General features: G+C 44.5%; 1 protein-coding gene across 3 annotated transcripts; it reads right to left on the bottom strand.

Annotated features, from left to right (window-relative positions):
• Nucleotides 1–20,036: 20,036 nt before the first annotated feature.
• Nucleotides 20,037–59,879, bottom strand: ip6k2b (inositol hexakisphosphate kinase 2b). Of its 3 annotated transcripts, XM_086002065.1 has the most exons (7): nucleotides 59,771–59,853; nucleotides 58,586–58,719; nucleotides 29,616–29,921; nucleotides 27,084–27,306; nucleotides 23,308–23,468; nucleotides 22,106–22,281; nucleotides 20,037–20,810 (listed from the first exon to the last, which is right to left on the bottom strand). In XM_086002065.1, exons 3-7 carry the CDS (start codon nucleotides 29,815–29,817, stop codon nucleotides 20,319–20,321), a joined length of 1,254 nt encoding a protein of 417 aa, XP_085858191.1. In that variant the 5' UTR covers nucleotides 29,818–29,921; nucleotides 58,586–58,719; nucleotides 59,771–59,853; the 3' UTR covers nucleotides 20,037–20,318. The 3 variants fall into 3 exon arrangements, with proteins under 3 accessions (XP_085858191.1, XP_085858189.1, XP_085858190.1); XM_086002063.1 differs by lacking the exon at nucleotides 58,586–58,719 and having other exon boundaries at nucleotides 59,771–59,879; XM_086002064.1 differs by lacking the exons at nucleotides 58,586–58,719; nucleotides 59,771–59,853 and having other exon boundaries at nucleotides 29,616–30,089.
• Between the last annotated feature and the right edge of the window lie 12,210 nt (nucleotides 59,880–72,089).

Genomic DNA, 72,089 nt, shown 5'->3' with positions numbered 1-72,089 from the left:
TTGAATCTGCTTCCACCGCCCTCTCAGGCAGCGCGTTCCAGATCACAACAACTCGCTGCGTAATTTTTTCCTCTCATGTTGCCTCTGGTTCTTGTGCCAATTATTTTAACTCTGTGCCCCCTGGTTACTGCCACTTCTGCCACTGGAAACAGTTACTCCGAATTTACTCTTATCAAAACCCTTCATAATTTTGAACACCTCTATTAATCTCCCCTTAACCTCCTCCGCTCTAAGGAGAACAACCCCAGCTTCTCCAGTCTCTCCATGTAACTGAAGTCCCTCATCCCCTGGTACCATTCTAGTAAATCTCCTCCGCACCCTCTCCAAGGCCTTGACATCCTTCCTAAAGTGTGGTGCCCAGAATTGGACACAATGCTCCAGCTGGGGCCTAACCAGTGTTTTATTACGGTTTAGCATAACTTCCTTGTCTTTGCACGCTAGGCCTGTATTTATAAAGCCAGGAATCCCCTATGAATCATTGGCTAGTGATCAAGAGCTGGAACCCTGGCTGTTTCTTGTCCCCTCCCTAGCCCATGGGGGCCGTGGTGCTCTGATTTCTGCAATCAACGAATCTCAGCAGAAATTGGAATTAAACCCGAGACCTTCTACTCTACTATGGATCAGTATTATACCTACCGAGCTTTCAGGGGAGCCACCCTGACTGTTATTAATTCGAAATACTTACTGCACGGGTCATATATCGTTGACTTTATTCCAATTCGCAACAAACCTTGGATATGCACTTAAAGTGCCGTAACCTGCAGGGCTCTGGACCAAGAGCTGGAAAGTGGGATTAGGCTGGATAGTTCTTCTCCAGCCGACGCAGACACGATGGGCCGAATGGCCTCCTTCTGTGCCATAAATTTCTATGATTCTAACCAAATGAAATTATTCGGAGATCGGTGGCAAATTTTCCTAGTCCCAGAGACTGGACAGGCTGGGTTTTTTTTCCTTATAGCAGAGAAGGCTGAGGGGGGACCTGATTGAGGTGTACAAAATTATGAGGGGCATAGATAGGGTAGATAGAAATGAACTTTTCCCCTTAGTAGAGGAGTCAATAACCAGGGGGCATGGTTTCAAGGTAAGGGGCAGGAGGTTTAGAGGGGATTTGAGGAAAAACTTTTTCACCCAGAGGGTGGTTGGAATCTGGAACTCACTGCCTGAAAGGGTGGTAGAGGCAGGAACCCTCACAGCATTCAAGAAGCATTTAGATGAGCACTTGAAACGCCATAGCCTACAAGGCTACGGACCAAGTGCTGGAAAATGGGATTAGAATAGACAGGGTTTGATGGCCGGCGCGGACACGATGGGCCGAAGGGCCTCTTTCTGTGCTCTATAACTCTATGACTCTATGACTCTATATCCATTTGAGAGGATCTTGGTTTCAGCCTGGTGTGGACTGGGAAAAGGAACATAGGAACAGGAGGAGGCCATTCAGCCCCCGCGAGCCTGTTTTGCCATTCAGTGAGATCATGGCTGATCGGTATCCTAACTCCTTCCTCCCGCCTTGGTTCCGTATCGCTTTATGCTCTTGGTTAGCAGAATGAAATATTCCCAGTTGTAAAGATTTTCATGCGATTACTGGGATGATAAAAAGGGAAAAGGGGTGACCCTGTTAATTAAGGAGAAGGTTACAACCATAGAAAGGGAGGTTTTCATTGATGACGTTGCTCTGGGAATTAAGCTGTTACCATATTGGGGGTGCATTACAGACCTCAAAATAGTGGGATCGAAATCAAGACTGAGTTTGGTAGGCAATTTGGAAAGGTTTACAGTACTGAGGAAGGATGCTCTTGCCATGGAGAGAGTGCAGCGAAGATTCACCAGACTGATACCTGGGATGGCAGGAATGACGTATGAGGAGAGATTGGGTCGATTAGGCTTGTACTCGCTGGAGTTTAGAAGAATGAGAGGGGATCTCATTGAAACTTATAAAATTCTAACAGGACTAGACAGACTAGATGCAGGAAGGATGTTCCCGATGGTCGGGGAGTCCAGAACCAGGGTCACAGTCTAAGGATAAGGGGTAAGCCATTTAGGACAGAGATGAGGAGGAATTTCTTCACCCAGAGAGTGGTGAACCTGTGGAATTCTCTACCACAGAAGGCAGTTGCGGCCAATTCATTAAATATATTCAAGAAGGAGTTGGATATATTTCTTGAGGCTAAAGGGATCAAGGGGTATGGGGAGAAAGCAGGGACAGGGTACTGAATTTGGATGATCAGCCATGATCTCATTGAATGGCGGAAGAGGCTCGAGGGGCCGAATGGCCTACTCCTGCTCCTATCTTCTATGTTTCTCTGTAACTTCAACTGTACGTGGGAATGTAACTGTTCCTGAGGTAGCCTGGGATCAGATAAAGATCATGGTCAAAATGGGAAGGGTTTCTTAGGGAAACATCCAGGATTGGATGTTTCCTTACTCAATAGCAAAATTCTCTGCTCCACTCCCACTCTGATCTCTCCGTCCTCGGCCTCTGACACTGTTCCAATGAAGCTCAACGTAAGCTGGAGGAACAGCACCTCATCTTTCGATTAGGCACTTTACAGCCTTCTGGACTCAACATCGAGTTCAACAATTTCAGACCATAACCTCAGCCCCCATTTTTTCAGCGGCAGCTTTTGATGATTCCTCCATCCCCATTAGCAACATATAACCTCTCCTGCTTTCCACCCTATCACAGACCGTCCCTTTTGTTCTTTCCTCCCCTCCCCCCTTTCCCAGCCTCTACACTTGCTTAAAACCTGTTACATCTCTAACTTTTTCCAGTTCTGACGAAGTGTCACCGACCTGAAACGTTAACTCTGTTTCTCTCTCCGCGGATGCTGCCTGACCCGCTGAGCGTTTCCAGCATTGTCTGTTGTTATTTTTGGATGTTCCCTTATTCAGTTAACTGCATGTCCAACAAGGAAAGATTCAGTGCTAGATCTGATTCTGGGTAATGAAGCAGGATAAGTGAGTGGCCGGAGAACACATGGGAAATAGTGATCTAATTAAGTTTGTATTGAAAATAGATAAAAATGTTGGACTGGGAATTAGTTAATTTCACTTCCGACAGCACGGCACACCCTCAGTACGAACACTGACGTGTCAGCCTAGATTTTTGTGTTCAGGTCTCTGGAGTGGGACATGAACCCACAACCTTCTGACTCAGGGGCGCGAGTGCTACCCACTGAACCACGGCTTGACACCGTTCTTCCTTTCCAGGGTGGGGACCACTTCCTCTAAGGATCTTGGTCGCAAAGTGATATACCTATCAATTCGTCCAATGAAAAGCGACGAGTTAGGAAAGTAACTATAGGTTTTTATTGACTAAATAACAGAGCCCACCCTCATGGGTGATCGGATCCAACAAGGAGGAATACCAGCCAGTCGACTACCTTTATACCTGGGCAGGTAGGTGGAGCCATGGGCGGAGTCAGTGATGGTCAGCCCAGGTATAACAGCGTGACAAGAGGCGACCTCGTATAGTGATACAACAGTGAGAACAGTGATAACAATATAACAGTGATAACTATAGTGTAACGATAGTGAACGATAAAAGTGGTTTACCACATTCACCCCTTCTTTAGATTTGAGTCCGGCGGGGTGAAGTGTACTACCAGTTCTGGTATGTCAGTCTGTCCGGAGGCCTCGTAAGCCTCTCCGATCGTCGCAGCGGCAGTGTTGCATTATCCGGTGTTAATGCTGGTGTCTGCGTGGTCGGCGAAGGCTTGTGGGGTTCCGGCGAAGGCTCGTGGGGTTCCGGCATGCCGTCTACCTGGGCTGGGATTGGGGGGGTGGTGGGGGGGGGTAAAGGTGGTGTCTCCGGAGTGCCCGAGGGTGCGAGGTCTCGTAAGCAGACAGTATCCTCCCGCCCGTCTGGGTAGGCCACGTAGGCATACTGGGGGTTGGCGTGCAGGAGGTTCACCCTCTCTACCAGGGGGTCCGTTTTATGGGCCCTCACGTGCTTTCGCAGCAAGACGGGCCCCGGAGAGGTCAGCCAGGTTGGTAGAGTGGTTCCCATAGTCGACTTCCTGGGGAAAACAAACATTCGTTCATGGGGGGGTGGCGTTAACGGCAGTGCAAAGTAGTGACCGGATGGAATGCAGCGCTGTCGGGAGGACTTCCTGCCAGCGGGAGGTTGGGAGGCCCTTAGACTTTAGGGCTAAGAGGACGGCCTTCCATACCGTCGCGTTCTCTCTTTCCACCTGGCCGTTCCCTCGGGGGTTGTAGCTGGTGGTCCTGCTTGCAGCAATACCTCTCGCTAGCAGGAACTGATGGAGTTCCTCGCTCATGAAGGAGGAGCCCCGGTCACTATGTATATAGTTTGGGAACCCAAACAAGGCGAAGAGGTCGTTCAGGCATTTGATGACCGTGGTACTGGTCATGTCTGGGCAGGGGAAGGCAAAGGGGAAACGGGTGTACTCATCAACGATGTTGAGGAAGTACACATTACGGTCAGAGGACGGGAGGGGCCCCTTAAAGTCGATGCTCAGGCGCTCGAAGGGGTGGGTGGCCTTGATCAGGCTTGCTCTGTCTGGCCTAAAGAAGTGCGGTTTGCACTCGGCACAGGTCTGGCAGTTCCTGGTCATGGTCCTGACCTCCTCGATGGAGTATGGCAGGTTGCGGGCCTTAATGAAGTGGTAAAGTCTGGTGACCCCGGTGTGGCAGAGGTCGTTGTGGAGGGTCTGAAGTCTATCACTTTGCGCGCTGGCGCATGTAATTCGTGACAGAGCATCAGGGGGATCGTTCAGCTTACCTGGTACAAGATATCATAATCATAGGTGGATAGTTCGATTCTCCACCTCAATATCTTGTCATTCTTGATTTTGCCCCTCAGCTTGTTATTAAACATAAAAGCGACCGAACGCTGGTCGGTGAGGAGGGTAAATCGTTTGCCTGCCAGGTAATGCCTCCAGCATCGTACTGCCTCCACAATTGCTTGGGCCTCCTTCTCGACCGACGAGTGTCGGATCTCAGGGCCCTGTAGGGTCCTTGAGAAGAAGGCCACTGGTCTCCCCTCCTGGTTAAGGGTAGCGGCTAGGGCGAAGTCGGATGCATCGCTCTCCACTTGGAAGGGGATGGACTCGTCCACTGCGTGCATTGTGGCCTTGGCGATGTCTCCCTTAATGAGGGAGAAGGCTGCGCACGCTTCCTCCGTAAGGGGGAAGGATGTGGACTTCATGAGGGGTCTGGCTTTGTCTGCATAATTGGGCACCCATTGGGCATAGTAGGCGAAGAGCCCCAGGGTTCTCTTCAGAGCCTTTGGACAGTGGGGGAGGGGTAGCTCCATGAGGGGACGCATTCTTTCGGGGTCGGGGACGATGACTCCGTTCTCTACTACACAGCTGAGGATGGCAAGGCGCGAGGTGTTAAACACACATTTCTCCTTATTGTAGGTGAGGTTCAGCCGTTGGGCCGTACGGAGGAATCTCTCCAGATTAACGTCATGGTCCTGCCGGTCGCGGCCGCAGATGGTGACGTTATCTAGGTAGGGGAACGTGGCATGCAGCCCGTTCTGGTCAACCATCCGGTCCATCTCCCTTTGGAAGACCGAAACCCCGTTGGTGACGCCGAAGGGAACCCTAAGGAAGTGGTAGAGGCGGCCGTTCGCCTCGAAGGCTGTATACTGGCGGTCCTCAGGGCGGATAGGGAGTTGGTGGTAGGCCGACTTAAGGTCGATGGTCGAGAATACTCGGTATTGTGCAATCTGATTGACCATGTCAGATATGCGGGGAAGGGGGTATGCGTCCAGCTGGGTGTACCTGTTTATGGTCTGGCTGTAGTCGATGACCAGGCGATTTTTATCGCCAGTCTTAACGACCACGACCTGGGCACGCCAGGGGCTGCTGCTCCCCTCGATAATGCCCTCTTTCAGGAGGCGCCGCACCTCATAGCTAATGAAGGCTCTGTCCCCGGCGCTGTACCGCCTGCTCTTGGTAGCGACGGGTTTGCAGTCGGGGGTTAGGTTAGCGAACAGGGAAGGTGGCGGGACCTTGAGGGTGGATAGGCTGCAGGTGTTACATGGTGGGCGGTTTAACATCCGCTGGTTGTCGACTGTGAGTGGGGGGAGGGGTCCACCGTATGCTAGGGTGACACTTTGGAGGTGGGATTGGAAGTCCAGCCCTAGTAGGACGGCAGCGCAGAGCTGGGGGAGGACGAGGAGTTTAAAGTTTTTATACTCCGTACCCTTAACCGACAGGGTCACAGCACAGTAGCCGCTGATGTCCGTGGCGTGGGACCTCGATGCCATCGAGATTCGGTTGCGCGTTGGCAGGACAGGGAGGGAGTAGTGGCTCACCGTGTCTGGGTGGGTGAAGCTCTCCGTGCTTCCGCTGTCGAACAGGCAGGTCGTGGCGTGGCCGTTTACTTTGATGTCCATCATCGACTTGGACAGGTGATGTGGGCGGGCTTGATCCAGAGTGACGGAGGCTAGTGTGTAGTTGAGCGAGTCGTTGTCGTCTGCGGGTGAGGCGATCGTCGGGTCCGGAGGCACGGTGGCAGTCGAGCGTGGTGGGTAAAATGGCGTCTCCCATGAGGTTGGACAAAATGGCTGCCCCCATAACTCACATGAGGCACTATTGGTGTCGGTTGCCTTGATCAAAGATGGCCGCCCCCATGACTCACGTGTGGGGATGCTGGCCTCTGTTGCCTTGAAGGAAGATGGCCGCCCCCACAGTTCGCATGAGGCACTGCTGGCCTCTGAAGATCCACTCCTGCAGGCCTTAGCAAAATGGCCTTTCTTCCTGCAGGTTGAGCAGGTGGAGTTCCTAGCTGGGCAGCGCGGCCTCGGGTGTTTCTCCTGGCCGCAGAAAAAGCAGCCGCGGGGGTCCGATGTCGGAGCCGGTACCGGGGGTGGCGGTCCCGATCGGGTCCGGGACGCCGACACTGAGGTAGGTCCCGGGGGTGGCGCGGTGAAGGGTATTGTGGTAGGGGTCGGGCCCGAGTCCCAGGGTCGCGAACAGTACCTGGAAAACGCCTCCTGGTCCCGATGGGCCACCTCCAGGGAGAGAGCGAGGGCTGCAGCTTTGTCCAGGTCGAGGTCCCTTGCTTCCAGTAATCGCTGCCGTGAGTAGTCGGACCGTAGGCCTTTCACGAAGGCATCGCGGACGTTGTCTTCCGTATTTTCTGCCGCCGTTACTGCTTTAAAGTTACAGTCTCTGCCGAGTGCTTGTAGCACCCATAAAAATTCCTCCACCGGCTCCCCTGGCAGTTGCGGGCGGGACCTTAGGAGGTGCCTGGTATACATGGGGTTTACCGGGGTTTGGTACTGTCTTTTCAGCCGGTTGATGGCGTCCTCGTATGTTTTAAGGTCCCGGATGAGCGCGAATACTTTAGGGCTCAGTTGGGCGTTCAGGACTCTTAGCTTGGATCTCTGAGGCACACTGGACTCTTCCAGGTAGGCTTCAAAGCAGCCCAGCCAGTGATCGAAGTCGAGGGCTGAGTTCGCTGCCCGTGGATTTAGATCCAGGTACGGTGGTCTGAGGGCTCGCAGCCAAGCCGGCTGCTGTGACTGTTGTGGCTCGGCGTCGGAAGGCTGCTGTGGCTGTTGTGGCTGGGCGTCTGGCTGGTCAAACATCTTAAAATTTAGTCAATAAAATTGATATACCTATCAATTCGTCCAATGAAAAGCGACAAGTTAGGAAAGTAACTATAGGTTTTTATTGACTAAATAACAGAGCCCACCCTCATGGGTGATCGGATCCAACAAGGAGGAATACCAGCCAGTCGACCACCTTTATACCTGGGCAGGTAGGTGGAGCCATGGGCAGAGTCAGTGATGGTCAGCCCAGGTATAACAGCGTGACAAGAGGCGACCTCGTATAGTGATACAACAGTGAGAACAGTGATAACAATATAACAGTGATAACTATAGTGTAACGATAGTGAACGATAAAAGTGGTTTACCACACAAAGAATATGGATTTCATCACATGCTAATTTGCTACTCCCTGGACGAGGGGTTGGGTAGACTTTGTTGCACCACTCAAGACTGCAAAGCTGTGCCCCTCAATTGCACTCTTCTCCTGAGAGAGTATGGGCTAGATTTTCCTGGAGCCGTCAGGCGAGGTTTCAGGCATGTTGCGGGGGGGGAAATCACAAATTTGAGGGTCCCGACACCATCCCGCCCAAAACCCCGCCCCACGCAACTTTCAGGGGCGGCGGGTACCCGCCCCGCACTGGGACCCGCCGAAACCAGGCGGGAAGGGATTAGTGCCAATTAACTGCCTGTTAACCGGTAGTTAACGGGCAGTTTTTAGCCTAATCCCTATTTTGAGGGGTGTCGTGTGGGATTCCCGACGGCTCCAAACCACGCCAGGTTAGAGCAGGCGGGCCGTCGGGTTGAAGGAGTTGGAGGGGTCGCAATGTCGGCGCTCAGGTGAGTGATGGGTGCATGAGTGCAAAGATAAGTGTGTTTGGTGTGTCTAAAGTGTGTAAAGAACTTTTACTTACCTGTACTTACCTTCACAGCCTTTCTTCCTGTAGCCATCGGGAGCCCATCACTCAGCCGGCACTTAAAGCTGAACGGCTGCGATCTGTGAAAAGTGACAGCCTTCAGCTTTGAGTGCTGCTGAGAGTTCTAACTGAGTCTGTGGAGAATGACTCAGGTTAGAAGTCAGACTGTCAGTGTTTGACAGCTTCAAACAGCTGTGAAACGCTGATATTTCATCTGTCAAGAACTCTTGACAGATGAAATTTCAGTCTGTGACGTCACCTGTTGCCGGGTGGCCCTTAATTGGCCTGCTGAGCCCGCTGGGTGGGCTCAACAAGGTCAATCAAGGGGAAATCGCGCGGATTGGCCGGACGTCGAAGTAGGCGGGTCTAAAACCCGAAAGTTGTAGTCCCGCCTTCTTCCCGACAGGTTCGGGAAAATCTACCCCTATGTTTCTATATCCAACATCTCGCTCCTAATTTTAAGAATTGTACAGTTTCATTCAATGGATACGTTTAATTTTTAACAACTTCAGATTGGCCAAAACAAGGTTGGTTCTCAGACCCATCAGAATTACATCAAACAGTTGCTACCACTTTCTCACAGGCTTAATCTACTATTTGAGAGTCAGATATTCCTCTCACAGCCCTCCACTAAATATTAGGGTCTCAAGATTGGTAAAGAGAGGGGCCTTTAAACTCAGTAAAGAATATTCTTGACATCAAGAAAATCTTTCAGTCAAGGTATTTCCACGCAAAATCGTTAGAATGGGAATGTCAAAATAGCCACTTCACACTTCTAGAACTGCGATATCCCAGCAATCCTGTTTCATCTACAATCTTTAACTAGGGGTCAGCCATTTAAGACTGAGATGAGGAGGAATTTATTCACTCAGAGGGTTGTGACTCTTTGGAATTCTCTGCCCCAGAGGGCTGTGGATGCTGAATCATTGAGTATATTCAAAGCTGAGATAGATAGATTTTTGGACCCATGGGGAATCAAGGGATATGGAGATCGGGTGGGAAAGTGGAGTTGAGATCGAAGATCAGCCATGATCTTATTGAATGGCGGAGCAGGCTCGAGGGGCCGTATGGCCTACTCCTGCTCCTGATTCTTATCTTATGTTTACTCAAACTGAAACCCAACAGAGAACACATTCACCTTCCTAATGCAAATGATAAATACAGATGAGTAACACTGCCCAGCACTGCTGAACTCAAGACCAGCTTACTGCTCACTATTTAAGAGTCAGTAATAAAGAAATTTAGACATGTTAAACCAGGACTCAATCTATTACAAGAATGCACTTGCGCATTACCCATGCCAAATTTTGTAACTTAATAATAAAGTTGAGTGAGATGGATGTGCTATCAGATTTCCGAAGCTCGGGATTAGGGATGGGTTGAGGGAAGGAAAAAAAAGAGGAACAGAAATAGAAAAAATAGTTTAAGTCAAACTATTTTCCCCAATTGATGGTAGTCAGAGCATTTAAAGTGATAAGGATTCCATACACATTTTTTCAACTCGTTTCAATATTTCTGCAGTTTGTGTTCCGCGACCCAGCCAGTCTCACATTTAGAGATGCACTTATTGCAGAGGGAGGCATTTCAATATACATTATTTCTTTACAACACTCGCCAACAGTATGAGTCACATGGTGGATAAGTATCACCGTGTGACAGTTCCTGAAATAAAAACAGAAAATGCTGGAAACACTCAGCAGGTCAGGCAGCACCTGTGGGGAGAGAGAAACAGAGTTAACGTTTCAGGTCGATGGCCTTTCGTCAGAACTGGAAAAAGTTAGAGATGTGACAGGTTTTTAGGCAAGTGCAGAGGCAGGGAAAGGGGGGAGGGGAGGAAAGAACAAAAGGGAATGTCTGTGATCGGGTGGAAGGCGGGAGAGATTAAATGACAAAAAGGATGATGGTGCAAGCCAAAAGGGGGTGGTAATGGGACAAGTAAAGAAACAAAAGATGGGTCTAGAGGAGGTGTAAATGGCAACAGCAGAATCATCAGCCACAGCTGCCGTCCAAATAATTTCCTGACTGCAGTAAAACATGTTCCCTGGACTTTGCATTTAATTCAAAGAAGTATGATTTGGATGGAACACATAAAGGCGTCAGTTTCCTGGCAGTGCCGCATCTCAGGGTTCTAATACTAAGGCTGAATGAGTTGCTGGTGGGGAGACCTTGGCTGCCAAGCCTGCAGATTGGGAAATTGCAGGCGGTGTGCCCACGATTTCTCCACATACTGAGTTGGCTAATGAGGCTCCTCTCTGGCAATGCATACTCAGATAATAGGTTCTATTTTCCCTCTTGCAGTTTATAAAACAAAAGAAAGACTTGCATTTATGAAGCGCCAAAGCGATATACAGCCAATGACATACTTTTAACGTGCAGTTACTGTTGGCTCCCTGGATGATGAAAGAGATAGAGAATATGATGAAGCAGAAAAAGAGTGCGTATGACCGATGTCAGGTTGCAAATACATCTAAGAATCAGGCTATATGTAGAAAGGTCAGAGGAGAAGTGAAAAAGAAAATAAGAGGGGCAAAGAGGTTTTGAGAATAGAATGGCAGCCAACATAAAAGGTAATCCAAAAGTCTTCTATAGGCATATAAATAGTAAAAGGGTAGTAAGAGGAGGGGTGGGGCCGATTAGGGACCAACAAGGAGACCTACGCATGGAGGCAGAGGGTATGGCTGAGGTACTAAATGAGTACTTTGCATCTGTCTTCACCAAGGAAGAGGATGCTGCCATTGACATAGTAAAGGAGGAGGTAGTGGAGAATAAAAATTGATAAAGAGGAGTTATTAGAAAGGCTGGCTGTACTTAAAGTAGATAAATCACCAGGAGCGGATGGGATGCATCCTAGGATGCTGAGGGAATTGAGGGAGGAAATCGCGGAGGTACTGGCCATAACATTCCAATCCTCCATAGATACGGGGATGGTGCCAGAGGACTGGAGAATTGCAAATGTTACACCATTGTTCAAAAAAGGGTGTAAAGATAAACCCAGCAACTACAGGCCAGTCAGTTTGACCTTGGTAGTGGGGAAGTTTTTAGAAACAGTAATCAGGGACAAAATTAACAGTCACTTGGAGAAGTGTGGATTAATTAAGGAAAGCCAGCACGGATTTGTTAAAGGCAAATAGTGTTTAACCAATTTGTTCGAGTTTTTTGATGAGGTAGCAGAGAGGGTTGATGAGGGCAATGCGGTTGATGTGGTGTACATGGATTTCCAAAAGGCGTTAAACAAAGTGCCACATAATAGGCCTGCCAGCAAAGTTGAAGCCCATGGAATGAAAGGGACAGTGGCAGCGTGGATACAAAATTGGCTAAGTGACAGGAAACAGAGAGTAATGGTGAACGGTTGTTTTTCGGACTGGAGGAAGGTATACAGTGGTGTTCCCCAGGGGTCGGTATCAGGACCACTGCTTTTCTTGATATATATTAATGACTTGGACGTGGATGTACAGGGCACAATTTCAAAATTTGCAGATGACACAAAACTTGGAAGTATAGTGAACAGTGAGGAGGAGAGTGATAGACTTCAGGAAGACATAAGACAGGCTGGTGAAATGGGCGGACACGTGGCAGATGAAATTTAATGCAGAAAAGTGCGAATTGATACATTTTGGTAGAAAGAATGAGGCAAGGCAATATAAACTAAATGGTACAATCCTAAAGGGGGTACACGAACAGAGAGACCTGGGGGTATATGTGCACAAATCGTTGAAGGTGGCAGGGCAGGTTGAGAAAGCAGTTAAAAAAGCTTATGGGATCCTGGGAATAGAGGTATAGAGTACAAAAGTGTGGAAATTATGATGAACCTGCATAAAACACTGGTCTGGCCCCAACTGGAGTATTGTGTCCAATTCTGGGCACCACACTTTAGGAAGGATGTGAAGGCCTTAGAGAGGGTGCAGAAAAGATTTACAAGAATGGTTCCAGAGTTGAGGGACTTCAGTTACGTGGATAGACTGGAGAGGCTGGGGTTGTTCTCCTTAGAGCAGAGAAGGTTGAGAGGAGATTTGGTAGAGGTGTTCAAAATCATGAGGGGTCTAGACAGAGTAGAGAGAGAGAAACTGTTCAAATTGGCAGAAGGGTCGAGAACCAGAGGACACAGATTTAAGGTGATTGGCAAAAGAACCAAAGGCAATGAAAGAAAAAACTTTTTAATGCAGCGAGTGGTTAAGATCTGGAATGCACTGCCTGAAAGGGTGTAGGAGGCAGACTCAATCACGGCTTTCAAAAGGGAGTTGGATAAGTATCTGAAGGAAAGAAATTTGCAGTGCTACGGGGAACGGGACTAGCTGAAGTGCTCTTGCAGAGAGCCGGCACGGGCTCGACGGGCCGAATGGCCTTCTTCCATGCTATAACCATTCTATGACGCTATGAATAGAAAGAATGAATTTACATTGATATAGCGTCTTTCACGATCTCAGGACATCCCAAAGCATTTCTACAGCCAATGAAGTACTTTTGAAGCATAGTCACTGGTGTAATGTAGGAAACACAGCAGCCAATTTGTGCACAGCAAGCTCCCATAAACTGCAATGAGGTAACGGCCAGACAATCTGGTTCAGTGATGTTGGTTGAGGGATAAATGTTGGCCAGGAGACCAGGGATAACTCCACCTGGAACTATTTCAAAGAGTAGCAGGGGAGAGTTCTCCAGTGCTACGGGATCTTTTACATCCACCTGAGAAGGTGGATAGGGCCTCGGTTTAACGTCTCATCCGAAAGACGGCAGTGCAGCGCTCCCTCAGCACTGCACTGACATGTCAGCCTAGATTATGTGCTCAGGTCTGTGATGTGGGACCTGAACCCATGACTTTCTGACTCAGAGGTGAGAGTGCTGCAAGCTGAACCATGTCTGAGTTACTTTTCAAGCACCATCACTTATACAGGCAACCGTGATGCAAGGTCACACAAAGAGCAAATGAGATTAATTAATTTTTCATTGGATGAGAGAAGAATTATGGCCAGGATACCAGGAGAACTCCCTGCTTCTCTTCAAATATCGCTATGCTATTCTCTTATGTCCACCTGAATGGGCAGATGGGACCTCGGCTTCATCCGAAAGACGGCACCTCCGACAGTGCAGCACTCCCTCAAAACTGCGTTGAAGTGTCAGCCTAGAATTTGTGCTCAAGCCCCGGAAGAGCAGCTTTCGATTCGGAGACGAGTGTGTTACGAAACTGACACTAGGAAAAGTTCATGCAGAATATGATGCAACTTTTACAGGCTCTTGGGAGTACAGGGGGAAACAACTGAAATGAAATTTTCTGATGAGTTGCAGTCAGGCTTCGATAGAGCCAGTTTGTGTACCAGCACTGCCAAATTGAGAAACAAACTGAGGCTCTCTTTGCATGGATCAGATTTACACACACTTTCCCAGCAATGTGTTTTTTTTAATTTATGGGATGTGGGCGTCGCTGGCAAGGCCAGCATTTATTGCCCATCCCCAATTGCCCTTGAGGTGGTGGTGTTGAGCCGCCTTCTTGAACCGCTGCAGTCCGTGTGGTGAAGGTGCTCCCACAGTGCTGTTAGGGAGGGAGTTCCAGGATTTTGACCCAGCGACGATGAAGAATCGGCCGATATACTTCTAAGTCAGGATGGTGTGTGACTTGGAGGGGAACTTGGAGGTGGTGGTGTTCCCATGCGCCTGCTGCCCTTGTCCTTCTAGGTGGTAGAGGTCACGGGTTTGGGAGGTGCTGCCGAAGAAGCCTTGGCGAGTTGCTGCAGTGCATCTTGTAGATGGTACACACTGCAGCCACGGTGCGCCGGTGGTGGAGGGAGTGAATGTTTAAGGTGGTGGATGGGGTGCCAATCAAGCGGGCTGCTTTGTCCTGGCTGGTGTCGAACTTCTTGAGTGTTGTTGGAGCTGCACTCATCCAGGCCAGTGGAGAGTTTTCCATCACACCCCTTACTTGTGCCTTGTAGATGGTGGAAAGGCTTTGGGGAGTCAGGAGGTGAGACACTCACTGCAGAATACCTAGCCTCTGACCTGCTCTTGTTGCCATAGTATTTATGTCCAATTAAAAGTTCTGGTCAATGGTGACCCCCAGGATGTTGATGGTGGGGTATTTGGCGATGGTGATGCCGTTGAATGTCATGGGGAGGTGGTTAGACTCGCGCTTGTTGGAGATAGTCATTGCCTGGCACTTCTGTGGCACAAATGTTACCTACCACTTATCAGCCCAAGCTTGAACGTCGTTCAGGTCTTGTTGCATGCGGGCATGGACTGCTTCATTAGCTGAGGAGTTGCGAATGGCACTGAACACTGTGCAGTCATCAGCGAACATCCCCATTTCTGACCTTGTGTTGGAGGGAAGGTCATTGATGAAGCAGCTGAAGATGGCTGTGCCTAGGACACTGCCCTGAGGAACTCCTGCCGCGATGTCCTGGGGCTGTGATGATTGAAAGTGGCATATGCAATTACAACACAAGGCTCATTCATCAAGTGCATTCAACTCAAAATCAAGCTTGCTCTTCATTGAACAGAGTACTTTGTGAGGAAAAAATGATAGCTCACTCGTGGACTAATTGAAATGAAATTCCATTTTCAATACAGCACGCACTGATACTGTCGCAGATATTACAACCAAGTGCATGTTTGTTATCTGTAACCTTTGGACTAAGCTTTGCCGTTATCGTCCCACAACTATTGTCACAAGTGTATGCAAATACACTGCATTGTTGAAATGTCCGTCTGAAAGTACAGGTTAGCACAGCCTGTGACGTAGGTTCCAATCTAGCCCAGATTGCTGAGCTGAACTTGGGCAGTTGGAACTCATTTCCAATAGTCCCCAATCGACAAAAAAAACTATCAAGAATTTAGCTCTCTAAGCTGGCTGGTACAAGTAGAGCAGGAGGGGTCCAAGGCTTGTGCTTTATCTTTATGAGCCACGTATTAGCGACAGCCTTAGCTCAGTGGTAGCACTCTCACCTTGGATTCAAAAGGTTATGGATTCAAGTCCCACTCCAGAGACACGAGTGCAAAATCTAGGTTGACACCGCAAGTGCAGTCACACAGAATCACAGAAATCCCACAGTGCAGATAGAGGCCATTTCGGCCCATCGGGCCTGCATCGACACATATCCCACCCGATCCCCACGTATTTAATCCCCCTAACACTAAGGGTCAATTTATCATAGCCAATCAACCTAACCCGCACATCTTTGGACTGTGGGAGGAAACCGGAGCACCCGGAGGAAACCCACGCAAACACGGGGAGAATGTGCAAACTCCACACAGACAGTTGCCCGAGGCCGGATTCGAACCCGGGTCCCTGGCGCTGAGGCAACAGTGCTAACCACTATGCCACTGCACTGTCGGAGATGCCGCCTGTTGGATGAGATGTTAAACAAATGCCCTGCCTGCCCTCTCAGGTGGATGTAATAGATCCCGTGGCACTATTTTAAAGAAGAGCAGGGGAGTGTGTCCTGGCCAATATTTACCACCCCTTCAACCAACATCACTAAAACAGATCATCTGGTCATTAGCTCACTGCTGTTGATGGGATCTTGCAGTGCACAAATTGGCAGCCATATTTCTCTGCATTACTACAAAGGGCAGGGGAGTGGGACTAGCTCTTTCAGAGAGCTGGCACGGGCTCGACGGGCCAAATGGCCTCCTTCTGAGCTGTAACCATTCTATAATTCTATGATTACAACAGTGAATACACTTCAAAAGTACTTCAGTGGAATGGGAGTGCTTTGGAAGGTCCTGATGTTGTAAAAGGTGCTATATAAATGCAAGTCCTTTCCTTTTCCACTAGAGCACAGAAGCATAAATCCCCACCCATAATGTTTAAATCCATGCACCCATTAATTTGGAGATATCCTTTCAGAGAAAACTGCTAAATTAGAGCTGCTCAGGTGTGTCCTGGGTTTCATGCCACAAATCACTTGCCCTAGTTAAGATGCACCAGTGGGACTAGGTAGAGGAAGCTTGATTGGATATCTGGCTCACAATACATTACATCCCTGAATCTAAAGCAGAAACTATCCATTCCCTATTCAAAGTTTTCAACTTTTAAACCTTGATCTCCCAAAATCTCAGGTAAATGCACCTCATTTTGGTTTTGCTTCTTACAACCCAGAAACCTTAAGGGTTCAATCCATCTTAGTCAACCTCAACCCAGGCAGCAGTGAATTACTACAATTTGCTTGTGCCCCCAGCAGGGAGTGGGTAGAGGAGAGAAAATATTTTTAAAAGTCTGCTGGATTTCCACCTGGAATCACTATCTGTCCACCTCGATTTGGTTGAGGATGGTTGCTTGGGCCAGCTGCAGTTATACCCAAACATGAATCACTGGTTAGAGGGTACGGTAGCACAGTGGTAATGTTACTGGACTAGTCATCTATGAAGCCTGGACTAATGTTCAGATCCCACCACGGCAGCTGGGGGAATTTAAATTCAGTTAATTAAATAAAATCTGGAATAAAAAGTCAGTATCAGTAATGGTGACCATGAAACTACTGGATTATTGTGAAAACCCAACTGGTTCACTAATGTCCTTCAGGGAAGGAAACCAGCCATTCTTACCTGGTCTGGCCTATATGTGACTCCAAACCCACAGCAATGTGGTTGACTCTTAACTGCCCTCTGAAATGGCCCAGCGAGCCCCTCAGTTGTATAAGGCGGCTCACCACCACCTGCTCGAGGGCAATTCGGGATAGGCAATAAATGCTGGCCTTGCCAGCGATGGACGCCCACATCTCATGAATGAATAAATCACTGGTTACAAAAGGGAACAAATTTGAGAAATATACACAAGTGAAAATGCAGACAATACTGTGCTCATACTCTTTGAACCAGTTCAGTTAACACACATGCAGATAGAAAAGTTAAGGCACTGTGTATTGATGCATAGCAATTCATGCAGTTTCAGGACAGCAGTCTCTCTCTCCCTGCTGCTTTTATTCAGCCTGAGGAACCTGTGTCCTCAACCTGTATTACTATAATTATTTCTCTTATTCCAACAGAATTGTAGATTAGATGGGGTTAATTTTATTTGGGGGTTGGGGGTGGGGAGGCTGACTGAGAAAGTTCTGTTGCAACCAGAATCAGCAATTTGTCCATTTCCCTTGCAGTTACAGCTAAATAAAATCTATCCATTCAGTATCAAATTCAATAGGCAACAGGTGACGGGGAAGAGGGAAATGGAGAGATATTAAAACTACCTACAACTTGCATTTATATAGCACCTTTAATGTAGTAAAGCATCCCAAGGCGCTTCACAGGAGCGCACAGACAAAAATTGACACCAAGCCAAAGGAGACATTAGGACAGGTGACCAAAAGCTTGGTCGAAGAGGTGGGTTTCAAGCAGCCTCTTAAAAAAGGTGAGAGGTAGAGAAGGGGAATGTCTAAAAGCTTAGGGCCTAGATAGCTGAAGGTACAATCACCAAGGAAGTGGGGGGGGGAGATGCACAACAGGCCCAAGTTGGAGGAACGCAGAGTTCTCAAGGGCTGGGGGAGGTTTTGGAGAGAGAGGGGGGGGCGAGGCTATGGAGGGATTTGAACACGAGGTTAGCGGATGGGGAGCCAGCATAGGTCAGTGAGCATAATGGGCGAATGGGACTTGGTGCGAGTCAGGACATAAAAACGAGCAATGCTGTTTAGACGTTATTGTGGAATTAAATCTCAAACCACTGGTAAACATCTCAGGAGCCAATGGGGGAAAAAAAAAGGGGATTTTGATTTATTTTTTAAACTATCAGATGATAAATGAAAGCAAAGTACTGCAGATGCTGGAAATCCAAAATAAACAGAAAATGCTGGAAATACTCAGGTCAGGCAGCATCTGTGGAGAGAGAAACAGAGAGAATGTCTCAGGTCAATGACTGGAAAAAGTTAAGAGATGTAACGGGCTCGAAGCAAGTGCCGAGGCAGGGAAAGCAGGGAGGGGTGGGAAAGAACAAAAGGGAAGGTCTGTGATAGGGTGGAAGGCAGGAGAGAGTAAATGACAGAAGGTAGGATTGTACAAAGCAAAAGGAGATGGTAATGGGACAAGAAACAAGAGATGGGACTAGAAGAGGTGTAAATGGAAATACAGGAAACTCTTTGGTATCCGGCACAGACGTGTTGCCGGTTGATTAAAAATTCCGGATGACGGAGAGGGTTATCTACCGAGGCTATTTTTAACAAACAAGGAGTCAGACTCCTGTTATTGAGGTATTTGGACTTCCGACAGCACCAAGAAGCCGAGTAGTGGCAGTTTGGAGAACTACCCCCACTGTGGCATAGTGGTTAGCACTGTTGCCTCACAGCGCCAGGGACCCGGGTTCAAATCTGGCCTCGGGCGACTGTGCAAACTCCACACAGACATTCTCCCTGTGTCTGCGTGGGTTTCCTCCGGGTGCTCCGGTTTCCTCCCACAGTCCAAAGATGTGCAGGTTAGGTTGATTTGGCTATGATAAATTGACCCTTAGTGTTAGGGGATTAAATACGTGGGGTTACGGGGATCGGGTGGGATATGTGTCGGTGCAGGCTCGATGGGCTGAAATGGCCTCTACCTGCACTGTAGATTCTGTGATTCTGTGACTAACTCGGCCACCGCGGGAGACTCTGCAACATTTCCGGTTATTGAGGTGTTGTTTTCGGAGTGAGAATTTTGCCGGTTAATAGAGAATTCCGGATATTTAGGTGCCGTTTAAACGAGAGTTTCCTGTAGCAGAATCAACAACAGCTGCCATATGAAAAAATGGGGGCAGAGGTTATGGTCTGAAATTGTTGAACTCGATGTCGAGTCCGGAAGGCTGTAAAGTGCCCGATTGAAAGACGAGGTGCTGTTCCTCGAGCTTACGTTGAGCTTCGTTGGAACAGTGCAAGACGGCCGATAGTTTAAAGCTGCTTTTATATTGGGTTGAGTAGGGTGCTGGACCTTTGACTCCCCATCTCCTGTTGCAGCAACATCACCACCCGCTCCACCCAAAGCAAATATAACTAAAAAAAAAAAACCGGGTCTTCCTGACATCGTGTCTTGGCAAACCAGTCAACATTATTTTGGGGTTGCCACTGGCTGCAGGAGAGCCCGTCAGGATCCAAATTTTAAAAGAAACAGTAAAAGCAGCTGGCATCGCCACAAAAAAAACCCTCAGCTCAAATAACCATACCAGCACCAGTGTAAATACTCGGGTGACAAGAGACTGGTATCAGCACCCCCCCCCAGCAGCTGCGATGCTGGCCTGGTAATGGAGGAACGGCCTACGACTAATGTTCCCTGTGAGCTGCGCTTTGTTCTGCGCGGCCTGTTTCTTTTAATGCGTGGTCCCGTTAAATTTCTGGGCATGCGCGGGATTTACAATGTAAAAGGCGGCGAGCAGCCTGCCCGGGACCTTGCAGATTACTGTGCGGCCCCGCGCGCGCACACATCGCCTACAACTTATTTTTCCTCAGATAAAGTAATGGGTGAGCAGCCTCCTTCTCGTCGTTCAGTCAGTAAATGGGGCTGTTTTCATCCCACTGAATGGGAGATCCCAGCTATATCTATATATATCTAAATATCATAGATAAAAATAAAGGTTTATGTTTGTTAAAGGAGTCAATTTCAGCAGCATCCACCGTGAAAAATTAGTTTAATAAAATAAAAACAAAAGCACGAGACTCTTACCACAAAACAAGATTTTATTTTATTTATGAAGTTACGCACAGGAATACAGAGGTATCTGACATCTCAAATAATATGGAATGTTCGTGAAATATTTAAAATAAATAGATATCTGCAAGTGCCTTTCTGCGGCACCAATGTAGGGAATGCCCATTCTGTTAGTCTCCTGCCGATGAGTATCTACCACTGGGTCCACGAATGTCAAGACCTTGAGATTGGTCAGTCGATAATCTGACTACAAATAAAACCCATTCACAACAGCAGCATTACGCTTTTCTACTTTATTCATTGTTGTCATCTCTTATTTCTTTAATAATAGTTATTAAATTTTGAAGTCCAAAGATATAGCCAGTGTCCTGCCCTTCGTGGACCACACTGTCTTCACCAAAATACTTGCACGTGGTGTGAGCGAAGTCAATCATGCGGACATCAACCATGCTACTGCTGGAGTTCGAGTAAGCGTAAGCTCCCGCAGACTCGTCGGCCGACTCTTCGGAAAGGTCTTCAGAGTATTCGGAATCGGAATCCACAGTCGTCGCCTTGCCATCGTAAATGATAAGCAGGGAGCTGGAGTAGAAACGATACGATTCCTGTTTCTCCAAGACAGATTTGAGTTCAGACAGTTTCTTAAGAACAGGTTCAAACAGGTCCCTGCGCAAGTACTTCCCATTATTAAAAAACTGGTAAAGTGCTTCTTTAAACCCTTGTACAGAAAGCTTCCTTCCGTGGTACTTGTTCATGAACATGAGTTGGCCAGAATCCAGTTGATATACCTGGAGAGAAAATAACGACATTGAACATCAAAATAATACCGCTTTCCCATTACGTAACATTTTATAAACTGGTCTGTGTTTGAAAGGAAAAAAACTTAAAAGCTTCCGAGTTGTCATGCAGCATCAGCAACTGCCAAGGAATAGCTTGAATTTTTGCTCCAAAACCCAGTTTTAAAAATAGCACAACTAGTTGGACAGTACTGTCCATCCTTCACAACGTGTGCATAGCCAACTCAGTTCTTGCACCAATTAAATCACAAAATGCAGGCAAATCCCCCGGCACTTTTGTTCAATATGCCACAAATCCGTTTCCAGTGAAATTGGCCATTATACCGTTGGATTACAAAAATAAGCTGGCCAAGGGCAATCCTGCAAATTAACAGGGCTTAGTCATTCGTGCTGGGAAAGAACGCGGTGCATTGCTGGTAGAAATATCTCGAGTCTACAATTCTTTTAAACTGCTGCACAATATATGTTAGTTACATAAAAAGTGGCAGTGAGTACGGATTACTCAAGGTGTTGTTCTGTATAACTTGACTAAGAATATTAGACATATTCCACGTGGAACGCAACATTTTTGTCAGGATCACGAACTTTGACAATATGCTTATACCACTCCCTTAAAAGCTGTCCTTGCTTGTTTAAGTAATTAAAACCAAAATATTGCACAAAGACTAGCAGGAAGGTTTGCACAATCTAGTTCTTAATGGCGGTGTGCAGATTTTCGCTTAAATCTCTGCTTAGCCAAACAATTATTTTGATTAAGTTAAAAGAAACCGCAGGGCTTAAAATTGTAGGCTTGCAGTACTAAAGTATACTGTTAATCATTAGCTGCTGAGAACACTCTAGAAACTTAGCAATACTGTGCAATTGAATAAACTTGTAAACGCCCAACTGTTTTACTCCAGTTAACATTTCTCCAATGTACATTTTATGATGAAATGAGATCTGGAAATATGTTAGCTTATCAGCCGGTTACAAAATGGGGTTTCACTGCAGAGGTTTTGAAAGCAGAATCAAAGTCTGTGAGGGGGTCCCCACTCACATTTCTGCATTTGTTGACTGACTAGGATGGGGTGTTACTGAAAATCAATAAAAACCGGTTTTCTGCATTGATGGCACTATTTTTCTTTTGAGTAGCTGACGCTATCTTTCAGAAGCTAGGTGTTCCCCAGGAGTGCGTCAAGAATTGCAAATCACAGAAATGATTAACAAAACCACTTACTGCAAATTCTCCTTCCCCTGGTCGTCTTCTACACCCAATATAATTGCTCCACAACAGACAGTATACACACCTGCATCCCACAGACTCGGACACCAATAACAGCTGAAGTGCTCTGCTGACATTTACGGATTTGATTAGCCTTCTTTTCCTCGGAAGCATCGTCCCCATGTTGGCGTGTTCCCATTTTCAAGTCCAGAACACACGGGACTTCATACCGGCAGGTCAAATTCTCCAGTAAAATAAATTCTGACAGTAGCATTAAGGCAATACACAGATTTTCAGTACAACAAAAAAAACTTAGTTAAAATCTGGTTTGGGCCCATGTGCGGTTTCCAACTATGATGCAGACTGACTAGCATGTTGTAGTTTTAGCATACTAACACTCCTGCACCTTCACTGCACATACACAAGGAATCCAAATAGGTAAAATATTAAAATCAGTTTTATAGCACTTTTAGCAAGCACGCATAACCTTGTATCTGCAATTAAATTAATCTCAATTAACAAAAAGAAATCTTATGGATAGGAAATACAGTCTTTCCTCTCCTTATCCCTTCAAACAGAAACAACGCAAACTCCTTCCACCGTGCCCAAAACGGCACTAACTTTGTAATCCATTTTGCCTCCCAGATGCTCACTTCTAAATCTGACTAAGCAGCACCTGAGCTAGGAAAACGTTGCAGCACCAACTGTTTGATTCTTATAGGAAAAAGAGCTCTCCTTTCCACGGGATCTTTTAAATACATATTGACACAAATACTTAAAATTTAAAAAAAGGTTTCTATATATTTTGTTAACTTTTAACCAGACCCAACTCCTGGTTGAGGGCAGGTGACTATAGCACAAGTGGGACATACGCCAATCACAAGTCAGGTTCAGTCTCCAGCTAGAACCACACAAGTACCGAAGTCAGTCTGGGCCCATCCTTGGAGGCTCACAAAGCACAAACCACACCCACTACAAAAGGCAACAAGACCAACAGACACGTTTGCTTGTATGCTTCATCATTCACCACCCTCAGAATTCATACCAAGCAAGTTGCCTCAACCTGCATTGCTCCCAGCACAAGCAGAGTCATGCCAAGAAACCCAACTGGATCAATGCACTCTGCAAACAGGCAGCTAGCAAATGTACAACTCCTTTATCAAATGTGAACGCACACTTTCACAAAATGTAGGCATGTGCACACTCTGAGAATTCAACTAAAATAGGAGAGCGAGAGAGCGCGAGCGAACGAGCTTTGTTCACATGCTACAGTGAAGAAAAGGATACTATATTGGTTTCTGTGTTTGGCATTATCCTTCATACGTTTCAGCTGTTGCTGGTGACACTTCATGCTCCAAGGATTATGCTTTACCTTCCCCGACTTCTTCTCGATACTATAAAACAACACCTCAGACTTCTTTGATTCAAACTCCTCGTCTAGTTTATGGCTACAAAGACAAAATCAGAGTTTAGCTGTTAAATTCAGTCTCTATTCTACAGAGAATTTTATTACATATACGACATAAAATTAAAAACATCATAGTTCTTAAGAACATAAGAAATAGGAGCAGGATTAGGCCAATCGGCCCCTCGAGCCTGCTCCGCCATTCAATAAGATCATGGCTGATCTGATCCTAACCGCCAATCTACTATCACAGAACCATCTCCTGAATCTAACAGAATTAGACACACGAAATAGGAGCAGGATCAGGCTACACGGCCCCTGGGCCCGCTCCGCTACCCACAGGGCCATGACCGATCCGAACCTAGACTCATGTCCAAATTCCTGCCCGCTCCCCATAACCCTTTACTTCTAGGAAACTGTCTATTTCTGTTTTAAATTTATGTAATGATGTAGCTTCTACAGCTTTTTGGGGCAGCATATTCCATGGACCTACCACCCTCTGAGTGAAGTAGTTCCTCCTCATCTCAGTTTTGAAAGAGCAGCCCCTTATTCTAAGACTATGCCCCCTAGTTCTAGTTTCACCCATCATCGGGAACATCCTCCCCGCATCCACCCGATCCAACCCCTTCACAATCTTATATGTTTCAATAAGATCGCCTCTCATTCTTCTGAACTCCAATGAGTAGAGTCCCAATCTACTCAACCTCTCCTCATATGTCCATCCCCTCATCCCCGGGATTAACCGAGTGAACCTTCTTTGTACTGACTCGAGAGCAAGTATGTCCTTTCTTAAGTATGGACACCAAAACTGTATGCAGTATTCCAGGTGCGGTCTCACCAATACCTTGTACAACTGAAGCAATACCTCCCTATTTTTATATTCTATGCCCCTAGCAATGAAAGCCAACATTCCATTGGCCTTCTTAATCACTTGCTGCACCTGCATACTAACCTTTTGAGTTTCGTGCACCAGGACCCCCAGATCCCTTTGTACTTCAGTACTTTCCAGTTTCTTGCCATTAAGATAATAACTTGCTCTACGATTTTTCCTGCCAAAGTGCATAACCTCACACTTTCCAGTATTGTATTCCATCTGCCAAATCTCTGCCCACTTACTTAGCCTGTCTATGTCCCCTTGCAGGTTTTTTTATGTCCTCCTCACTCACTACTTTCCCTCCCATCTTAGTATCATCTGCAAACTTTGATATGTTACACTCGGTCCCCTCCCCCAAATCGTTAATATAGATTGTAAAGAGTTGGGGACCCAGCACTGACCCCTGCGGAACACCACTAGTTACTGATTGCCAGTCTGAGAATGAACCATTTATCCCAACTCTCTGCTTTCTGTTAGATAGCCAATCCTCTATCCATGCCAGAATATTACCCCCAATCCCATGATTTTTTATCTTAAGCAATAATCTTGTGTGGCACCTTGTCAAATGCCTTTTGGAAGTCTAAATACACTACGTCCACTGGTTCCCCTTTATCCACCCTATATGTTACTTCCTCAAAGAACTCCAGCAAATTTGTCAAACATGACTTCCCCTTCATAAAACCATGCTGACTTTGTCCTATTAAATTATTATCCAAATGTCCTGTTACTGTCTCCTTAATAATGGACTCCAATATTTTACCTACCACAGATGTTAGGCTAACCGGTCTATAGTTTCCAGCCTTCTGTCTACTGCCCTTTTAAAATAAGGGCGTTACATTAGCAGTTTTCCAGTCTGCCGGGACCTTTGCTGATTCCAGGGGGTTTTGGAAAATTATTACCAATGCATCCACAATCCCTACTGCCACTTCCCTCAAGACCCTAGGATGTAAGCCATCAGGTCCAGGTGATTTATCTGCCTTGAGTCCCATTATTTTACCGAGTACCACTTCCTTAGTGATTTTGATCGTGTTTAGCTCCTTCCCCCCCTTTAGCCCCGTTTGTTCAGTGTTGGGATATTCTAGTGTCTTCTACTGTAAAGACTGATACAAAATATTCATTCAGTGTTTTTGCCATCTCCATATTTCCCACCATTAATTTCCCGGTCTCATCCTCTAAGGGACCAACATTAACTTTAGCCACCCTTTTTCTTTTTATATAACTATAAAAACTCTTACTATCTGTTTTTATATTTTTTGCTAATTTACTTTCATAATCTATCTTCCCTTTCTTAATCAATCTTTTTGTTACTTTTTGCTGTCTTTTAAAGTTTTCCCAATCCTCTATCCTCCCACTAGATTTGGCTACCTTATATGCCCTTGTTTTTAGTCGAATACTATCCTTAATTTCTTTAATTAGCCACGGATGGCTGTCTTTTCTTTTACACCCTTTTCTTCTCAGTGGAATATATATTTTTTGGAAGTTGTAAAATAACTCCTTAAATGTACACCACTGATCATGTATCGTCTTACCCTTTAATCTATTTTCCCAATCCACTCTACTCAATTCCGCTCTCATACCTTCATAGTCTCCTTTATTCAAGCTTAGCACGCTTGTTTGAGATCCAACCTTCTCACCCTCTAATTGAATATGGAATTCAACCATGTTATGGTCACTCATTCCAAGGGGATCCTTTACTAGGACATTTTTAATTAATCCTGTCTCGTTACACAGGACCAGATCTAAGGTTGCTTGCCCCCTGGTCGGTTCAGTTACATACTGCTCAAGAAACCCATCCCTAATACACTCAATGAACTCATCCTCAAGGCAGCCCTGCCCAATTTGATTTGTCCAATTAATATGATAGTTAAAATCCCCCATAATTATAGATGTTCCCTTATTAAAAGCCTCAACTATTTCCTGATTGATACTCCGTCCAACAGAGTTGCAACGGTTCGGAGGCCTATAGACTACGCCCACTAGTGTTTTTTTCCCCTTATTATTCCTTACCTCCACCCAAACTGTTTCATTATCCTGATCTTTTGACCCAATATCATTTCTCTGTATTACAGTGATTCCTTCCTTTATTAACATAGCCACCCCACCTCCCCTTCCTTCCTGCCTGTCCTTCCTGATCGTTAAATAACCTTAATCTGTACACCAAAGCAGACCTCTCTCTACTTGTTAAACACAAAAGTGTTCATGTATTTAAAAAGGAAAAAACAGTGCACATTTCCTTTTATTAAAAAAAAAGCAAAATCATAAATTGCAGTTGTTATGGTATTGAAGTGGCATGTTGGAGGAAGTCAGAAGCTTCCATTTGATGACCGAGTGCAGTAAATGGAGTGAAAAAACCCACCAGTGACCCGTTCAACTCAAAAATGACCCTCCAGAAGACTAGCTTATTGGGGAAGAACTGGGACACAGCTTCGTCCTGTAGCAGTTTCTGCCAAAACACAGCGTGGGAACTACTTCACAGAAGTTCCAACAAGGAATGCCATTAATCCCAGATTATTTAACAGAAAAGTGGTACCAAAAATTGAAGGCCGACAGGCTGCACCAGTTTAAACCCTTAAACGATCAATAAAGAAATAAAAGACAAAGAAGGTAGGCTCTCGACAAGCTCCACTGTGGCGTAGATGCATTAAAAAATGAGATTAAATCCAACCAGTCGCATCCCCAATAGCTTTTTTTAAACACACTATTTTAACACTTTGTTTAGTTATATAATGCTTCATTTTAAAATTCTATAGAATTTTTAAAAAATCAAGTGTTTCTGAAACCAACCTTTTCATTTTCTCTTCTTTCCTGTTCTGCCTGACCCGCTCCTTGCTGTAATTGTCATTTTCTAGTAACACAGGTTTTTTATTACTCCATTTTATTAGCTTATTTTTAGGCTCACATTCGGAGTGATCTACATTTTCCAAATCAGCTTGGTCCCCTGATAACGGGTAGGCAATTAGGCATAGATTCCCTTCTTCGTCTTCCTCAAAACTTACAGAAACGACTCCTACAAGAAGAACAGAAAAGGCAACAATTGTCAGGTGGGCAGAAAGCAGACATAATAAACCTTAGCAGCTAGATGAAATCACGAGATTGTACAGAGTAACAGCGACAACAAAAACAGCCTGTTTGCTTACCCAAGCCTTCAGTTTTTATGTAGTTGTGCCGGCTTTCAACCTAACAAATATCAAAAGAAAACTAGACAAAAAGACACCTTTGTAATCTGGAAAAAAAATAAACTTCCAATTTATACCAAACAACCCTCCCCAAACACTGCACATACATCAGCATAATAAAATAGGAGTCAATAAAACAAGTGAGACAAAGAGACTTGAGGAAGTTGTTTATTGGAACTGAAGTTATTTTTTGTGCAATTTATTGAGAAAATGTATGCAATAGAGCAACATGGAAAATACTATTCCATCCAAATCTTAGAGGCCAATGCACTACAGTTCTCCAATTATGAAACAGAGCATAGCAATGCAATTCACAAAGCCAAATCGTAAAGAGGCTGATGCAGAATAGTGAATACAAAGCTTGCTGCAACATTCTGATACAGTGAAATACAGAATCCTGTAAAGCTTTGTCAAAACTCAGGTAAACTGCAATTATGAGACAGACAAGCCAGCACATAATCCCTTCTGAACAAACCCCATAAACTCTACATACAATTACAAGATCAAATCAAGAAAAAGGTATTACATTGCAATTATTGCCAATTATGTTAAAAAAACACCAATTCATATTTCCATTTATTATTCTGCAATTCATTGTAGATGTAGTGCATTCCCCCCCACCCTACCCCGCAGTCAATGACCTGTGCTTGCTGCTTCGCAAGTTCATTGAAGAGGTCTGTAAGTAAATCTGAGGCCAGTCTTTGGTTTGGCTCAATGAGATTACAAAGAATTTGGTTCAGCTGTTGGTTGACTGCTGCTTCAATCCTAACTTCGGCTTTTTTTTGGAACAGTCCAACAGCAGCCTGAATGGGTCTTTTGTCATCCTGCACGACTGCCAGACAGAGCATTCTGGATGAAGGAACCCGTAGTTCAGAATCTCAGCTTCCTGCCCTGAGCAGCTGGCCATGGAGTCAAACGTCAAGAATGGACCTAACCAGGGGGTGGCCGAACCCAGGTTGTCCTTCAGACAGACAGGCAGGGTTAACTAAAGGAAGCTAGGACAAGGCCTAGGGCTTTATCCTGGAAAAAAAACATGAGGGGACGAAGAGGAGCTTTGAGCCCCACCTCCCCCAAAGCACAAGACAACACATCCCTAAAAAAGAATTCGAACTTTACATCAAGCACAAGTTTTACATATTATTAACCTAAATTAGTTCTAAAACTTAATTTTACAAAATTCTTTTAGCGATTGCTTATCGAAGAAACCATTAATTGCAACATGGTTAAAAGTTTATGTCTTTCTGAAAATATACAACTTAATCTTTCACATGAAAGCATTCCAATGACTGGCATATATTACTGTTAAGGAAAATAAAACTATACCCCACAACCCAGTACTGAACTTAACCTATTCATTTTACATTACTTTAATGTTCCAAATACTGATAGAAACTAAATCGGTGAACATTATTTCCTCTACAGTTTGTGTACATTACTTTCTTCCCTCTTAAATGAAAACTGCATGTGAGATTGCAACATCCAGATGTCGTCACTTACTGTACTAGGAACTTTCCCCAACTACAGCCTATAACAGAACTGGCTGACTCACACACCCTGGTGGAGCTAGTTGTTCCAGTCGGTCCCGTTCCCTCTAGATGAAAGGCGGCAGGCTCTGAATGCTGCTTTTCCAGCTCTTACCTCAACTTTAAAAAGTCTGCTAAAGCCTACTGAAATCGTTAGAGGGAGAAAAGCTCCAGCGGTTTCATTTACACTTCAATTTAAGAAAAACATACAATTTTGCACATCGGCAGGTCTTTAGAAACTGCATCAATTTATTTAAAAATCGACTTCATGTTCAAGATCAAAGCCTAAAAGAAAACTTTACAAATATTTAACATTTGCTCCACCTTGGATGAACTTACCTCCATCAGCAGAGCCACTAAAGCAGAGCAGAATACAGGTTACTCAAGCGTCACGCAACTAAACTGCGATCTAGCTGGCAACTGGACCCCACCTGTCAGATCACGGCTTTCATCTGATAGATTTGAAAGAAAAACAACAGACAAAATTTCTTCTCCCACCCTCCCAAGATACCCCAACACCATTACAGACTTTGTACAAGAGCAATGAAGGAAAGAAAACTAAAAAAAATACACAGAACATGTATGCATTTCAGACTAGAAAAGGTTTTTGTACTTACCTTTATATTGTGGTGTAAACCGGCGCATCTCTGGAGGCAGTGTTTCATAAAACTGGTGTTCCCGTTGAATGAGGGGTTTGCAAATGGTCTTGTCATTAAAGCGGAGGACACAAGAATGTCCTCCAACCTGGTGAACAAATGGCTCTAGGAGGACTCCCTTTGCATAGTTCTCCACTTCCATTGCTCCTAGTGCTGGGCTCATCCTTAAAGCACATTAGACAAAACAAGTACAGCAGGCTGTATGAAGACTGGCTATACCAAGCTGGAGTTTCTTTTCCCTCGGGTGGCCAGTGTACTGCCAAGATCCTGCAATAACAATGAAATTCCCAGGGTTTAGGTTCTTCCAACTACACAGCCAATAGAATTTCCTCTTGAAGCACACATTCCAGTAAACAAACAATCTCTTTAGTGAGCTGAAACGCAACTGAGCTGAAATGCTGGGACGAGCAACGAAATACTGAACTGGGAGGTCACACACACCAAAAAAAACCTGATCCAATTATATTCCTCCTACGTCACAAAGTGTGACCAATTGACAGGCACTTACTTTCAGTGGGAAGGCAGTGGCAGCGAGCCAAACAGGGAATGAGGGGGTGGGGAAAGCTGCAGAACATCGCTGCGCTCAGCTGGTTTCCATCCACTTCGCAGCATTTCCTTATCGTGAAAGGATCAAAGTGCAACATTAATGCACTTAAACAATGCACACAAATCTAAGCTTTCCTGGAAAAGGGCAATAAGCCTCAAGAATTTTATCAAGATTAGTGAAAGATTAAAAAGTAGTCAAACTAAAAAAGATTACTAATGCGCAGGATGCTTTCTTAGATACAGAAGTTATAAAGAGAGGCAAGCAAGCATGCAGATATTTAACACTTCAGTAATGCAGAGGGGAACGCCTAGCAAATTATTTTTTGTGCCCTTCATCCTCTCCCAGACTGAGCAGGCAAACACGGTCCTAAAGGGACTGGAAAGATTCGGTGTAACTGAATTGAACGCTGCTCTTCTAGCTGGGAGCCTGGAGCTTCAATGCTGTAGCGACCAGATTTCTGCGAGGTTGTTACAAAAGACTTTATAATAACGGTAGTAATTCATTGACCATGACATTTCACAGAATAAAAGCAAAAAGAAATGGAGACGATGCCTTGTTAGTCAGCTTTTAACCAGTTTCTGATTATCCAATTATTTTCAGAAATCAAACTCAATTATTAATGATTTTAATAACTGCCTATACAAGTCGGGAGACGTGCTCTGGCGTCTTCAGTTTTTGCAGAACAAATGTGTAATTTTTCAAAACTGAAACCAGCAATCTGCATATCCTCAAGTTTGCGTCCAGTACATTTACAACTAAAATTAGCAATGCAGTGTCTGCATCGTAACAACATTTGTAGCATTCAACAGGCCAAGAGAAGATAATCCTGCTCCAGAATCACAAGTTAGATTAAAAACACCAACAGCACTAAATCTCGGGAGAAGCAGTACGGGTTCTAGAATCCGAAAATTCAGCTGTGTGCTTCAGTTACACATCTGCCTCCAACAATTTTGCTCTTAAATTATCTATTTACAGCTGTGGGCTTTTTTGGGGGGGGGGGGGGTGTAGCAAAGGGCAAAGAGACATCATTCCACTTAGCAGTAAAAGACAAAGCAAGATAAACTTGAGAATTCAGATCCAGCTCAAGTCCAAGACAAAGGATTTCACAATGAACTTAGCCACAAACAAGTAGCACCATCTGCTGAGTCACGAGCTAATGAATCTCACTGCTGAATACTGATCTCGGTGAAAACTAAAGGCCACAGCTCCTGCTGTCTAAAAAAAATTCCCTCGCAGCAAGAAAACAAGTCACATTACCCGCATACCTCAATGATGAAACCAACACAACCACCACAGTCCACAGCAACATACAATTTGAACGTGATTAATGGGTTCAAGGATGACTAAATGGCAGACAGAACACAATGCTGGCCGGGGAATATATGCAATGCAGTCGGTCAGAGCTGATTGAGGGTCGCAAGAATGCAACAGATTACTGAATTTTTGCTTCAATACATTTTAAGTATCATAGAATGATTACAGAACAGAAGGAGGCCATTCGGCATGTCAAGTCCGTGCCGGCTCTCTGCAAGAGCACTTCAGCTAGTCCCACTAGGGCCCTTTCCCCAGAGCCCTGCAAATCGTTTTCCTTCAGGTACTTATCGAACTCCCTTTTGAAAGCCGTGATTAATCTGCTCCAACACCCTTTCAGGCAGTGCATTCGAGATCCTAACCACTCGCTGCACTCTGTCTAGACCCCTCATGATTTTGAACACCTCTATCAAATCTCCTCTCAATCTTCTGTGCTCTAAGGAGAACAACCCCAGCTTCTCCAGTCTATCCACGTAACTGAAGTCCCTCATCCCTGGAATCATTCTCGTAAATCTTTTCTGCGCCCGCTCTAAGGCCTTCACATCCTTCCTAAAGTGCAGTGCCCAGAATTGGACACAATACTCCAGTTGAGGCCGAACCAGTGTTTTATAAAGGTTTATCATAATTTCCACGCTTTTGTACTCTATACCTCTATTCCCAGGATCCCGTAAGCTTTTTTAACTGCTTTCTCAACCTGCCCTGCCACCTTCAATGATTTGTGCACATATACCCCCAGGTGTCTGTTTGTGCACCCCCATTTAGGATTGTACCCTTTAGTTTATATTGCCTCTCCTCATTCTTTCGACCAAAACGTATCACTTCGCACTTTTCTGCATTAAATTTCATCTGCCATGTGTCCGCCCATTCCACTAGCCTGTCTATGCCCTCTTGAAGTCTATCACTATCCTCCTCGCTGTTCACTATACTTCCTAGTTTTGTGTCATCTGCAAATTTTGAAATCGTGCCCTGTACACCCACATCCAAATCATTAATATATATCAAGAAAAGCAGTGGTCCTAGAACCGACCCCTGGGAACCACCACCGTATACCTTCCTCCAGTCCGAAAAACAACCAACCATTCACCACTACTCTGTTTCCTGTCACTTAGCCAATTTCATATCCATGTTGCCACTGTCCCTTTTATTCCATGGGCTTCAACTTTACTGGCAAGCCTATTAATATGGCACTTTATCAAACACCTTTTGGAAATCCATGTACACCACGTCAACCGCATTGCCCTCATCAACCAACTCGATCAAGTTGGTTAAACATGATTTGCCTTTAACAAATCCTTGCTGGCTTTGCTTAATTAATCCACGCTGTTAATTTTGTCCCTGATTATTGTTTCTAAAAGCTTCCCCACTACCGAGGTTAAACTGACTGGCCTGTAGTTGCTGGGTTTATCCTTACACCCTTTTTTGACAAGGGAGTAACATTTGCAATGTCAGAAACACCTCGCAAGTTTTAGCTATGGTTGGTTACCTCTTTCAGCTGCAGAATCTACCAAACACATTCCAACTGATTTAGCAGGCCTTTTCATGGCCCAGCAGTTTTTTTGAAGTCTTAAAAGACTAAAATATTGGATGGGAACTACTGTCCAGTTGTACCGTATACCCGGGCGCACATCATACCTCTGCATTTAAAAATACAGTCGCTAATACCAATCCAACTTCTGCCATTTAACTTCTTCCCTGCCCATCTTGTCATTAAGCATCTAATTATTTGAATGAACATTGCATCAAGTTTTCTTGCTAATCCCAATCCTGCATTGAAGGATTTCACCTTAATGATATCTAGGTAATTCCTCACCAGGAACATTTTCCCTCAAGGCTTTATACATAGTCATGGATCTGTCAATAAAGATAAAATAAGTCTAAGTACACCCAACTTTCTGCACAGTATTGCACGATGGTGACAAATGTAGAAAGCGTGTTTTCCACCATGTTTAATGTAGTGGACCACTGGATTAGTTTCCATCACCGGCCCTTTTCGAGCTAACTTTCCTCTGAAAAAAGTGACTGCGGCTCGTCGATAGTTTAATGAACACAGGCTGCTCTCTGCCCAAGTAGACAAGGCCATAAGCAAAACAACAAGGCTGTTTTTGCCCTTCCTATTCTAACCCTACCTCAGGTTACCTTACAAAGCACAGACTGTGAATCAAACTACATCGGGGAGTGCCCATTTTCTTCGTAACAAGCGTGGTGCTACTATTGGAAGATAAACCATTTACTAGGATGAAGAGTGAGGATAGTTATGCAGCATTAATGAGTTCAACAGAATTATATGAAAACGTGCACAATGTATTCACTCTGAAAAATTTAATAGCCAATTTGTACAAGGAATTAAGGCACGTTGCATGGATACCACAGTCCGCACAAAACTCCATTTATTGGCATAGCCAAGTTATCCAGAAGTCAAAGCTAACATTAGAACAGCTTTAAATGAATGCCAAATGTGGTTGCAGTTCATGGCTTCAGGATGGAACATAACATTCCATAAGATTAACAATTTTACAAATTATGATACTTAAAATGCTGTTTTGAGTTAGTTTGAAACAACCTTGTGGTACAAGTGCACAAGGCTCCGGCGAATACAGCCAATTTGCTAGTGCCAAATTGGTCACAAAACTTACAACTATATTCTTTCCTGCTACACCCTCCCCCAATGGATTGAGTTGCCCTAATTAAAAAGAAATGTTTAACCTGCAAATGCGATAGCTCACAAACTGGGCAAGGAAACAAAAAAACTTGCAACCATCACCACTATCATTCCACATCACAAATCTTCGTCTGCTGACTGACATGATCAATTAACAGCCAATGAAACTCCAACTGCATGATGAGATGAACATTCTTCAATATTTACTGGGATCTTTCCATCAGATCAACCAAACAGGACTTCACAGGTTCACAGAATCATTCAGCCCATTGTGCTGGCTCTTTGAAAGAGCTAGCCACTTAGTCCCTCTTCTCGGCTCTCCTTTCCCCATAGCCCTGCAAATTTTTCCTTTAAGTATATATCCAATTCCCTTTTGACAGTTACGACCGAGCATGCTTCCACCGCCCGTTCAGGCAGTGCGTTCCAGATCACAACTCGCTGCGTAAAACAAACTTCCATCTCCTCGCTGGTTCTTTTGCCAATTATTTTAAATCTGTCAGATACTGATCACTTTGTGTGAAGAAGTGTTGCCTGACACTAGTCCTGAATGTCCCTTATACCAGGTTTTCCCTCCACCTTCTGGTCCTGCAATGGTGGTTTAATCTGAAACTGTGCTCCGAATAGATCCCGCTTAGTAAGGTGGAAATTCAGATCTGCGATGTGCTGAACGTACTTGCACCCCATTCTTGCGTGCACTATTACACAGATGTTAACCCAAATGAAAATAGCACACACGGGAATGCAAGATGAGCACAGTACATGTCAGCCGTAGCACTCCCATTAAATCTCCAGTATGACAATTGGAACCCTTACATAAAATGCCAGACGAACTCAACGGAATTTTAAACTTATGTATTCTGCTATTGGCATGAGATTAGGGAATGACTCAAGGTCACAAAAACATTTTAAATGATGCACCACGCACTGTACCATTAGGAAACCTTGAATGGACTCAAGCATGCATTTTTTGATATTTCTTCAGAGAATATTTAGGTACTTAGGAGTAAAATACAAAGTTATTTGAACAGCCTCATTTGATAACTAACGCGAGCAAACAAAGTGATTCTTTATCCCGTGGGAGCGAGAAATTCTGCTGTGATGAAAGTTTAAAATTAACCACACACCTATTTAGCTCAGAATCCAACCATTAGTTATTCCTACCCTCTACACAACTTAATACGATGTAACACTCGAGTTCTAGGGTTTTCACTCAGTGATTGCGCATCAGATACAAAATCTGACATGCGCTGGATGCGTGCAAAATTAAGGCACATGGGATTGGGGGCAAGGTATTGACTTGGATAGAGAACTGGTTGGCGGACAGAAAGCAAAGAGTTGGAATAAACGGGTCGTTTTCCGAGTGGCAGGCAGTGACTAGTGGGGTACCGCAAGGATCGGTCCTAGGACCCCAGCTGTTCACAATATATATTAATGATCTGGACAAGGGAATTGGATGTAATATCTCCAAATCTGCAGACGACACAAAGCTGGGTGGGAGGGTATGCTGTGAGGAGGATGTTGTGAAACTCCAGTACGATTTGGACAGGTTGGGTGATTGGGCAGAAACATGGCAAATGCACTATAATGTGGATAAATGTGAGGTTATCCACTTTGGTGGCAAAAACAGGAAGGCAGATTATTATTTGAATGGCAATAGATTGGGAGAAGGGGAAGTGCAAAGAGACCTGGGTGTCCTTGTGCACCAGTCGCTGAAGGTAAGCATGCAGGTGCAGCAGGCGGTTAAGAAGGCAAATGGTATGTTGGCCTTCGTAGCAAGAGGGTTTGAGTACAGGAACAAGGATATCTTGCTACAGTTGTACAGGGCCTTGGTGAGGCCGCACCTTGAGTATTCTGTGCAGTTTTGGTCACCTTACCTGAGGAAGGACGTTCTTGCCATGGAGGGAGTGCGGCGAAGATTCACCAGGCTGATACCTGGGATGGCAGGAATGACGTATGAGGAGAGATTGTGTCGATTGGGCTTATACTCCCTGGAGTTTAGAAGATTGAGAGGGGATCTCATCGAAACCTATAAAATTCTGTCAGGTCTGGACAGACTAGATGCAGGAAGGGTGTTTCGGATGGCGGGGGAGTCCAGAACCAGGGGTCATAGTCTAAGGATAAGGGGTAAGCCATTTAGGACAGAGATGAGGAGGAATTTCTTCACCCAGAGAGTGGTGAACCTGTGGAGTTCTCTGCCACAGAGGGCAGTGGAGGCCAATTCATTAAATATATTCAAGAAAGAGTTGGATATATTTCTTAAGGCTAAAGAGATCAAGGGATATGGGGAGAAGGCAGGGACAGGGTACTGAATTTGGATGATCAGCCATGATCCCATTGAATGGCGGAGCAGGCTCGAAGGGCCGAATGGCCTACTCCTGCTTCTATCTTCTATGTTTCTATGTAAAAAGTTGGGAATACCCTAAAAAGAAAAAATAATGCACAATGCATAAACTATATGGAAGGAAGGCAAGGGTAAAAATAAAATGCTTCGCAATCTAGTAAGGAGGCCTTTTGGTGTAGGAGTCTAGACAACTAATAGGAGAAACAAATCAATACAGTAACTGCAGATGGGAAAATACGACATGTTCTTGAGCTGCATCCTTGGATAAATATGATGCAACATAATCAGTAATCACCCAAGAACAGGATTCGTTGCTGCAAGTGAGCAATGATCACAGAATAAGGATCATCATAGAAATGCTTTTGGTGCGCTAAATGTTCCTTTTGGCACCAAGTTTAAATAGGCACCAGTAACATGCACTACTGTTCCAAGCATTCTTTTTTGGGAGAGCAGGGGTAGCGAGCTAGCGAGAGAGAGAAAAAAAAAGAGAAAACAGGGCTCTAGCATTAGTTAAGATAGGGAGAAATCTTTGGAAAAACTGCAATGGTGATGACACAATGGGTTTCTTATAAATGGACTTGAGTATTTCACTTAACGTACAGAATAAATCTCAATGCTAAAAGACATTTTCTATTTAAAAGATTAAGGGACTGCTTGTGACAAAACTTTGGGATTTGAATTTACTAGCCAACTGTATGAGTAAAAAAGTTATAAGCCAATCTCACATTTTACTGGTTTAATGATATTCATTTGGATCTACAATTCAGCATTAACTTCAAATGGAAGATGCAAGCAAATCCGTACAGGATACTGGTGTAAAAGTGGATCAGCAGCCGATCGAACCATCTTAAAACGTCAAGTACCGAGAGGAAATTTGAAATGTAAACAAGCTTTTGGGAGCTCAGAGAGCAATGTTTATCACCTGCTCACCATCTGTCAGCTTTATCCACGCAATGACAGGAGGTTCCTTTCATATGTATACTGAATTGCATACTATTTTTACATTATGCATGTGGTCGAATGAATGGTTGGGTGCTGGTGGCTGCAAACAATCAAATTAAAACCTCAGACAACTCATCCAAGGGAAGTTAAGTAAGAATACACATTACGCGCTCAATGCAGAGCAGGTACAAGTATTACCAGATTTTTCATAAAACACTGCTTTATCCTACAAAAATAATCATTCTGCAGAATGCTAAACCAGCTTCCTGTATGGGAACATCCAGCCAAGGGGAAAATTAAAACAACAAAAATTGAGGTAAATAGGAAACAAAACATGTAGTGAAACACAACCCCAAACATGTTTGGATTATTAGTTTTACAGCCATTAAAACAGCCCACTGAACAAATTTTGAACTGGATTACAAATGATTAGTGCAATGGTTTAATTCAAGGTTCAAGTGCTGCATATCATTTGTAAAGCACCATTTTTCAGTAAATACTTTTTTTCCTGTCAGCTGACCAGGCAGCTGGCACCATAAACTTGAAAAACACACCTTCTGAGTGGCAATATGAAGTACTATAAAAAAAAAGCTACTTAATTCTAAAGAAAACAGTCAGCTGGTGGAACTGGGAACACCAAAAAGGTCACAAAAACAAATTACACGTTTGGAATGGAACACACAAGATATTCCACCTACTCTGCCTGAACTTCAGTTTTATGGTCCAATCAGCCATTTAAATCCCTGGCAAGTTGCTGTCAACATCTTGCCCCTTCACCCAAATCATCTACACTTGCTCTTAATGCAGACAGGAATATTCGTGCTTAGCCACAGGAAATATAATTTCCATCACTTGCAAGTGATAAAATGGCTGCATCCCATCCATGTACGGTCTCGGACAGCCTGGGACACGTCCACAAACTTTACATGGGTGGTTTATGACTGGTTATAAATAACGTCCATCATAAATACTTCATGACAAAACAAGGCTGGTTTAACAGTCCCACAGCTGTATTTTTGATAAAGCTAAACACATTATTGAATTAACTGCCACACAATCTAAGCAAGTGTAATCCAACACCTGTTGATGGGAGGAAAAAAATCCAGCTTCATTAGGAGACGATGATTGCAATAGGAAACTAAACTCCCCTCTCACGTGCTGACAAACTTACTGTGTCTTTCCCACATTTTCCATTTTTATATTATAACTAAAAATGCAACCAAATACATTCCCACAGCAGACTGTCAGCTTCCTAATAATTTTTTTGAGACAGAAGACATGTGAAGCAAACAAAATGCTACAATCCAGGGTGTTAAGAATAGAACTAAATACAGTTAAGACAACCAGAAATATTCTCAACAGGATTAACATTCCAATCAACAGGTCAGGCTATTGACTATATTGACAAATACCATATGGCCTTGAGAGGGAATGCGGGTGCTGTTAAAATGAGCAAGGGATCTATTACATTAAAGGATGGCAAGTTTCTTAACATTTATCGTCTAAAATAACCGGATATTCGGAGGCCCTGATAATTTTGCACCAAGAGCGATGAAACAACTGCTTATGAAATTCTTAATACTGTCAGGGAGGGGCCCGGGGGGAAATGGCAATGGATTACAGGTAGCCAACCCATTTTCTTGCTTCAGACAAATGACTTGAGCTTTGCTCTCGGTTCCCACGATTGAATTGCCATTCCAGCAGCTTGTCTACATTGCAGCACAAACGACAAACTAAACACACCCACAGAAGTAGGGCACTTACAGATCAGGAAACTTGCACAGCAACCAAAGGGGAGTTGAATTCCCCCCTCCTCCTACCTCAAACACCTGATTTTATTATTAGAAACACCAAACCAAACAACCAGTCAGAAAGGGGATGCGATTGGTTTCAGTATATGATCATGTTCCAGTGTTTCTACTGTGAAAAAAAATCAGAAAGCTTAGAGGGGAGCCTAGTCAGTCACTACTGACAATTGAACATTTATTTTCCCAATTTCTCTTCTATCTGCTGAAGACACGAGCCTTGCTGAGATATGGTGTCACAGATGTCAGCATTCTCCAATACTTCACCAAGACATTAATTCGAGTGGCCATGGAGAGCACCACTGCCAAAGCCAACTAACTACTCAGTAGCTTGCTTTCATCCAATGCTCACGCACACAAGTCCCACAGGAGTTGCTTGACAGCATTCTGGAGTGCGATCCCTGCCCGATTTCTTCCCTAACCCCAATGTGGATCCCACAGGCACGCAAGCAAATTGCAGCCACCAACAACTACCTTGGCCAAGATCAAGTGACACAGCACAGAAACAGTTAAACCTTCCAGTCATATGGTTTAGTACAACACCTTGTGATGTCTAATCACTAGAGTATCAAGGGAGCTGAAGTCTGTTTTATTGCAGATTAAGCAGGTAGAATTATATTACTCATTCTGATGCCAAAACTCTGACATCATAGCAACTGCTTGATAGATCTTTCTTACCATACAAGTCTTGATTGTTCAAAAGCCCTCGCAAAGATTTATTACCGAAACAGTGTCCAGCCTACAGTGCTAACAAGAGCTGCATCAGACATCGATGTGTCGACAAGGGCAATAAATGCTGGCCTTGCCAGCGACGCCAACATCCCATGAACAAATAAAAGTCTCTAGCCTCAAACTGCAGAATCCCTCAGGATAAAAAACAAATCTAAGTAGCAAATTGCTTAAGGTATAGATGCATTACACAAATTAGCTTCTATCGTTGATAGTTGAGATCTCCTGAAAAAAAAAATGCCTTGAACTGCTCACCATATTTACTTTGGCACAAGAGAATCATATTTTTGAAAATGCAATTTCAGATTGTTCCAATTCAACCAGCCCAAACAAACTAGATGCTCAGGTACATATTTAATAATAGGAACACAATGAATCAACTCTGATAAAACCATAGGTGAAACTGTGGGATAACTATGAATTTGAGCTTTGAAAGTGGAGGAATCCAACACTTAACCTTTCCAATTGCTCTCAATACTTCCATTACCCAGGTACAGAAACTGAAACGAGCAGACGCACTTTCCTGTCTCGACATTAGCTTCTTTAGAGATCAGTTTGCACAAAATTATAAGAAACTTCCAATAGGTTTTGAAACTACAATAGTTGAGGATATTATACAATATTAGTAAACTTAGCTTAATAACCAAGATACAAAACATTTCACATGAGTTAGCAATTATTTTGAAGATACAGTGGAGAATCTACCTAAGCAGCTACAAGGCGAGTGTGAGCACTACTGTAGTGTTATACACCAATCCTGCCTAAGATTCCCTGGAAATTTTAAAAGATTTTCTTTTAAATCTCCTTTAAAGGAATGGAAACAAGCATCTAAAATATAGCAAGTGATTTTCTGCAGTTATGCAAACAAACGCAGCTGGCAAAAAGCTGCAAGCACTTAGCCTGTGCTGATCAAAACTTGAACAGTGGATATTGTTCTATTCCCACTGAATAGCTTCGACAGTTCGGAGAAAAAGTGCTCTCTGGGGATAAGCAGATTTTACTGATCAAAGCCCCATAATTAGGTCAGTGGTGTAGAAAGTTACCAGATTTTTTTGGTTGAAAGATGTGGATCACATTAGATAAATATATTTATCTTTCATTACAAGTACTACGAAAGTGTTTTACGTTCCACTTCTGTAAAAGTCACACTTTGGTCTGCAAGTGGTCATAGATATATTAAATGTAAGATTTAGGACAGAGAGCAGGGGAAACTTTTTTTTAAAAAAAACAAAAGGTTGAGAGGCTGTGGAATGCACTGAGGAGTTAGTGACTGAATCAGAGACCATGTCAACATGTTAAGAACAGGTTAGATAGGCGGTTGAAAAAAAAAAAGAGGATAAAGGGTTAGGAAAAGAGCAGACCTATTACTCCTGTGGGGCATAAACACCAACGTGCATGGGTTTCCATTTTGTAATTTCTATGCAATTCATAAAACACGATTATTGCAAAATCCAGTACTTAACAATCAAGTAGTTCCACACTGATTTTGTAATAATTCAATGCGAAAATGCTTTCAACTTGGTACTAATACAAATTCAAATAGTACGACTAGAGACAAGTTCAATCCCAAGCTCAGCTGCTATTTGCTTCATCTTAATTATCCGCTTTAAAAACTGCCGACGAGTACACCAGGAGGAGCCGAGGTACCTAGACTGTTATGGCAGGAAACAGAAGAAAACAAACACCCCAGGTTGCACATCGATAATAAGTGAAGCCTGCCCACAGCAGCATCAGTTAAGGACAGGTAAGTGAACGGAGCCATTATTCCCCCCGATGTGCACCAGTACACATCGCCGCTAAAGGCAATTGAAATAAAATTTCAATGCAAAATTTCTAGAAACTAAATACAATAGGAATCCAGATATAGGCAACACTTCAGGATTTTAATAATTCATTCTTCAAACTACATATAATCCAGACAACTCCCTAGGGGCAGATATAAAGTACAGTCTTGGAAAAGAAAATTATATGCAAGTGCCTGCATAAATAATTATACAAATTGCTGAAAAATGCAGTTGATACTATACCTATAAAAGCCAAACCAGATAACGTACACTGGTCTATCTAATGAGCAGAAAACAAGTGGTTAAGTCACAATTTGACTATATAATCTGATTAATAAGTAAACCTTTGATAACAATCTCACAAGATGTTGGATTAAAAAGAGAACAACCTTCATGTTCCAATAAAGTTAGTTGGATAAGTATTATGACAAGATATCAAATTTCAGTGAATTAGAGTTTTACAAATTGAAGGCATCTTGATCTTAAGCTCCTAACTGAAGAATGACTTCCACCAAAAACCCACTATCAATCTCTCCATCACTGTACACACTTCATTTTGCTTAAAACCAATCCGATCAAGAGACTAAATACACCTTTTTAAACTTTGAAAATAGCATAGTATTTTGCAATACTAAGATTTAAAGATCTTATTCCAGTTGCAGGGACTATTTTGAGCTAATATATAACATCTACAGCCAACACTGCGTGAAAAACCACCGATTACAAGCTTCTACATAACAAATTATGCATAACCACTGCTCGGCAAATACAATCTTCAAAGAAAGCAGAACCGCGACAAGGCTACGCCATATGGGTGGTACCACCACAGTATAAACTTAGAATCTAGCAACAAAAAGGATGAACAGTTAGCATGACAGACTTGAATATTTCACACTACGGAGTACTTAAAAAGTCAGTTACTTGGCTAGGAACAAGTGCCAAAGTACAAAGAAAGGCAATTCACCAGGCATCTTAAGAATTGGCAACAGAAAATGCAGGAAAATCTTAGCAGGCCAGGCAACATCCGTGGAGAGAAATTAGAGTGACGTTTCGGGTCTAACCCTTTTTCAAACTGGAAAGGAAATAAAATAGATCGAAGGCAGGGCTGCGATAGTTTGAAAAAGGGTTCGACCCGAAAGGTCACTCTAATTTCTCTCCACGGATGTTGCCTGGCCTGCTGAGTTTTTCCTGCATTTTCGGTTATTTCGGATTTCCAGCATCTGCAGTATTTTGCTATCTTAAGAATTGGGACCAGTCAAGCACATCAGGACTAGCTCTGCTGCCCTCCATACACACTAAAGGCAGCCTTTCTGTAGCTAAAGTGACTATAAATGCCAACTAGCATTCTCTAAATTGGCCCGGTTTAGTATTTAAATGTCAAAAGGTAGGCTCTTTGGGAACAGATAATGGTGAAAATTACTTTTCAAATTGATTTCCTCCATTGCTACAACTGCAATTGAGCACATTAATCATTTAATTTTGAAAATACAATCCTGGTGTAAATGGAGCCTTGTACAAAGTGATAGAACAACTTGGCACAACAATATACAAGTGTCCGAGTTATGATGATTCCCAGGACTCACTGGAATCACTAAGGGCATTTCCCAGTCTACAAGTGAAATTAACTACCCACTCAGTTTGCACTTAAGCACAAACACCACTGCACTTTTATTAATAGCATGACATCAGAGGGTGGGGAACGTAGCAGTTATTCCTCCAAACCTCACATCACTTCAAAGCTGAAAATATTCCCTTCTCAAATACTTTTAACTTTGCATGAAATTAAACCAATTGCCCTCATCGACTCTGGATATGTGCCAGTCAAAACAATACCCACGGTGCTGCTAATCCTCTTGTATAAGGGCAGTAAACATTGCCAAAATTCTACTTACTATGGGAGGACTTGTATAGAATTTACTAAATCACCCATATCATTCACACTTGACCTCTACTGGGAACTAACAGATTCTATTACTCATCAAGCAAGACACATACTGCAAAGACGACAAAAAAACACGTACATTTTATAGTCCAAAATCAACTGCGACGTACATAACTGACTGAAATTACGTTTCCTGCTATGGAATTAAAAACAAGTCAACAACCTTCCCGCCCCACCAAGTCCCAATCATTTTGAAAGATAACGGAACAAGACCCTGTCTGATTTTATGGGAAAGGTGCGTGCATAAAAACAGCACCCCAAGGAATTGGCAAATGATGGATTGGCAAGATGAACCCAGGCATTGTGCACTCATAAAAGGCTACATAGGAATTAAATGATCCAAATGATATTAGTGAAATAAAGAAAGATAGCGGCAGCTGTGGTTAAACTCACTCAATTTCATAATGCACAAAGCAAAGTTGGGTTCTAAGATATAAATTCCATTCAGTCTTAAGAGCTTATGGAGCTAATATCTACAAACTCTACAAAGGGAGAAAACTGGAAGGGAACAGATGATCCATATTGGAGTGCACCCAAGATTTGAAAACCACTTTAAATGCAATGTACGCTTAATACCCATCTCACTCAGCAAACTGTGGGAACTCAAGTGCAACTTAATTCACCATAACGCATTCAGTTCGGAACCCTGTCACTACACTGGATTATCTGTCCACCGAGCTTCAGGACACCAGCTTACTGTCCCCATTAAATGGCAAAAACACAGTGGCATCTCACACCTAAACACATGGGAGATGATAACTTTATTAAACATTATTAATACACGATGTGGGGGGGAAGGGTTATTGTCTTCACTGGAAAACTGCACCAGATTTCGCTCTGCTGCAGGCTAGATAATGTAAAGGAGAATTAAACAGAATAAAACAGCTTTCAAATGGAGTGTGCAACCAATGGACTACTTAAAATTTACATTTAAAATACATAAACTGTAAATAAAAAAAGCTCAAAGAATTTGCCTTTTAACTTCCTTTAAAGGTTTTTCCATACAGAACAACTTGCATTTATATAGCGCCTTTAAAATAGAAAAACGTCCCAAGGCGCTTCACAAGAGCGATCAAATAAAACTTACCACCAAGCCACATAAGGAGATATTTGGACCACTGACCAAAGGTTTGGTCAGAGAGGTAGGTTTTAAGGAGTGTCTTAAAGGAGGAAAGAGAGGCAGAGAGACGGACAGGTTTAGGGCGGGAATTCCAGAGCTTAAGGACTTGGAAGCGAAGGCACGGCCACCAATGGCGGAGTGGTTAAAATCGGCGATGCTCAAGAGGCCAGAATTAGAAGAGTGCAGATATCTCAGAGTTGTGGGGCTGGAGGAGATTACAGAGATAGGGAGGGGCGAGGCAATGGAAGGATTTGAAAACAAGGATGAGAATTTTTAAAAAATCGAGGCGTTGCTTAACCGGGAGCCAATGTAGGTCAGCGAGCACAGGGGTGATGGGCGAGCGGGAGTTGGTGCGAGTTAGGACACGGGCAGCCGAGTTTTGGATGATCTCATGTTTAACATAGAAATGGATGAACTTGAAGTGAGTGTTGTAAAATGAAACAGGACAAATATCTGACAAAAGTTTACACTGGTCCACTGACAAAAAAAACTAAAATTGCATTTGTCCATTCAAATGCTGATGGCAAGACACTGGATTCCATGTAATTTACATACGATACTGATTCAGTGTCCACCCCAGTTTGGCACTCTTTATTAGAGGCAGCCGTTCAGAGAAAAACAGTAATATTTGCGTGGTTTCCCCCTAACTACTACGGCTGCAAATCTGGCATGAAATTTTGGTTAAAGATAATGTTACGGTTTTACTTTTAAAAAAAAAAAATGCCAGATTTCTTTCAGGCAGTCCCAATGACACAACTCAGATGTAGAGAAGAACCACCAAGCTGAACAAGTAACAGCAGCCAAGTAAAATGGCAGCCTTTTAGGCATATGGGATTTGGGCTTCATACATCCACTAAATGATCGGGATTCTAAACTGGTCCACATCCAAGGCAAATGCGTGGGATGGGTTCAGCTCAAGTCATTGTGTTCCAAACATCAATTTGGCAGAACTGGATGTCAGTTTGCGCTACCAAATGGGGATTTTTTTGCAACTTCCACACCCTTGTGTGTGTACAATGAGGTACTGCATTTATAAAAAGTCTGAACAGAAAGCAAAACCTTCATGTATGAGCACAACACTTTGAACAGAAAACACAGAGCATCTGAATTGGTGCAACAAATTCAGTCGTACATTGGTTGATAATCGGGGGGCAGTACTGTGTGGCGGGCGCAGGTTGGTAGAGGACCTTTGTCTTACGGATGTGTAGTGTAAGGCCCATGTTCTCGTACGCTTTGGTGAAGGTGCTGACGATGGTTTGGAGTTCGACCTCAGTGAGCGCAGACGTAAGCGTCGTCTGCATACTGTAATTCGACGACAGAGGATAGGACGACCTTGGATCTGGACTGGAGGCGACGGAGGCCAAATCCATTGGCAGGATAGGCGCACCAACGTCAGTGTTCTTGCTCAGGCCAACATCCCCAGCATTTAAGCTTTGACCACGCTCAATCAGCTCCGATGAACGGGTCACATTGTCCGCATGCCCGATATGAGACTCCCAAAACAAGCGCTCTACTCGGAGCTCCGGCACGGCAAGAGAGCCCCAGGTGGGCAGAGGAAACGCTTCAAGGACACCCTCAAAGCCTCCTTGAAAAAGTGCAACATCCCCACCGACACCTGGGAATCCCTGGCCCAAGACCGCACAAAGTGGAGGAGAAGCATCCGGGAAGGCACCGAACACCTCGAGTCTCTTCTCCGGGAGCAAGCGGAAGCCAAGCGCAAACAGTGGAAGGAGCGCACGTCAACCCAAACACCCCACCCACCCGCCCCTTCAACCACCATTTGCCCCACCTGTGACAGCGACTGTAGGTCCCGCATTGGGAACTCATTTTTAATGTGGAAGCAAGTCATTCTTGGTTCCGAGGGACTGCCTAAGAAGACGACGACATTGCAATCTGTAAGAGTGTGGCTCAACCAATGGTCTAGTGGACCAGCACAGCTTCTGATCCTTAAGTGGCATTCTTAGGTACTCAAGAATTAAAATAAAATTCCAGAACTTCAAAAACAAGGCATTGAAAATTGACATTAGAAACACACAAGGATTTCAATGGGGATTGGAAAGTTTTCATGACAGATCGAATCTAATATTAGAAGTTTCCATGCTAATCCAGACTTCATTCATGTATGGCGTCAAGTATAGCATCCAATTTCTAAACATAGAACTTTGCAGCTATTGAAAGTTCAACAGTATCTATTTACAGTATCTCATGAATATTTGGTCACCCATTCTTCACATTTAAAGGCTCAATTTTATTTACAATGCAACAGAACATTCTCTTCATCTCAAAAAGGTCCATAAACATTCCTGCTCTTAAAAGCATATTTCCCTGCCTCTGCTCCATTACCAGAGGGTTTAAGTGCAGTACTAAATATAGAGTTACCCACATCATTCCATTTGCAAACAGGACAGAACTTTAGGAAACAGGCTAGATCATATTTTTTTCCCCATGCGCTGTAATATGTAGCTTACATTTTAGACATGCTGAAAGGCCAAGTACATCATTCTGACCATTTCACTTTCTATGTCATAGCAGTCCTTGTCAAAGCTAAGTAACCACAGATGCAATAAAACTTTGCTGTTCTTGCTTAAAACCCAACAAGGCATTTACAATAGACTCTGCAGTACTATTGGTCAGCATTTGTTTTCAAGTAGTTGGTGATTAGGAACCATATCACTTGCAAGTCATTGTGATTAGAGTAATGCCTACACAATCACCTAATCATTTTATCACTGTCTGAGTTAAACAAGGTGGTAATTTATCTTTGTGCATTACAGTCCAGGGCCATGTTCAACTAATAAATCATGTTTTATGAAAACTAATAGATCAAAGAAAGATCCATCACAGCCACCGGTTGTGCAATTCTGGAACTTTCTCTATACCTTCACGCTTTACTAGAGGTTACTCTCAGTATTTGTAATCATTGGAGATTTAATAAATAATAACTTAGTCAGTTACTATAATGCAACACAAAATGCACAATAGTCTAAATCTGCTGCTTCATGTTATGATCCAAAGACTAACCTTGCAATGTTATGGAGGCAACTATTTTTTTTTAAACTCCCATATAATCAGGTGCAACCAGGCACAAAGACAGGTACAGGAAACTTTGTGTTATCCGGAGGCGAACCGTCTGGCAAGCTCGAGCCACTGGCAAAAATCAGGAGCCGTCTTTTATTCTTTTCATTTCTTTTCTTTTTTTGAACAGTCAAGCTCTGCAACGTCTGTAGCTAAGCAACAGCTTCAGCTAGAGACGCTTGCCGACTGTTTAGAGGCTGTTGCTAAGCAACAGGGTTAGTTGATTCATACGGAGATGAGTGCACGGCAGTTTTGAGGGAACGGCAGCAGCTCGGTCCCGTCGGTGCCGGATAGCACAAAGTTTCCTGTACCACACAATTTTAAAAACAGTATCGTCAGATATTTTACTTGGGTCTTTTATGTTGCTAGGCTAACCAAGATCAAGAAACATATGCCCTTATTATGTACGCAAAATAATCTAAAATGCCATGGTGACCAAAGTAATTGTCATCGGGGATTCATGTCTCAGGTTTGTTACTCAGAGCTTCCTCTGGGAGCAAGAATCACATTATAAAAATGAAGTGCCTAATTAATAATGCTCTGAAGAGATTTTACAGCAGCTTTATTCGTATATTACAATATGCATCACCTCCCAAGTGTAAAATCCCATCACTTCTCACTATAAATTGCTATTGTTCTGAAGAATTGTTACTTGAAATATCACTGGAATAGAACACAAGATACCTAATAAATCACCCTATCACTTTGGTTTTAGTGCTGCTTTGAGACTTTCAACCAAGTCACTAAAGGCATGTCCAAAAAGTACAAAGTTTGACTTCATAATTTGTTTTATGAAATATAGCATGAAAGATTTAAACAAACATCTATTTTTCTGGTTCTGCTTCTACACAGTAGAATTGATCCAAGTTCACGGCAAGCAGTTCAGGCAAAAAACACATCCTTTACTAAATATGAAACTTCAAATAAATATGCAAGTTTCAGTTTCCTTTTTAGGCAAATTCAGGTCTTCTCCTTGCTGCTGAATATCTTTGTTTTGCAATAGCTAGGATTTAGAGTGGGTATGGATTTTTCTTTTTAAAACAAGCTTTAAAAAGCTTGTAACATTTTAACAGGCAAACATACATCAATCCAGTTTCAAGGAAAGGTTTCGGCTGCAAATTACTACCACAGATCGTGAAAAGTTTGAATCATAAATTACAGTCCATCAAGCTACAAATTTCTTCACAAACAACTTAAGTCACTGAAACCATCAGAACTAGCACCAGAAACTACTGCACACACATTCAAATCTCATTTTACAGAAGGCAGCTGAAAGAACTGAAACAAATGTCAGTCGTACTCGTAGCAATTAGCTGGACAACTGACGTGCTGTCTGAAGAATGGAATCCAGCTCAGCTGCAGTTCGCTCAATGTGACTATGTGCTACTGTGAAACACTAAATGTCTCTGCATGTTGGTGGTATTTAAGAATTAATGTACCCAGTCAGATTAAATTACTTTCCCATTTCATTTATTTTGGATCAGTGCAACCGTCAGACAATCAAAGTCAAGAAGGGTATCACAAGGCTAACAACTTTTATTCGTTTATGGGATGTGGGCGTCGCTGACAAGGCCAGCCTTTATTGCCCATCCCTAATTGCCCTTGAGAAGGTGGTGGTGAGCCGCCACCTTGAACCGCTGCAGTCCGTGTGGTGAAGGTACTCCCACAGTGCTGTTAGGGAGGGAGTTCCAGGATTTTGACCCAGTGACGATGAAGGATCGGCGATATACTTCTAACTCAGGATGGTGCGTGACTTGGAGGGGAACTTGGAGGTGCAGCACGGTGACATAGTGGTTAGCACTGTTGCCTCACAGCGCCAGGGACCCGGGTTCAAATCCGGCCTCGGGCGACTGTCTGTGTGGAGTTTGCACATTCTCCCCGTGTTTGCGTGGGTTTCCTCCGGGTGCTCCAGTTTCCTCCCACAGTCCAAAGATGTGCGGGTTAGGTTGATTGGCCATGATTAAAATTGACCCTTAGTGTTAGGGGGGATTAAATACGTGGGGTTATGGGGATAGGGCTTGGGTGGGATGGCTGTCGGTGTAGGGACCGGGTGCTAGGGTTTGGATGATCAGCCATGATCTCGTTGAATGGCGGAGCAGGCTTGAAGGGCCGAATGGCCTACTCCTGCTCCTATCTTCTATCTATGTTTCTATGTGATGGTGTTCCCATGCGCCTGCTGCCCTTGTCCTTCTAGGTGGAAGAGGTCGCGGGTTTGGGAGGTGCTGCCGAAGAAGCCTTGGCGAGTTGCTGCAGTGCATCTTGTAGATGGTACACACTGCAGCCACGGGGTGGTGGAGGGAGTGAATTTTGAAGGTGGTGGATGGGGTGCCAATCAAGTGAGCTACTTTGTCCTGGATGGTGTCGAGCTTGTTGAGTGTTGTTGGAGCTGCACTCATCCAGGCAAGTGGAGAGTATTCCATCACAGTCCTTACTTGTGCCTTGCAGATGGTGGAAAGGCTTTGGGGAGTCAGGAGGTGAGACACTCGCTGCAGAATACCTAGCCTCTGACGTGCTCTTGCTGTCACAGTATTTATGTGGTTTGTCCAGTTAAGTTTCTGGTCAATGGTGACCCCCCCAGGATGTTGATGGTGGGGGATTCGGCGATGGTAATGCCGTTGAATATTATGGGGCGGTGGTTAGACTCTCGCTTGTTGGAGATAAAATAAGCAAGACCACAGGTCTAGATATTAAGCTGAAAGTCTAGGATTTCAGGCTGTGGGATTCTCCTAATCTGATACATATGCAGTGATGAGCACATGCCTGAGCCAAACTATAGTGCCTTTTAGTCCATGTATGGGAATGGGGAAAGAGGAAAAGCAGCATTGATTTAAAGTACCTTTTGCATATCCCATAGCATTTTTCTTCTCACACCACCCCCAAGGTCAGGGTGGGGCACCCACGTGCAGTACCTCCAGTAGCACTGATATTACAATGCCATAAAGTTTCAAGATAAATCAAATAGCAACCAATAAAACACGTCATTTAATGGTACATTGGTTCACAGGTTAAATTGGGAACTCATTAACCTAAAATGGTATAGAAGGTGCACTTAAAAGCTCCCTTATTTCCACAATCCTTCACCAACCTCTAAATCATGATGCACCATATTATTCAAATTATTGAAGTTTTCATTGTTCAGCACTGCTCTGCATATTGTTAATCTAATTTTAATTGGCGGGGGGGGAAAGAGGGGAGACTAACTTGCAAATAGTTTTTTGAACTGATGCGCTCTTAATTTAAATTCGGTTACAGTATAAATTTGCTGGAATTCAATTGCCCAAAAAGTGGAAGATTTTACTACAAAGATGAAAATAAGGGAAGCTGTTAAGTTACAGGACTTCAAATATAGCTGAAAATTTAACACAACCACAAGTGGGGAATTCAAACTCTCCAGATGAGGTAACCGTTCAAGTTCTACGCAGATGCCAGCTGCAACTCTGACACGGTCAGAGCGATAAAACAGCAGCACTTCCTCCTGCTTCGGTTACTGTGTTGTGCCCACAAATCCATTTTGAACAAGAAAAGTCCCTAACATTTGACCAAAGAACCATCAAGGCAGCTTGGGGCTGGAGATATGCGGCCAGGAGATGTAATTTAACAACTTACATTTATCTAACTAGCACCTTTAATTTAGACAAAGATCCCAAGGCACTTCACAGAGGCCAAGTCAGACACAAATGGATGCCGAGCCAAAGGAGGAGATTTTAGGAGGGGCGATCAAAGGCTTGGTAAGAGATGGGTTTTAAAGGAGGAGGTGGTGAAGAGACAGAGGGGTATATGGAATTCCAGGATAGGGCTTAGACAGCTGCAGATCTGGGCGCCAATGAAGGAAGTGGGATGCACAAAAGGCAAGAGTCAGAGGCACGGAGAGTTTTTGGGGGGGGGGGGGGGTGGCAGGGGGAAGTTATGGTCTGGAGGAGGTTACAGAGATAGGATGGGGCACGAAAGCATTTGAATCAGAGAATGAAAATTTCAAATTCAAGGCATTGAAGGGGCCAGGAGTCAATGCAGGTCATTAAGGACAGGATGACAGGTAAGCGGGACAGGATACTGGTAAGAGTTTTGTATGAGCTAAATTTTACAGACAATGGAGAATGGGAGGCCAGCCAGACAGGAATAAATCGATCTGGAGGTGACGAACGTTATGGATGAAGATGGAATCGGTGGTGAGGGTACAGAGTTTGTGGTGGGAACCAAGATGATGGCTTCAGTCTTTGACGTTTTAACTGGAGGAAATTGCAGCTCATTCATGACTGGATATCACAAGCAGTCTGACAACACAAGAGGCATGGAGGGATCGAGAGAGGTGGTGAAAAGGTAGAGCTGGACGCTGCCAACATGCGTTAGGAAGCTAGCACCATGTCTGCGGATGGGGTTGCCAAGAGCAACAGATAGATGAGGAACAGGAGGGGGCCCCCAAAGATGGATTCTTAGGAAACCCCGGAGGTCATGGTACAGGGGCGATAAGAGAAGCTATCGCTGGAGATGGAATAGTAAGAGTGGAGCCAAGCGAAGACAATCTCACTGAACTGGACAACGGAGGAAAGGCACTGGAGGTAGATGGCGGGGTCGACTGTGTCAAAGGCTGTAGAGCTACATTGTGATTTGAATCACTCGGTCTTGTGACAGCCAGCTTTACTCAACCCAAGCTCCTTGGTTTCTAATAAAACTCCTGAATAATAGCACCAACAACTAGACAACTTTCCCAGTACAGCTGAAAAAAATGCCTCATTATGATAGCAAGAATATAGAGTTTGTGTAAGAAGTCTGAAAACTGGTAATCTCCAAATAGTCTTTTACAATGAACTGGATTATCAGGCGATATACATTGCCTGGACTAATATTTTCAATACTACTAACAATCCATTAAATAATTTGTACCCTACTATAACCCCATTTCCCAGGTACCTGTAGTACAGTACGAGAAGGGATAGTGATGCCAAGTTTTGTTTTGAAAAAATATATAGTTTGGGGGAATACAACTCATTTCAGTATTCAACAAAACATTCTGTTCTTATAGTTTTGGTATGGCCAACATCAAGCAAACATCGTCATGCCACATAGCCAACAAGGCATACCAAATGAAAAACAGTGATCATTCACTGCTTAATTGGACTTGGTGAAAATACACTAAACTTCCATATGGCGAAGCGTCAGCTTGGGTCAATGGTAGCAATCTCACCTCAGAAGTAAAAGGTCATGGGTTAAGCCCCTTTTGAGGACTAGAGCATACAAACTAAGGTGATATTTCAATGCAGCATTGTCAGAGATGCTGAATTTTGGATGCGATATTAAATGGAGCCCCCCCCCCCCCCCCCAAACCTGCTCAGGTAGATGTAAAAGATCCCAAGGCATCATTCGAAGAAAAGGAGGCAATTCTCGCAATGTCCTGGCCAATATACTGGAACATTCGCGATGCTGAGGACATCGCGGATAGCACGTTTAGGGAGTTGGTCACACCACAGGTAAAGGCTGCACAGGCAGGAAGGGAATGGGTGACCACCAGGCAGAGTAGTAGTTGCAGGCAGGTAGTGCAGGGGTCCCCTGTGGCCATCCCCCTCTCAAACAGATATAGCACTTTGGATATTGTTGAGGGAGAAGGCAGCAGCAGCCAACTTCCTGCTGCACAGGACGAGAGGAAAAAGAGTGGGAGAGCTATAGTGATAGGGGATTCTACTGTAAGGGGAATAGATAGGCGTTTCTGCGGCCACAAACGAGACTCCAGGATGGTATGTTGCCTCCCTGGTGCAAGGGTCAAGGATGTCTCGGGGCGGCTGCAGGGCATTCTGGAGGGGGACGTTGAACAGCCAGTTGTCATGGTGCATATAGGTACCAATGATATCGGTAAAAAACAGGACGAGGTCCTAAAAGCTGAATATAGGGAGTTAGGAGGTAAATTAAAAAATAGGATCTCAAAAGGTAGTAATCTCAGGATTGCTACCAGTGCCACGTGCTAGTCAGAGGAGAAATGGAAGGATATTTCAGATGAATACGTGGTTAGAGAAAGGTGCAAGGGGGGGGTGGATTCAAATTCCTGGGACATTGGAACCGGTTCTGGGGGAGGTGGGACCAGTACAAACTGGACGGTTTGCACCTGGGCGGGACGGGAACCGATGTCCTAGGGGGGAGTGTTTGCTAGTGCTGTTGGGGAGGGTTTAAACTAAAATGGCAGAGGGTTGGGAACCTGTGCAGGGAGACAGAGGAAAGGGAAGCAAGGATAGAAGCAAAAGACAGGAAGGTGAAAAGTGTGGAAGGCAGAGAAATCAAGGGTGTAAATCAAACAGGGTTACAGTAAATAATAATTCTAAACGGACTAAGAGTGTAAAAAAAAAACAAGCCTGAAGTCTTTGTGTTTTAATGCGAGGAGCATTCGTAATAAGGTGGATGAATTAGTTGCGCAAATAGATGTAAACGAATATGATGTAATTGGAATTACGGAGGCATGGCTCCAGGGTGACCAAGGCTGAGAATTCAACATCCAGGGTTATTCAATATTCAGGAAGGACAGGCAAAAAGGAAAAGGAGCTGGGGTAGCATTGCTGGTTAAAGAGATTAACACAATAGTAAGAAAGGATATTAGCTCTGACGATGTGGAATCTGTATGGGTAGAGCTGAGAAATACCAAGGGGCAGAAAACGTTAGTGGGAGTTGTATACAGACCCCCAAACAGTAATGCTGAGGTTGGGGGTGGCATTAAACGGGAAATTAGAGACGCGTGCAATAAGGGCACAGCAGTTATCATGGGTGACTTTAATCTACACATAGATTGGGCTAACCAAATTAGTAACAATACTGTGGAGGAGGAATTTCTAGAATGTATACGGGATGGTTTCCTGGACCAATATGTCAACGAACCAGCTAGAGATCAGGCCATCTTAGACTGGGTATTATGGAATGAGAAAGGATTAATTAGCAATGTTTTTGTGCGAGGCCCCTTGGGGAAGAGCGATCATAATGATAGAATTCTTCATTAAGATGGAGAGTGAAGTAGTTGACTCAGAGACTAGGGTCCTGAATTTAAATAAAGGAAACTACGATGGTATGAGGCACGAGTTGGCGAGGATGGATTGGGGAACGTTACTTAAAGGGTCGACAGTGGATATGCAATGGCAAACATTTAAAGATCGCATGGATGAACTACAGAATTTGTTCATCCCTGTTTGGCATAAAAATAAAACAAAAAAGGTGACTCAACCGTGGCTAACAAGGGAAATTAGGGATAGCATAAGATCCAAGGAGAGGACATATAAATTGGCCAGAAAAAGTAGCAAACTTGAGGATTGGGAGTAGTTTAGGATTCAGCAAAAGAGGACAAAGGGATTAATTAAGAGGGGGAAAATAGAATGAGAGTAAGCTTGCAGGGAACATAAAAACTGACTGTAAAAGCTTCTATAGATATGTGAAGAGAAAAAGATTGAAGTCAAGCGTAGGTCCCTTGCAGTCAGAATCAGGGGAATTTATAATAGGGAACAAAGAAATAGCAGACCAATTAAATACATACTTTGGTTCTGTCTTCACAAAGGAGGATACAAATAACCTTCCAGAGATGTCGGGGAACATAGGGTCTGATGAGAGGGAGGAATTGAATGAAATCAGTATTTGTAGGGAAATAGTTAGGGAAATTGGCGGCATTGAAGGCCGATAAATCCCATGGGCCTGATAATCTACATCCTAGGGTATTTAAGGAAGTGGCCCTAAAAATAGTAGATGCATTGCTGGTCATCTTCCAAAATTCTATAGACTCTGGAATAGTTCCCATGGATTGGAGCATAACTAATGTTACCCCACTATTTAAAAAAGGTGGTAGAGAGAAAACGGGGAATTATAGACCGGTAAGCCGGACATCAGTAGTGACAGGATCGGACAAAGTCAACATGGATTTACAAAAGGTAAATCATGCTTGACTAATCAATTGGAATTTTTTGAGGATGTAACTGGTAGAATAGATAAGGGAGAACCATTGGATGTGGTGTATTTGGACTTTCAGAAGGCTTTTGATAAGGTCCCGCATAAGAGATTGGCGTGCAAAGTTGGAATAAGCAGGTCTTTTTCCGAGTGGCAGGCAGTGACTCGTGGGGTACCGCAGGGATCGGTCCTAGGACCCCAGCTATTTCTATATATAAAATATAATATATATATATAATACATTATCTAGACGAAGGAACTAGATGTAATATCTCCAAGTTTGCAGACGACACAAAGCTGGGTGGGCGTGTGTGTTGTGAGGAGGAGGCAGAGAAACTCCAGGATGATTTGGACAGGCTGGGTGATTGGGCAGATGCAGTATAATGTGGATAAATGCGAGGCTATCCACTTGGTGGCAAAAAACAGGAAGACAGATTATCTGAACAGCAATAGATTGGGAAAAGGGGAAGTGCAACGAGACCTGGGTGTCCTTGTGCACCAGTCGCTGAAGGTAAGCATGCAGGTGCAGCAGGCGGTTAAGAAGGCAAATGGTATGTTGGCCTTCATAGCGAGAGGATTCGAGTACAGGGGCAAGGATGTCTTGCTGCAGTTGTACAGGGCCTTGGTGAGACCACATCTTGAGTATTGTGTGCAGTTTTGGTCGCCTTATCTGAGAAAGGATGTTCTTGCCATGGAGGGAGTGCAGCGAAGATTCACCAGACTGATACCTGGGATGGCAGGAATGACGTATGAGGAGAGATTGGGTCGATTAGGCTTATATTCGCTGGAGTTTAGAAGAATGAGAGGGGATCTCATTGAAACTTATAAAATTCTAACAGGACTAGACAGACTAGATGCAGGAAGGATGTTCCCGATGGTGGGGGAGTCCAGAACCAGGGGTCACAGTCCAAGGATAAGGGGTAAGCCATTTAGGATTGAGATGAGGAGAAATTTCTTCACCCAGAGTGGTGAACCTGTGGAATTCTCTAGCACACAAGGCAGTTGAGGCTAACTTATTAAATATATTCAAGGAGTTAGATATATTTCTTAAGGCTAAGGGGATCAAGGGATATGGGGAGAAAGCAGGGACAGGGTACGGAGTTTGGATGATCAGCCATGAACTCATTAAATGGCAGAACAGGCTCAAGGGGCCGAATGGACTACTCCTGCTCCTATCTTTCTAATATCTTTCCGTCAACCAACACTATCAAAGCAGATTAAATGTGAAGTGCTCTGCAATGTCCTGTAAGTAAGTGCAAGTTCATCTAAAAACAAATGGTACTCTCCTGGATTTTGTTCTATTTTAAAATTTATTGAATCAACCGAGTATTTAAACGCAGGATTGTTCAGCTTCCCTAAAATCACCATTACAGGTCATCAAAAGTTAGAGAGAATGTAATATTACTTCTTCAGCTTTAAGCTTACCTTAATTCCCTCCCCTGCAAAAGATAACCTGCCTCAGATCTTCCACTGTTAGTGCCAATGTAACTCCACACTGACTGGATAGATTATACTTACTGCAAAAAAGTTCAGATACAATTTCTGTTCCATAGCTATCATATTCAGTCAGGGTTAATGTGTTAATCTTAATAGAGAGAGCCATCCCAAGTCAACTTATGAGCTAGGGGCCGGAGGAGCACCTTAACAAGGTACGAGCTGAGTTTTCAATTTCCACCTAAAAACCAGGAGGATCAGATAGTGACACTGGAAATGTAACTAGCCAAGGGACTAGTGAATGCACTGCAAGACCAGAAGATGCTCATTGCACTCACGAATGAAGCATCTTGTACTGAATTTTTTTTTTAGAAAATGCACCCAAATCTCAGTATAATTGCCACTAGACTCGTAAAACATATTGGGGCCTAACATGCCAATAACGGTAGCAGTGCACCCACAACAGGCGTTAGTTCCTTACTAAGAGAGACAGATCTTTATCTATAAAGAATCTGCTTTTATATTTGCATTTTTTGATGTCTTCAGGGCAAACCAAAGTCAGAGCCAATGAATTACTCCAAATATAGCCCCACCATTATTTTGGCAAAAATGGCAGCTAATTTGTACATAGTAAGCTCCCACAAACAGAATGAGTGACCAAATAATTGGGATCCTTTTTTTGTGCAGTTGGTTGAAGCAGGAATGGTGCCCTTCAGCAAACAGTGCCATGGGACCTTTAACGAGGCTTCTGTTTAACATGCCGACATGAAGTGCCGGCCTAGTGTTCAAGTGCACAGTGGGGGCTTGTAACCCACAACTTTCCGACTACGAGCCAAGCAGACACTTTTACAAAGTCAGAATCTCTCTGCAGTTCAGGAACATTAGGTATTTCATTAGCATGAAATAGACTGTCAAACCTGATGAATTATGAGGGAAATTGATTAACAAATGCAATCAGAGAAAACAAGAGGAACAAAAGCAAGTAATTCAGGTCAGGCAATGACTCTCACCCAGGCAGCAAACTCAGGACATGATGCTTTTCCGAAATCCTAGTGATGATCTTACAACTTACACTGACAAGTCATGATCACTATACTTAATAAACTGTGCTTTTCATATGATCATTATGCACCTGCAAAGGGCACGTGAATTTTTATGAATCATCACAGTATTTCTTCACGTTGTCCCCTATCCTGAAGAGATCAGGACTAAGGCCAACTCACCGACTATGCACTGTGGAGAAACAAAGTAAGCACTTCATTTACCACTGGTAAAATAATGGGCATTTAAGAACATTTCAAAAAAAAGGACCAGCACAAAATAATTTGGTTGCTGACCGTGGACCCACGCAGGACACAAGCACATGCACAGCAGGCGGTGAATTAGGAAACTCGCTCAGCAAGCTATTCCAACATTGGGTGTGTAATGGGGGCCAGTTACTGTTACGAAGCTCCCGTCAGAAACAAGAACCCTGTAAGAGAGTTGCATTATTGATTAGTCAAAGCAGCAAAAACAATAAATCTAAATTTTGAAAAGAGTAATGCTCTCCAAACTGGCAGGGCAGACCAAGATTGTCATATTTAAATCACACCGCAAGATAATGGGGAATTGGGTAAATTAGATCCTAAACTCATCCTGTGTTTACTGCTATAGATTAAAGACCTTACTAAGAGGGAAAGTGCTAAATCAAACACTTGTTTTCTCATACTACTGGATGTATTGCAGAACCCAGCTCTACATTAAAATACGCATTTGGCATACAAGATTTCAATCATTCTTCAGATGGCTATCTAAGAAAAGGGGCAGCTTATCAGCAGCTTTACCTTCCTAATAGACAATGACATATAGTCATTAAAATTATAACTAAACTGTAGATAAAAATATTTCCAGTGAAGGTAAATTAGTAAAAGATCTATTTAAATCCAATTGATTGGATTCTGATAAATTACATTCATCTGGTCATTCATTGTTCAATTATATATATATATATATATACACCAAAAAGCAGGAATATCCAGTGACTATAAATTGGTAAAAGATCTATTTAAATCCAACTGATTGTAATTTATCAGAATCCAGTCATCTGGTCATTCATTGTTCAATTATATATTTCTTTTAAAGCAGGAACACATAAAAATAGAGGCAAGAACGATCTTGGAGGAGACAATTTAAACAAGGGCACCGTCACAGGCAGGAAATGAGACTTGAAACAGCCTTTCCTTAAAATTAAATATATATATATTGTATATACACATACACACACAAAATAAAACACGGAATTTAACTCGAACAAGGGGAACATTTATATATTTTAAACAGATATGGAGGCGCTCTTACTCCCCAAGTCACTAAGCAACCAGAGGAATGAAGCAGAGAGCCTCGCCTCAGAGATGCTGCAGGAAATAAATGATGATTTTTTAAAACCTCGATATTTAGGATGAGTGAGTTTATATTTACCCGGGGTGTTGTGTAATTTGTTGGATGTGTGTTTTTTTTAAAAAAGAGAGAGATAATCTCCTTACCCGCGTTAAGACGCCTTTCTTTATTTTCTCCTCGCTCGCCGCTTCTTTCTTTGTTCTCTGACGCTATAAAATGGCGGCCGCCTCTTCCCGGTGACAACAAGCACTGCGGGCCGAGGGGGGAGGGGCCAGCGCCCAGCGCCCACTGCCCCGCCCACCTTTAACTCTCCCATTGGCTGGCCGTCTGGACCCCCCAAATTACACCCCGCCCCTCTCTCGCTCGCCCCAGCAACAGCCCTCCGATTGGTCAGAGGCCCTCACCCTACCCCCACGCCCATTGGTTGCCGCGGGAAAGAGCAGACGTCATTGTTGTCAACGTTTTTTTTTGAACGACAGAATTTTTTTCCCCCCTCCCCCCACCCAAGAATATTTATTTATAGCACCTAACCTTCCAATTTCCTACTATCTGCTGTTTAAAGGAATAGAATTTCTCTTTTACAATCAACAGTTAATGTTTCTCCCCCAATAGGTGCAGATTTTTCAACATCCCTTGTATTTTGCTGTTAGGAAAGACAAAGAAAAGACTTGCATTCATATAGCGCCTTCCACGACCACCTCCACTGCACATCCCGAAGCGCTTTACAGCCGACGAAGTACTTCTTGAGGCGCGGTCGCTGTTTGTGATGCAGGAAAACGCGGCAGCCGATTTGCGCACAGCAAGCTCCCACCAACAGCAATGTGATAAAGCACTGGAGAGGTACCACCAACGCTGCCTCCGCAAGATCCTGCAAATCCATTGGCAGGATAGGCGCACCAACGTCAATGTTCTTGCTCAGGCCAACATCCGCAGCATCGAAGCTTTGACCACGCTCATTCAGCTCCGATGGACGGGTCACATTGTCCGCATGCCCGATACGAGACTCCTAAACCAAGCGCTCTACTCGGAGCTCCGGCACGGCAAGAGAGCCCCAGGTGGGCAGAGGAAACGCTTCAAGGACACCCTCAGAGCCTCCTTGAAAAAGTGCAACATCTCCACCGACATCTGGGAATCCCTGGCCCAAGACCGCACAAAGTGGAGGAGAAGCATCCAGGAAGGCGCCGAACACCTCGAGTCTCTTCGCCGGGAGCAAGCGGAAGCCAAGCGCAGGCAGCGCAAGGAGCGCACATCAACCCAAGCACCCCACCCACCCACCCCTTCAACCACCGTCTGCCCCACCTGTGACAGAGACTGTAGGTCCCACATTGGACTCATCAGTCACCTGAGAACTCATTTTTAATGTGGAAGCAAGTCATCCTCGGTTCCGAGGGACTGCCTAAGAAGGAGAATGACCAGATAATCTGGGTTTTTTTTTAGTGATGTTGGTTGAGGGATAAATATTGTCCAGGATACCGGGGTAACTCCCCTCTGCCCTTCTTCTTCGAAATAGTGCCGCAGGATCTTTTATGTCCACCCGAGAGGGCAGACGGGGGCCTCGGTTTAACGTCTCATCCGAAAGATGGCACCTCCGACAGTGCAGCACTCCCTCAGCACCGCACTGGAGTGTCAGCCTAGATTTTATGCTTGTATATGTATTGTTTTTATTCATAATTTACACCTCTCCTTTAAGATGCTCCTCTGAGTCAGAAGGTTGTGGGTTTGAGTCCCACTCTAGAGACTTGAAAGAAAGACTTGCATTTATATAGCACCTTTCACGACCACCGGACGTCTCAAAGCGCTTTACAGCCAATGAAGTCATTTTGAAGTGTAGTCACTGTTGTAATGTGGGAAACACGACAGCCAATTTGCGCACAGCAAGGTCCCACAAACAGCAATGTGATAATGACCAGCTAATCTGTTTTTGTTATGTTGGTTGAGGGATCAGTGCAGTACTGAGGGAGTGCTGCACTGTCAGAGGTGCCATCTTTTGGATGAGACGTTAAAACCGAGGCCCCGTCTGCTCTCTCAGGTGGACGTCAAAGATCCCACGGCACTATTTCGAAGAAATGCAGAGGGGAGTTATCCCCGGTGTCCTGACCAATATTTATCTCTCAATCAACATCACTAAAACAGATTATCTGGTCATCATCACATTGCTGTTTGTGGGAGCTTGCTGTGCACAAATTGGCTGCCGTGTTTCCTACATCACAACAGTGACTACACTTCAAAAGTACTTCAATGGCTGTAAAGCGATTTGGGACATCCGGTGGTCATGAAAGGCCTTATATAACATAGAAACATAGATGATAGGAGCAGGAGTAGGCCATTCGGCCCCTCAAGCCTGCTCCACCATTCAATGAGATCGTGGCTGATCATCCAAATTCAGTACCCTGTCCCTGCTTTCTCCCCATACCCCTTGATCCCTTTAGCCTTAAGAAATATATCCAACTCCTTCTTGGATATATTTAATGAATTGGCCTCAAATGCAAGTCTTTCTTTCTTAAAACCTACCATCTGTCCTAATATCTCCTTATGTTTACTCGATGTCAAATTTTGTTTGATTCTGCACCTGTAAAAGCGCCTTGCGACATTTTACTACGTTAAAGGAGCTATATAAATGCAAGTTGTTGTTGAAATAGTACCAGTCCTGTCAATATTGCTCATTGAGGCTGCCACTCATTTTATAAAACCTATTTACATATCACTTGCGAAAATAGACACGGCTCCCTGTGTTTGAATAGGTTTGCAATCTGTCTCGATCTGTGCGATAGTTAATCTCACTCCTAACATTTCTCCAGCCCTAAATAAACTGATGCTATCTTACTGAAGGAAGTCATGGAACTATCACGTGGTGAGATAACATATCAACTGACATTACTTCTGCTTTCCAATTGCTGCCTTTCCAGCCTGCATTTAACATTATGCTAAGATAGGTGATCCAGCTCCCAATGCCAAGGTCTCATGTAGCGCGTTGCAGCCCAAAATTAAAACGGAGCCACCAGCAATGTTCCCTCTAATTTTTTTTTTGGTCGGCGTGGCCCCTTTAATGGGCTGCGCGGGTCATTCAAAATTCTGCGCATGCACAGTTTTTCTATTTAAATGCCAGCTGACCGGCTGCACGGGACCTTCAGAGCGCTGTGCGGGCGCGCAGCTTAGAGGAAACGATGGCCACCAGCACAGTTCTTTTTTCGGTTTTCTACATTACAGAGGCGATTACACTTCAAAAAGTACTGCTCACGATGTGGTCTCCTCTACATTGGGGAGACCAAACGCAGATTGGGTGACCGCTTTGCGGAACACCTCCGTTCAGTCCGTAAGGGGGACCCCGAGCTTCCGGTCACCTGTCACTTTAATTCACTGCCCCATTCCCACTCTCACCTCACCGTCCTTGGCCTCTTGCATTGTTCCACGGAAGCTCAGTGTAAGCTCGAGGAACAGCACCTCATCTTCCGATTAGGCACTTTACAGCCTTCCGGACTCAACATAGAGTTCAATAATTTCAGATCATAACCTCGACCCCATCACATATATATATTTCCTCTTTTTTTTTAACCCACACTTTCGTCTGGCCTTTTTTCTTCCCTCCCACACGGCAGCGGTCCTTCATTCTGCCAGGGCCATTCACATTTCATCTAGAGCCATCCTTTGTTCCTTGAATTTCTCTTAATGTCTCATCGAAACATAGAAGATAGGAGTAGGAGTAGGCCATTCGGCCCCTCGAGCCTGCTCCGCCATTCAATGAGATCATGGCTGATCATCCAAATTCAGTACCCTGTCCCTGCCTTCTCCCCATATCCCTTGATCCCTTTAGCCTTAAGAAATATATCCAACTCTTTCTTGAATATATTTAATGAATTGGCCTCCACTGCCCTCTGTGGCAGAGAATTCCACAGGTTCACCATTCTCTGGGTAAAGAAATTCCTCCTCATTTCAGTCCTAAATGGCTTACCCCTTATCCTTAGACTGTGACCCCTGGTTCTGGACTCCCCGGCCATCAGAAACATCCTTCCTGCATCTAGTCTGTCCAGGCCTGACAGAATTTTATAGTTTCGATGAGATCCCCGCTCATTCTTCTAAACTCCAGTGAGTATAAGCCCAATCGACACAATCTCTCCTCATACGTCATTCCTGCCATCCCAGGTATCAGCCTGGTGAATCTTCGCTGAACTCCTTCCATGGCAAGAACATCCTTCCTCAGATAAGGCGACCAAAACTGCACACAATACTCAAGGTGCGGTCTCACCAAGGCCCTGTATAACTGCAGCAAGACATCCTTGTCCCTGTACTCGAACCCTCTCGCTACGAAGGCCAACACACCATTTGCCTTCTTAACCGCCTGCTGCACCTGCATGCTTACCTTCAGCGACTGGTGCACAAGGACACCCAGGTCTCTTAATGTCTCTCAATCTCTCCTGCTTTCTATCCTGTCGCTGACCTTCCCCTTTTGTTCTTTCATCCCCTCCCCCTTTTCCCAGCCCCTACTTGCTTTAAAATCTATCCCTTTTCCATGTTTTTTTCCAGTTCTGACGAAGGGTTTCGACCTGAAACGTTGACTCTGTTTCTCTCTCCACGAATGTTGCCCGGCCTGCTGAGTTTTTCCAGCGTTATTTCAAAAAGTACCTCATTGGCTGTAAAGCGCTTTTGGGGGTGTCCTGAAAGGCGCTCTATAAATGCAAGCTCTTTCTTTTACCAAGTTCTACCTGCCTTTCTTCCACCGCATTCCCGAGCCACGGCAACCCTCTTTGATTTGCCCGCTTTTCCGCGCTTCCCTCCCCCTCTGCTATTCTGTTGTAGCCATTAACCTCTCCATCGGGGCCCGTCTTTCGTCTCTTTACTTGTTCCCATTATCACCACTCTACCTTGCAGCATCATCCCTTTTGCCACTTGCTCCACAGACAGGAAGAGAACATTGGGATGGCAGAAATGACGTATGAAGAGAGATTGGGTCGATTAGGCTTATATTCGCTAGAGTTTAGAAGAATGAGAGGGGATCTCATTGAAACTTATAAAATTCTAACAGGACTAGACAGACTAGATGCAGGAAGGATGTTCCCGATGGCGGGGGAGTCCAGAACCAGGGGTCACAGTCTAAGGATAAGGGATAAGCCATTTAGGACTGAGATGAGGAGGAATTTCTTCACCCAGAGAGTGGTGAACCTGTGGAATTCTCTACCACACAGGGCAGTTGAGGCCAATTCATTAAATATATTCAAGAAGGAGTTGGATATATTTCTTGAGGCTAAAGGGATCAAGGGATATGGGGAGAAAGCAGGGACAGGGTACGGAATTTGGATGATCAACCATGATCTCATTGAATGGCGAAGCAGGCTCGAGGGGCCGAATGGCCTACTCCTGCTCCTATCTTCTATGTTTCTATGTATCTACCCTCCCTCCTACCACAGACAGCTGTGGCTCAGTGGGTAGCACTCTTGCCTCTGACTTCTATGAAGGTTGTGGCTTCAAGACCCACTCCAGAAACAAAAATCTAGGCTGACACGCCAGTGCAGTACTGAGGGAGCACTGCACTGTTGGAGATGCCGTCTTTCGGAGGAGATATTAAGCTAAGGCCCCGTCTGCCCTCTCAAGGGGATGTAAAAGATCCCATGGCACTATTTTAAAGAAGAGCAGAGGAGTTATCCTCGGTGTCCTGGCCAATATTTATCCTTCAACTAACATCACTAAGAAACAGATGATCTGGTCATTATTACATTGCTGTTTGTGGAAGCTTGCTGTGCATAAATTGGCTGCTGAGTTTCCTACATTCCAACAGTGACTACACTTCAAAAAGTACTTAATTGGCTGTAAAGTGCTTTGGGACGTCCAGTGGTCGTGAAAGGAGTTTCATAAATGCAAATATTTTTCTTTTTACCACAGACCTTCCCCCAGTTGACTAGTTCTGCGCGGAGGCCCTGACCATCATTTTTCAATCCTCTCTGGCTTCAGGTGTGGTGCCGGAGGACTGGAGGACTGCTAATGTGGCACCCTTGTTTAAAGAGGGAGAAAAGGATCGACCGAGTAATTACAGGCCAGTCAGCCTAACCTCAGTGGTGGGAAAATTATTGGAAAGAATTCTGAAGGACAGGATAAATTTTCATTTAGAAAGACACGGATTAATCAAGGATAGTCAGCAAGGATTTGTTAAGGGAAGGTCATGTCTGACAAACTTGATTGAATTTTTTGAGGAGGTAACAAGGAGGGTAGATGAGGGTAGTGCATTTGATGTAGTGTATATGGACTTTAGCAAGGCCTTTGATAAGGTTCCACACAGCAGACTTGTCACGAAGTTAAAAGCCCATGGGGTCCAGGGCAAAGTGTCAAGTTAGATTCAAAACTCGCTCGGAGACAGGAAGCAGAGGGTAAAGGTTGATGGGTGTTTTTGTGACAACAATGATCTAGACTTTAATATAGGGGTATGATTAAGAAGTTTGCAGATGATACTAAAATCGGCTGTGTGGTTGATACTGAAGAAGGAAGCTGTAGACTGCCGGAAGATATCAATAAATTGGTCAGGTGGGCAGAACAGTGGCAAATGGAATTCAATCTGGAGAAGTGTGAGGTAATGGCCCAGAAATTCGGGTCCCAACGCGTGAGTACGGACGGAGTACTCACGCGTGGACCCGATGGAAGTGCCGGAATCTTGCACGCACTACGCATGCGCGGGAAACCGGCACTTCCGATCCTCTGAACCAAGGGGTTCAGAGGTCGAACGCGTGCGCGCGGGAGTCTGCGCCTGCGCGTTGAACTTCCTTTTTTTTACAGGTTTTAACGTGCGGGTAAATCTGTACATTTTAGAAATGTAAAAAGCAGCCGTAAGGACTTCATTTTCAAAGGTAAGTGGTCAATTATTTAAAATTAAAACATTTTTTCCACAGGTTTTTTACTTTCATAAATACTTTAAAGCAAGGTAAGTTTATTTTTAGCCCCGTTTTTTTATAAAATTATTTTTTTCAAAAATTTAAATTTTTGTTTAAAATAGTTATTTAATGTCATTTATAGTTTATTTACAAAGTGTGATGTTGTTTTAAAATTTATTTGAAGGTAAAGTACAGTTTTACAGCCTCAGCATTTATCCGTTTTGACAGGTCTATCTGTCAAGACTTATGAATGGAGCATTCCCTGCTCCGATTGGCTGCCTGTTGCTCACGTGATCCCAGGGGACGCATCGCACTAACTACGCCCCTGGGACACGCCAGTGTAGCGCGCCGGCCTCTGGGACAGGCCTCGGAGAGGAATTCCACGCAGGCCAAGAGGTCAACTGCCGGCGCGCTAGGTAAGTGTAGGTCGGGGGCTTGCACCCGCGGGAAGCCCCCGACCCGAATTTCTGGGCCAATGCATTTGGGGAGGGCTAACAAGGAAAGGGAATACACATTAAATGTTAGGATACTGAGTAGTGTAGAGGAACAAAGGGACCTTGGGGTGCATGCCCACAGACACCTGAAGGTAGCAGGCCAGGTAGATAAGGTGGTTAAGGGGGCATACGGAATGCTTGCCTTTATTAGCCGTGGCATAGAATACAAGAGCAGGGGGTTTATGCCTCAACTGTATAAAACACTAGTTAGGCCTCAGCTAGAGTACTGCGTGCAGTTCTGGTCACCACATTACAGGAAAGATGTGATTGCACTAGAGAGGGTACAGAGGAGATTTACAAGGATGTTGCTGGGAGTAGAGAATCTTAGCTATGAGGAAAGACTGGATAGGCTGGGTCTGTTTTCCTTGGAACAGAGGAGGCTGAGGGGAAACCTTATTGAGGTGTATAAAATTATGAGGGGCATAGATAAAGTGGATAGAAAGGACCTATTTCCCTTAGCAGAGGGGTCAAAAACCAGGGGGCACAGATTTAAAGTAATTGGGGGAAGGTTTAGAGGGGATTTGAGGGGAAATTTCTTCACCCAGAGGGTTGTGGGGGTCTGGAACCCGTTGCCTGAAAGGGTGGTAGAGGCAGGAACCCGAACCACATTTAAAATGTACTTGGATGTGCACTTGGGATGCTCTAACCTGCAGGGCTACGGCCCAAGAGCTGGGAAGTAGGATTTAGGCTGGATAGCTCTTTGTTGGCCGGCGCGGACACGATGGGCCGAAATGGCCTCCTTCCGTGCTGTAACTTTCTATGAGTACCTCTATGAGTAGCTATGAGGTGGGTTGAGTTGCTGCAAATGTATTGGAGCAGGAAGTGAGAGTGCAACCAACTGAGCCAAGCTAGTCCTTTTGCATGTCCCCTTATTAGAGGAGTGAAAAATGACGGCAACCAGTCACCGAATTGTATTGCCTCCAAAGGCCTGGTCATGTGCCTGGTCTCTGAGCCTGAGAATAGTGTTGTGAGGAGGGTTCCTGAAAGGGATGAAGGGATAAGCTTCAGAAAAATTAAGGAAAACATAAATAAATTAAAAACAAATGTTTGGCGATGATTTTGGACACATTCCTAATGCTTTAGCCATGGTGGATTATTGCTGAAGTCAACATTTGTTTGGGTCCCCAGAAACTATGTGACTAATCCCATGATGCACATTATATGCAAGATGGTACTTAAAACAGTTCCCTCTCGCAGGCCAACAATTTATACCAGTTACGATTATTTATCCGTTCTTACCACATCATGCCTTGAGATCACTTTCATCCTAATTAAAAAGAGAAGAGTTTTACCAGTACTTTCTACTGCTGCACCACATCTACACCAGCTGAACCACACCCACACTGAACTAATCAACTCCACGTGACTACGTCAGAGTATCAGAAGCCCTCTACCAAGGTAAGTAGCCAAAGGGGAAAAAAGCACTGGCCTAGAAATTTGTCTCGGTCAGTGGTGCAAAACAGGCGGTATTGGATCGGTCGCCCTTTATACGTCGCGCCTGATATTCAGTTCCATTGCAGTGAACCTTCTTTGTACTCCCTCTAAGGTAAGTACATCCTTCCTTAGGTAAGGAGACTACCTGTACTGCCTCACCCCACTCCTTTCCCACCCCAGTCTACCAGGCTGTAATTTTAAATTGCAGGCGACAAAGACACCTGCCCCAAGCCTGCGGGGTCCTCTTTAAATATGCAGATCAGGCTCCGATGACATAATCGGGGCCTCATTTTCCATATTAACCTGAGGATGAAGCTCCCGGGAAAAGCCGCCAGGGCCAGTTCTACAGCACCTCTGTAGTGTATGTACCCGTCTACCTTTAAGGGAACGATTGAGTGTAACCGTTCACCTTTAAGAGAACTACTTTAGGTGTGGCACTATTTGATTGGCTTCTGTATACGGTAATACCGACAGTGACCACACCAGTATATAAGTGATGTTACAGGATAACTAGGGCAGATTCGCCCTGACCTCTGAATAGTAAAGACCTGTTTGTTTGTACTTCAAAAGTCTGTGTATTTATTTACTGCACAACCCACAGACTTTACAGTGGCGACGAGTCCGATCGTACCCTGCGGCAAGAATAGCAAAGTAACAAAGAGCGTCGAAGAGAGGCAACCGCCCTCGTCGTGCTACCAAAAGAAAACACGAGGCTACAACAACAGAAAGTGTGGTACCTTACAGAAGCTGGAAGACTAGCAACAAAAGCTTCATCAGCAACAGGCACTGATTACCCTGCTACCACGGTGTGGAGTGAGCCGACCAGCAAGAAACAAGGCGGCCGAAGAGACTGTGAGTAGGGGAAGGGGTAGAAGTATCCAGAGGAGAAGGGCAGAGCACTCGACCTCGGTCGAGGGGGAGCTGTACCGGCCAAAAGTCGGGTCCAACGGCGTCGGGTGACAGCCGGACCGCGATCGGCGAGAAAAATCCGGGCAGCGACCGCAGCCACGAAGCGCTGAACCTGCGAGTAGGCGCGGGAGGAGAAACCCAGCCGCAGCCGGGGAGGGAAACACCGGTCTGCGAGAGGGCTGGGGAGGCGAACGGGAACCGTGCGGGTGAGAGCCGGGTGCGGAGTGAGAGACTGCGAGGAGCCAGTCCAGCGGCTGAGCTATTCTCCACCAACGGGGTACTCAGAGCCGGCAAAACCGAACGTGCGGGAGTGGGAGAGCGAACAGGAGCCGAGAACGGGGAGAGAGACTGCGCGAGAGCCAGTCCAGCGGCTGAACTGTTCTCCACCTACGGAGTACCCAGAGCCGGTAGAACCGAACGTGCGGGAGAGGGAGAGACAGAGCCGAGCACGGGGAGAGAGAGACTGCGCGAGAACCAGTCCAGCGGCTGAACTGTCCTCCGTTAACGGGGTGTACCCAGCGCCGGTAGAGCCGTGCGGGCGGGAGGAAAAGACAGAGCCGAGTAAGGGGAGCTGTGCGAGAGCCAGCCCAGTGGCTGAACCTGTCCGCTGTGGGGAAAGCGTACCCCTTACACCAGGGAGAAACGCGGAAAGCCGCCATTAGGCGGAGAAGACGACAGAGGCGGGAAACCGCCATTGAAGTGGGCGGGGAGAGAAAGGAAGAGCGGGAAACCGCCATTTTCGCGGGAAAAGAACCGCCATCTTAACTGCCATTGAAGTGGGCAGAGAGAGAGAGAGAGAAGGGAAGAGCGGGAAACCGCCATTTTCGCAGGAAAACCGCCATTTTAGAAAAAAAAAAGATAATAAATAATACTTAAAGAAATACTGTGCTGCTTCAAAGAAAGAAAGATGCCTAAGCGAGGGAATATTAACGATTTTAATTCTGAAATAGAAGACTGGGCCACGTACGTGGAACGCATAGAGATCTATTGCGAAGCCAACAAAATAGAGGAAGACGACAAGGCGATAACATTGCTAAACTCAATGGGGGCAAAAACATATGGGCTCTTGAAGCATCTAATAGCACCAGCTAAACCAGCGGATCAGACCTTCGAAGAAATTGTGGCTGTGCTGAAGGACCACTTGAACCCCATACCGTTGATGCTGGCTGAGCGATTCAAATTCTACGCAAGAACGCAGAGGAAAGACGAAAGCAATGCGGAATACTTGGTCGAACTGCGTAGGCTAGCGAAATACTGCCAGTTCGGAGGGAATCTGACAGAGGCACTGCGGGACAAGTTCGTATGCGGATTGTCCAAAGAAGGAACGCAGAAGCGACTACTGGAAGAAAACGACCTCACACTGGACAGGGCTGTCCTCATAGCTGCATCACACGAAGCCGCAGCGAAAGGAACGGCCGAAATGCAGCTAAAGGCGGCGGCACTCGGGGTGGACCAAATTACTTCGAGCACAACAAAATGCTACCGTTGTGGGAAGACCACGCACGACCAGAATCACTGCTGGTTTAAGAACCAAGAGTGTCGGAAATGTGGCAAACTGGGTCACATCACGAAGGTATGCAGGTCCGGGAAAAAGACCAACAATCAACGGAAGCCACCACAAGAAAAGTACAACAAGGTACACAAGGTGGCTGAAAAGAGTTCAGACGAACAGAATTCAGACTCAGACCCAAACAACCAGGAGCTGGGTAGTCTGAAGATCCACAATGTGGGGAAAGAAACTGATCTACAAACGATTTGGGTCGTACTAAAAATAGCTGGAGTCCAAGTACGAATGGAGCTGGACACTGGATCAGCTCTATCAGTCATCAACCGAAGGGACTACCACCGGCTGTTCTCTCACATACCTTTGAGAAATACCAAGTTCGTATTACAGACATACACGGGGCATAATGTATACCCCATGGGGAAAATAAGAGTCAAGGTGAGAGATAGAGGGAAAGAACACCCAAGAATGAATTTGTACGTATTACCTGAGGGAGGACCACCACTTCTAGGACGGGAGTGGATTAAGAAAATAGACATGGAAGGGCACTACCTAAAAGCCATAATGAAGGAGGATTCGGTGCAAGCTATCAGCTCAGATTCTGAGATGGATGACGATAAGACCAATTCAAATATGCATGACAAGGCTAAAGGGGACTTGCCGACAATGGGGAAGGAAACAAAGACATGCAGAAAGACTTATGTCACCAAGAAGAATAAAGTTACAGAGCAGAACTCCAGGTTGACAGAGAATTCTGAGCCTGTTCAAGCGAAGGATTCATCCACGACAGAAGAACACCGAGCTCGGACTCAAACTTATGTCAAAGTACGACAACAATTAGAACAGTGGAGTGACCGTCTCATACAAGAGATGAAAAATATGGAAAAGTTCTGGGACACTGAATGGGAGAACCTGGAAAGACAACAGAGACAGCTAGCTCGAGAAAAGAGCGACCATAGAGCCATCGTGGCCAAGTACCGATCACATCTCCCTGAAACTGTTCAGGAACTAGACTATTTACAGAACGACCTAAAGGAAGAGGAATCTTCAGGAAGCCAGGATTTTATCCCAGTTCATCTCTACGACTCATTGCAAGCAGAGTGTAACAAGTTGAAGGAACAGTATGAACGGGCCCAGACTACAATCCTGGAAGGGGTTAACTCGGCAACCTCCGAAAAGCTAGTTTTAGTGAAAGCATATGAACAACTAAAGTTTGAACATGAGCGAGAATTACAAAGGCTGCAGGAAATGTTTGACGAGCTCCAGGCCA

This window comes from Somniosus microcephalus, chromosome 11 (assembly GCF_052327205.1).
Source record: "Somniosus microcephalus isolate GS21.2 chromosome 11, FLI_Smic_1.0, whole genome shotgun sequence".
NCBI lineage: Eukaryota > Metazoa > Chordata > Chondrichthyes > Squaliformes > Somniosidae > Somniosus > Somniosus microcephalus.
This window is presented reverse-complemented; position numbering and strand designations above follow the sequence as displayed.

Bases quoted from the DNA above. Each gene is read 5' to 3' on its own strand.
- ip6k2b (XM_086002063.1), bottom strand. From the start codon at position 29,817: ATGAGCCCAGCACTAGGAGCAATGGAAGTGGAGAACTATGCAAAGGGA. The intron at 27,307-29,615 runs GTAAGTACAAAA...TTCTTCTTGTAG, and splicing joins GTTTACACCACAATATAAAG to GAGTCGTTTCTGTAAGTTTT. The intron at 22,282-23,307 runs GTATCCTTTTCT...TGCTACTGTCAG, and splicing joins CAAACACAGAAACCAATATA to AATTTATTTTACTGGAGAAT.